General features: G+C 43.2%; 1 protein-coding gene across 2 annotated transcripts; it reads right to left on the bottom strand.

The window, feature by feature from the left end:
• Positions 1-8932: 8932 nt before the first annotated feature.
• Positions 8933-55430, bottom strand: RTKN2 (rhotekin 2). Of its 2 annotated transcripts, XM_069979065.1 has the most exons (12): positions 55291-55430; positions 50174-50373; positions 47864-47922; positions 37464-37517; positions 32541-32658; positions 27729-27926; positions 25927-26021; positions 24485-24591; positions 23880-24011; positions 22903-23068; positions 15770-15877; positions 8933-10240 (listed from the first exon to the last, which is right to left on the bottom strand). In XM_069979065.1, exons 1-12 carry the CDS (start codon positions 55399-55401, stop codon positions 9729-9731), a joined length of 1860 nt encoding a protein of 619 aa, XP_069835166.1. In that variant the 5' UTR covers positions 55402-55430; the 3' UTR covers positions 8933-9728. The 2 variants fall into 2 exon arrangements, with proteins under 2 accessions (XP_069835166.1, XP_069835167.1); XM_069979066.1 differs by lacking the exon at positions 37464-37517.
• Between the last annotated feature and the right edge of the window lie 14177 nt (positions 55431-69607).

The raw sequence follows: 69607 nt of genomic DNA, 5'->3' as shown, positions 1-69607 counted from the left end.
CTTTACACCCCTCGTAAAAGCCTGTACTCCAAAGTAGTAGTGGTGATGAAGTAGTACCTAAGTTTTGGCACTAGATGTCGCTAGCATGCATATTGTATTCTTAAGTATTAAACAGCTGTAAGTAACTAAAGGGATATTATTTCTGTGATTTGTGCACCAATGAGAGCTCGCTCTCTTCTCTATCTCCTTTCTTCTCTTGCATTCTTTTCTCACCCACTCACAGCACATATTACATATTCTGTAGGAAGTTGTCACATGGGGATAGGAAGTGTAGCCACACACTTAGTGAGTCTTAGTCTGGTTCCTGTAGCAATAAGACACAAGCCAGAACAGTCCCAGCTATAGTCAAGGTGCAGGACAGTATCCTGAAGAAAGAAGAACTGATCCGGATAGAGCAAAGTTGCTAGAAGCCTATGTACTCTCTCTCGCTGTGCGGGTGTAATCAGAAAACTCTGACCACTCTACTCATGCCAGGTAACGAGGTCTGGGGCTTCTGTCACCCTCTAGGACAGGTCGTCCGACACTGGGGGGCAATAGGTGGTGGTGCAAAGACCAAGGAGTCAAAACACAGGCACAAGTGTTCTATCTACTCTCAAGTATATTCCGGCAGAGCACAGTACTACTCTGGGTTGGGACTCTCTCAACATCCTCCTCTCTACTTCTCTGAGCCTCTTCTACCTCTCAGCAAGCAACCCAGCCAGCACAGCTGCACCACTCTATAACCTCTCAGCATAGATCCTGTCACTAAAGTCTAAAGTGTAAGTCCGCTGTATATTACTGCATCAAGTATTTCTAAAAGTAAAGAAGTAGTTATTTATTTAACTGGACTGGAGTGGTTATTCTCTAAGCACCTACACAGCGATTGCATCCTCCTTGGGTCATCTCCCCTTTCTGTGGGTGGCAGTACCGATAGTCTGGGTGGGTCACAACACCACTCCAGACCACTGTGATAAGCGCCCAAGTGACCCCCAAACAGCCTGGCAGGTTACTGGCCATAGGGGAAAGGGTGTAGCCAGCCTCACTAAAATAAAAGCAAGTGTGCCAGCATACCTGTGTCCCCAACCAGCACTGGCGTCATGACAGCACAACACCTGGCTGAGCTATTCCTCAACCAACCACTACTGTAGTGGAGTCACACTTCAACATCTGGAAGGCAATATAAAAATGGATGCACACAAATGCATGTTTTTTCGTTTTTGTTTTCAAAAATGGGAGGGGGGGGTAACGGATTGCAAAAACCTAGTGTGACCCCAGCCTGCCTTAATTTTTTTTTTGTTTTAATACTACCTGGTCAGCGCCGGGATAAAGATCCTGGTGGAGTGGTCCATTTTTTAAACTGACCATTCCCACCATCTTTGCCAGTTTTTCAATCTGTAATTCGGCCTGCTTTATGCACTAGAGGCGGCCCAGCACTCCCAGTTCACCAATATCCCCTCCCCTGACCGATCCTAAAATATCTCGACATGCCTGCAACATTAATTTAAATGACAGTAATGCTTTAGTGGGTTTATTGGACTGCAAGTGGGCCCTTTATATATTTGACTTCTCATGTAATCAAGCTTCTGTCAGGTCTTAAAATTCACGCAGTCAAGTATTCAGTTCTATTCACATTTTCATTTTATCCTCTTTTTTTTCCACTAATCACATTAACAACCCGAAGGAGAGCCCAACCAAATTCTCCTAAATTGTAGAAATGCAACAGGAGGGCTACTTAATATTATCCGCTTGGGTGGCATTCACAAACCTAGTTCATTACCAGATGTTTACTTTTGTATTGAACTTCCCATAGAGGCTATAAAAACCTTTTAAACCTTACAGTTTACACTAGTCACTAAATATTTTGGCAAAATAAAGAATCGAGCATTCAAAAAGCATCTGGTAACAAAGCGTCACAAAAACACAGCTTCATTACATTGTTAATCTGGTCTCGGGCATGGCTTGCCATTTTTATATTTATGGCTACGACTGCTACAAAGATTTAATGTAAAGCAATAAGAGAAGAAAACATTGATGGGAAATAAGATTCAGCATACTCCCTACTGCTCTTCATTACAGATTTCATTCTCTAAGCTCTACAGTTATCCTTGATTAGTCCTTAAGTCTATAGGTTGTATTTAATCAGTGAACAGGATCTTGACAGGATCGTGTCCATTACCGTTATTTTACTTTTTTTTTCTTTGTGTATATTGCATTTTGAATTCTTCCAAACTAATAACGTAATATGATGCAATGATCAGCAAACTTCTTACGTCCTAAAGGTTAACAGGCCTTCATTTTCTAAGGATTATGTGTTGGCTGAACCATTCTTTGCAGCTGCAGTTCTTGTACTTCATCTACTTTTATAGTTGTTCGGGTCTTTGCATCTCTCTCTATAGCTGGGAGCATGTCCCTTATCCGCTAGTCTGCCTGGACTGACAGTACTATGGACCAATAGGCTGACAGCCATGATCTGATTCCACCCCTCACCCATGTGTGAACGTGCTTAGCGAGACAACATAGGAGACAGGCATTCTGCAGACTGGAAGCTCATTAGACAAGTGGTTAGTAAAAAGTTCATATGGGAAAGCCACTCAATGTGTGATTTTGTATTGACCAAATAGCATATATGGTATGTGGTTTGAAGTTATATACATACTGTATGTGCAATTTTCTGTTAATTTACACTTACTTATCAGGTAACAGCATTGCTGCTTTGTAATGTCCCCCGCGCTGCTGCCACTTCTAAGTATATTTGTGAAAGAAAAATTAGCGGGATGGCTGGGTGGCATCATCACAACATCACAGCAGATGCACTGAGCATACAAGGGCACAACTCAATACATGTCTGTTGTTATCTCATGCTGTCCAGCTGCCAGGACTTTAGAAATCGCCTCCAGCACATCAGCAATTCCCCTTCCCTCCACCTGTAGAAATTATCCCAACACTGTATAGACCCCATCCCCTTATTTTATACAGCTTATTGCTGATAACTACAATGTATTACCAGTTATCACTGCTTTCTAGGAGTATACAATGTATTACCAATCTCTAGTATACAGTATGTTACGGATCTCTAGGATTACACAGTGTATTACCAGTTAATACTAGTATACAGTGTTTAAGTAGTTTTAACAGCTTTCAAGACAGGACACTGACACAGCCAATGATTGACTTAGCAGCCTGTCACTGCAGAGACTGGCTCAGAAGCTCCAGTGGCCCCTGCGGGGAGCAAGGAAAGGTATGAATAAAGTTTATTATTCTTTTTTAGTCATTGGCAGTCGACTGCACATCCATACTAGACATAGCGATGTGTGGTTGGCGTCCGATTAAAGGGTGGTAGGGCTTTTTTTTTCACAATGGCCAGGGAAAGGGTCGATGAAGGCAACAACGTCCACTTACCTCCCTGGTTCCACTGCCGGGTCCCGCATTGCGCTGCTCTAGTCTGCGACATGGCTTGAGAAGTGATTTTTCCAGCCTGCTCAGCCACAGTGGCACAGGCGGGATGCCTCTAAATAACTGAGTGGGCTGTAAACTTCACGTCTAACCCCACGTCACAGACCAGGAAGCGGCCAAGCACTACAGACTGGGGAGATAAGTGGACGTTGCCTTCATCCACTCCTTCCCGCCCTGAGAACCCCTTTAAACATATTAAAAGGCAACGGTCAGCAGATGATTGTTTTTTCGGACAATGATTGGGCGAGATTTATCAAACATGATGTAAAGTGAAACTGTCTCAGTTGCCCCTAGCAACCAGTCAGATTCCACCTTTCATTTTCCAAATAGTCTATGTGGAATGAAAGATGGAATCTGATTGGTTGCTAGGGGCAACTGAGCCAGTTTCACTTTACACCATGTTTGATGAATCTCCCCCATAATCTTTATTAAATGGAGCAATAATCTGTCGCAACGGTCTGATGATTGCTTCATGTAATCAGGCATTAAGGCAGTGTGGAATTAAAGAATTGTGGTTTATGACCGTTTAGAGCAGAGGCAAAAAATGAGAAAGGAGGAGCCTGCACACAGCTAACAGGGAGGTGCAGTCTCCATGTAAACAAAAAGCTGGATGTAAACAATGCACACATGGTTGGTACACCAGCTAAGGTTTTTGGCAAAAATTCTTTTTTTTTTGTCTTTTTTTTGGGGGAAAGGGGAGTTTGATTACCTGCAATTATTTGTGCATTGAAGCATTTGTTCTGAGATCAAATGTCCTGCTCATTCAGGCTATAAGCTTCCCATGTATATTCCGTTATACAATTTACATGAAATAAACGCCACTTGGATGACAACACCCTTCATACATACACTGCTAGTTTGTCTTTCAACTTTTTCTGCAGAAAATACTGTAATTGAACACAAATCACTATACAAATACTAAAACACATGTACAGGAATCTAACTGTACTGTAATTATACATTACAAAAAGATACACTCACTCAATTGTACAAGAAATAAAAATCAAACAAAAGTCTGCAAGGCGTATAAAACAAGTCTTCAAGAATATACATAAGGAAAAGTTGAGAGGAGACAGCACTTGGGGAAAAAATCTTTATAATCCCAATGGTTTAACCCCTTCATGTCCACACTATAGCTATATACATTCCTGCTGCAGATGCCCCGTGCAGCAGGAACGTATAAAAACGTTTGTGGCCATAAAGGGGATTTAACATGTGCAGAGCTGTTTCAATGCGATCGGCCCCATTAGTGTCCCCGGAGCCGCGGTCACACAGCTGTCTTTCATTACCCCTTAAATGTTGTGATGCATATCGATCACTGCATTTAAGTCAGTCAGTGACAGGATAAGCACCTGTCACTGACTGATCAGGACTGCGGGGGTCCCGATAACTTGTACTGACAGGCAGAGATCTCCTTACTTCCTTCCTGTTGGATTGGCCATCTGCTGATATAGCCTGCCCTCAGGCAGGCTCTATGAGAAGATCACTGATAGTACTGATCAATGCTATGCTATGGCATTACAGATCGCATATTTGAACAGCACAAAAAAGTGTTTGAGAGAGTGATGGAGCAGCCGGGTCCTCACTGTTAACGACAGGCCACAGCGATCACACTGTCGCCAATTATTAACACTTTCAAGGCTGCCGACTGCAGCGTTTAACTGTCAGTGACAAGAACGCAGCTGATCACTGCTTGAGAGCGGCTTGTTAATACCAAAATATTGCATACTGGTGTGATATTAAATCTTCACTTGACCTTGGATGTGCTGTCTCTTCGTTTCTATTGAATTGTCTACCAACTTTGGGCCGGTTTGGTGAGATGTGCACCCACCTACTATTTGAGTACATTACATCTGCGCTGTTGTATTGCTATTGCGGGCTGATCACCGACAGCCGTCTGTGGGAGTCCCGATTGTTTTCCCTGACTGACAGAAGACAAACACTTACCTCCATGCTGTCAGCTCGGCAGCCACAGGCAGGCTCCGTGGGAAGGCCACTGCAATGGCATAGCATTAAATAGTGTATGCAATCTAGTGATTGCATGTAATAGTCCCTTGGGAGGACTTAAAGCGACTCTGTACCCACAATCTGTCTCCCTCAAACAGCTTGTACCTTCGGATAGCTGCTTTTAATCCAAGATCTGTCCTGGGGTACAGTGGGTACAGAGTCGCTTTAAGTGTGTGTGTGTGTGTGTATGGGGGGGGGGGGGGGTGTATCGGAGACAGCCCCTCCCTAAATAAAAGTTTAAATTACCCCCTTTACCATTTTATATATAGGACACAACAAAACATATTACATAATAGAGTGTTTGATTGTCCGTTCTATTAAAATATAACAATAGTGTTCCCATACAGTGAATGGTGCAAAAGAAAAAAAGCGCCAGGATGATAGTGATTAAAACATCTCATTTACACAAATATGGTACCAATAAAAACTAGAGAGAGTCTGTGGCACTTAGGAGGCGAAGAGGAAATGGCATGGTTAGTGAGGCCAAAATCCACTGTGTCCTTAAGGGGTTTAGAGAGAATGTTTTACCAATTTAAATAAAGATATAACTTGAGGGCAAACATTCTGTTTTTCTGGCTTTTTTTCCCACCGTTTTAACTTTGTTATAACTTTACATTTAAATCAACAGTAGATGTGATATAAAGCAAGTTTGCAATTTACATTCATTATTATTTAGTCATCATGGGAAACACAGGACTTGTCCCATGTTTCCCAGGTCACCTGCACGCTTACAAGGAGACAGTCATTTAATTGACGGACACGTTGAGCTGTGACTTCATGTGTTTAGTCTTTTTTTTCCAACCAGCACAAGACTAAAAAGCTGCTTTCAGGAGACTGGACCTGGATGTTTTAAAGCATGATAAAAAAAAAACATAACCCCACCACAATGAATGTAAATTGCAAACTTGCTTTATATCACATCTACTGTCGATTTAGATTTTGAAAGTTATAACAGTGACAATTTAAAGCCGTAAAAATATATTTTTTCATGTCCATTTAATGACCTTTTGAAGGCAGCACCGACTGCACAGTGGTCCAAAATACCTGCATAATGACATATACACTTTAACCGATATTTTAACTATGAAAAGTATTATAGTAGTTTTGCCTTTCAGCCCCTTTCCTTTTCCCACAGTTGACAGCTCACTGCCTAGGTTCCTGGCCACCACTCCCCGCTATGTCATTGGTGGCTGGGCTGTGATGTTGCGAAGTGGCCAGGCGCTGGTATGTTTTTACTTCTTCTGTCTCTCCCTCATAGGTCACACACGTCTTCAGGGCTTGTGGACTGTCCCTGGAGAAGTGTGTAAGTGGGGAGACACAGCGATGCAGAGCTGATTCAGCTCAGTACTGCTGTATCCCATAGCAATGGTGAGATGGGAATAAGTACAGAGATGGAAATAAAAAATCTGTTACATCACTAGAGTGAAACATAAAAATACATTTTTCAACATTACATCATATTTCAGTTAAGATTTATTGGAATGTATTATCAAAGGGTCCATTCAAACAGAAAGATTATCTGACAGATTATTTGCCAAAGATTTGAAGCCAAAGCCAGAAACAGACTATAAAAAGAGATAAGGTCATAAAGGAAAGCCTGAGTTTTTTTCCTCTTTTCAAATCCATTCCTGGCTTTGGCTTCAAATCATTGGCAGATAATCTGTCAGAAAATCTTTCTGTGTAAACCGACCCTCAAAGTTACAATTATACAAGTTATTTTTCCTATGTAAATCTTAAATTCCAGTTTGCATACTGGTTAGTGCATAACAGGCAGACATTTCCCATTTTCTGAATCTCAGACATACCAGTCTACTCAGGAAAGCTGAGTCATCAAATTAAGGTTTAATCAAATTATCCTGAGGGCCCTATTACACGGAGCGATAATCCGCCAAATCAGGCAGATTCTCCCCTCTATCGGCAGCCACCGATGTAACTTCAGAGCTTGTCTCTGAAGTAATAGGCTGCTCAGCCAATCACTGGCCGGAACTGGACGAATGTCACTTCGGAGACCGTCTCTGAAGTTGAGACGGTGGCTGCGGATAGCGGGGAGAAACCAGAAAGACACCAGGGAGCGGGGAGAGGTAAAGTATACACTTTATTATTTTACACTTTTAAAGCAAGGGCTGGACAGAGACCGCTAACTATGTCTGTGCAGCCCTAGCTATGCGATTATTGAGCCGTGTAACAGGCTCAGTAAAACGAGCGCCAATCTAACTGATTTACATTGCTAATCGGCCTGTGTAATATGGCCCTCACTGTACAAGCCAATTATCAGATAACATTACGCACAGAAAAAAAAAAAAGTTTCCCTACCACTCCCTGGTTTACTGGGAGGGGCTATACACTCTCTTCCAGACTATTGGTCTATAGCCATTTCACTGTTTGCTAGCACACATTAATTGCAGCTTTCATAAAGCATATGGATACAGACATTACAGTGAGCAAGCGCATGCCAGAAATTATTATTTTTTTTTACAGATGAATAGCTACGACATTAACATTTTTCTTCTACAAAATTACATTTTTAAAACTATTACAGTTACAAAACAGAATAGAAAAAGGTTAGAGGGGATGAGCAAATCTTGAGCACACTAGAGTGTTCGTCTGAACCCAAACACTCTGCTTTTGGTAACCGGTGGCGTAAATTGGGCGCAGCCCTAAGGTTGCCTGGTAGCATGTATACAGACATAAGTCTTAGGGCCTCGCCCAACTTTTTCATCCACCAGAAATCAAATGCAGAGTGTTTGAGTTCGGATGAACTTAAGCATGCTCAAGGTTTGCTCATCTCTAGTTGTCAGCATTTTAAAAAAATGGACTTCTTTACTTCAAAATTATTTCTGCCCAAAATTTATGTCTGGCATTGCAATTTGGTCCTATTCAAGTGAACAGGGCTTAAAAGGGTTATTAAGGATTTTTAAAAAAGAAAAGAAAATAGCTACTTTCTTGCAAAAAAAGCACCAACCCTGTCCTCAGATTCTATGTGGTATTACAATTCAGCTCCATAACAAGAGTGGTGTTATTTCTGGAAGTAAGAGGCCACATTTTTCTTCTAAGCCTGAACAACTTGCAGTGACACTATCACCCCCTTTGTGCATTTTGACATCTCTACACAGGTGTAATGGGTAAATTTAGTGTTTTTCATACCTTATTTCATATCCTATGTCATGGTGCTTGTTCAAGTTAAAAGTGTCCTTTTATCAATTGCAGATTGTATTAAGTGGGCGTGGCCTCACGGCCTTAGCGTCACTTGGCACCGCCCCCTTGACGCCCATTGGTTGACTAACGTAAAGGGTGTGGAGTCTAGACCTTTCAGCCAGCCTGTTCCAATGGCTAACGAGAGGGGGCCCAACTGTGGCGTTGTGGGCGGGGCTAAGTGGCCTCGCCCACTTAACGCAATCTGCAGTTGATGAAACATCACTTTTTACTTCAACAAGCACCATGACGTATGATATAAAATAAGATATGAAAAACGCAAAATTTACCCATTACACCTGTGTAGAGATGTCAGAATGCAAAAATGAGGTGACAGTGTCACTTTAAACAGCAATAGCAGACAACTCAAGGAAACATGTGGCATTCTAATGCTGAACAGCCCCTTAGTAATCAGATAAGAGTTATAAAATTTTTCTAATTCTTTTGACATAAAAATGTTATTATTCAAGGAGATGATTTAGAGTTAACAACCTTAACTTGAGAAAATATAGTATAAAAATGTAATGGTTCTATAAAAATCCTTTCACAGTTTTAACAAAAATAAAAAAAAGTAAACAGTATCTAATTTACAAAGTAAGTACTCCCTTATTATATGACTGTCATTCAGTGATTATGAAAAGTAATAGGCCCGCTTACCATGATTAATCACACCAAGCCTCAGCTCAGGACAGTAACTGGCTCAGATAGAATAAATGTGTACAATTCAACTTAAACTGACATTTTACTTTTGTGTCCTGTGTGTAATTACGAGGCAGAACAGTCTGCGAGCCAGAGGATAATGATAAAAAAGAAAAACTTTCTTTGAAGATTAAGAGCCGCTTTTCTTTCAGGGTATTCGAAAAATTCTTCTACATAATCTGAGCACATAACAAATAACACGTGGATAGGAATGTGATTAAAATAATAAGCCAATTATACTGTACAACAAATTGCTCGGAGGAAAGAGAAAAAAATTATTTTTTTTTCTCTTTACAAGAATTTCTAAGTAGCAAATTACAGTTAATTTGTACGTGAATTATTTGCTTCCAGTTTACAATACACTTGTAGACATACAGACACGTATGCCAAAGATTAAGTCATTCTTGTGACTGTAACCATGACTTAGGAACCAGTCTCTCTTTAATAGACTTCTGTCTTGGAGCTGGAACTGGTTTTGATGGACCCTCTTCCATCTGGTCATTGCCCTCGGAGGACGTTGCCTTTCTGGGAGGCACGATTGGCCTCTGGAACTGTTGCATGATAGAGGTCAGTTTGGCATCAAGAGACTTCCGAGAAAAGCTTGATCGTGGCCATATATTCTCCTTTTCTGTTGGGTCTGAGACTTTGAGATCTGCACTATATGGAGTCTTGTTGGGAGGTGGAGGAGGAGCTCTTCTTTTCTTTCCTTTGCCGTCCACAAAGTTTGAGTCATTATTTTTTGGAGAGAGGGTGTTCTTCTCAACATGAAGCTGATGATTACCATCAAATAAGGCGGACCATGGAGGTGGGACAGAGTCTTCCTGACCAATGAGAAACTGCCCATCTGTCTCTTCAATTTTCCTGTGTAGAATATCTGTTAGACTTTCAAGTTTCACAGGGGAGCCGATGCCTAAGGAAAATGAATTTGTAAAATGTTGAAACCATGGAAACAATAAAATGTGACCTGAATATAAGTATTGGTAAATGACCAAAGCTGGCTGTTCATTACATATTTTCCTGTACCCTTCATAGAAATAAAGTTAAAAGGGGACGAATCAGTAAACAAAACACCTAACGCTACGGGATATGTGCTGATGCATCACCCAGAACACTTCCCAGACATGTTGCTATGTTGATCAAGTGACAAATGAGAAAACCCTCGTTAGTTGACTTGTATCATAGTACAAAGGGAATGTGAGGACAGGTTTCTTATAATCAAAAATCTCACTGTACCAGTGTAATATTTTTAGCCAACTAAATAAATAAAACCAAATTACTGAACTGAAATAGTAAGCAGAGGTATCGAAATATTAGGAAATATATATTTCTAGTCCACCTACGCATGACACAGGTTTATTATTTTATTACACTGTATGTCATGCACACATATAAGGGAAATGAATGATTGATACAGAATCCAGATAACGGATTGCTTTCAGCAGGTTCCATAACTCCCATTCTTAGGGTCCTATTACACGGAGCGTTTTTTAATGATTAACAAATGCAAACGACATTGTTTATAGTTAACCTAAAATCGTTCACAATACTACACAGAACGATGGTCGCTAGATATGATCGTTACTACGATAGTTATTGTGATCATTACTATAATCGTTTATTCCTTTTGATCCCAGCAAAACAATGAACAATGTGCAATTACACTGAATGATTACTGAAAAATGCGGAACTTGAGCGAATGGCTGTGGAATTACAGCGAACGATTAACGATAATTTTAGGGTCAGATCTAAATAAACTATCAACGACATATGAAAGATTTCACAAAACAATTATCGTTTAAATTAGAACCAGTCACCAGTTCTCCTACAGAGAAAATAACTAAACATGGCCTAATTTAGGATCAAAAGATGGTTGCAGCAGTCAACAGATGGTTTTATGATCTATTTTTTTTTTATAGGTTTATGATAGCAAATCCCAGTAGGGTAATCTGTATTAATAAGAGAAACAACTGATAAGGTATAGTGATATAACAGCACATCATGCCCAGCGACAAAAACTTCTGCTGCACTGACAGATCTAACACATAGCGATAAAAGGCAAAATAAATGTAAATTGTTATTTCTTCTAGAAAAAAAATAAAATAAATTATAGTAAGTATGCAGTGTCCCAGAGCGGGTGCGCCACTGCAGTTTCCAGCATGTGTATGTTGGTAGTATTATATATGTATATGCTCTGTAATGAACGCTCAGGTTTGCACTCCCACCATTAGGCACCACTCTACACTTTACTCTAGCACAGCTGAAGGAAGGTTTATTAAAGGGTTAACTGTGAATGTGACTTTGCTCATGTATTTTACTGTATATGCCACTGTGTTCCACTGACTGAAAGCCAATCCTGACTGGGCGCCTCACACTGGTTCTTCCTATGTTTCTGTGATCAATAAGAGTTTATGTTGTGTGTCTACTGATACCTTCCTGCCCAATCAGATAGCATCCTGAGAGTATATAATGTGAGGTAGAGCTAGTTGGGGCAGTGGAAAGTGCGTTCCTACTGAAGGACTTCTTCCTGGGCCTGGTCTGGAGACCACAACCCATTTGTGGGGACTTTGGCCCACATTTATCAAAGAATACTGCTCTTTCATTTTACCAGAGCAGTAATCTGAGCTATAATTGGTTTCTGTGGGCAGTTTCTATTCTCATCCTGATAACCTGACAGGAGTAATGACAGCAGTTAGGTAAGGACAGTTAAAGCAGAGACCTATGCTGCAATGGGCTAGGTTTCCTTAGAGGTCTCCCCGACAGCTATCAGCTGTGTTCCTGGATCTATGTCCCTCAGTGCATACAGACAGCATTAGGGAGATGTTCATACATGTGGATGCAGGTACTCTGTCTTCAACTTCCCCATAGTGGAGTACCTGAGGATGTGGATAGACGCCTTATCTGCCCCTCCCCTGCTAGCAGTCCACTATCACCACCAACAGTCTAAGTCCAGGCAAGTCTAGTCTATTTCCAGCAACCAAGTATTCAGAGACTGTGTAAAGCTATTCTAAAAGTATTCTTAAAGGGGTAGTGCGGCGCTAAGAAATTATTCATACAACTTATACAGTTATACAACTTTGTAATGTATGTTATGTATGTGAATCGCCACCTTCCCCGTGTTCCCCCACCCCCGCACGTGTACCCGGAAGTGTAGTGTACCATACAAACCTGACCCGCGTCGTCCCAGACCCCGGTCTTCTGTCAACTACGTAATCTTCGGGAGGCCGGCCGAATCGCTGCAGCCGTCCCTGACGCCGACCTCCCTCTGCCGCGTCATCGGCTGCTCAGCCGCGATTGGCTGCGCATAACTGTGTGTATATTACACTACACTTCCGGGTCCACGTGCGGGGGTGGGGGGGAAGGGGGCGATTCACATACATAACATACATTACAAAGTTGTATAACTTTGTAATGTGTGTTATTTTGTGAATAATTTCTTAGCGCCACACTAACCCTTAGAGGACCCAGCCAATTTAAATTTTTGCATTTTCGTTTTTTCCTCCTTGTGTTTAAAAGGCCATAGCACAATTTTTTCACCTAGAAATCCACATGAGCCCTTATTTTTTGCGCCACTAACTGTACTTTGCAATGACAGGCTGAATTTTTGCATAAAGTACACTGCGAAACCAGAAAAAAATTCAAACTATGGTGAAATTGAAAAAACAAAACAAAAAAAAAAATGCATTTCTTTTATTTGGGGGGGTTTGTGTTTTTACGCCGTTCGCCCTGGGGTAAAACTGATTTTTTTACCAGGCATCAGATACAATAAAAGTTATACAAGTTATATATTGTTTTAATTCTAACGACTTGAGGAACATATATAACAACATGTATAACTTTTATTGTATCTGATGCCCGGTAAAAAATTCAAACCATTGTTAACAAATATATGTTCCTTAAAATCGCTCTATTCCCATGCTTATAACGCTTTTATCCTTTGGTCTATGGGGCTGTGTCCTATGTCATTTTTTGTGCCATGATGTTTACTTTCTATCGGTACCTTCATTGCGCATATACGACTTTTTGATCGCTTTTAATTACAATTTTTCTGGATTTGATGCAACAAAAAATGCGCAATTTTGCACTTTGAGATTTTTGGGCGCTTACGCCATTTACCGTGCAAGATTAGGAATGTGATTAATTAATAGTTCGGGCGATTACGGACACGGCGATAGCAAACATGTTTATTTATTTATTTGTTTATTTTTATTTATAACATGGGAAAAGGGGGGTGATTCTGACTTATTAGGGGAGGGGGCTTTTTACTTCTAAGATCACTTTTATTTTTACACATATACTAGAAGCCCCCTGGGGTTAGGGTTATTCCCCCTGGGGGACTTCTAGTATATACACTTTGATCTCTCATTGAGATCTTTGCTGTATAGTTATACAGCAAATATCAATGAGATCGGCACTCGTTTGCTTTCGGCTGCTGCAGCCGAAAACAATCGAGTGCCGAGCCGGCGCCATCTTGGAGCGGTCCCCGGCCGGCAGCAGGTACAGAGATCGCGGAGGAGCGATCTCACCACTATACCACCACCGATCATCTGCAGCCGGTAATCGGAGGCAGTTGTCATCTTTAACAGCTGCCTCAGATTACCTGATTAGCGGGCACGGCGATCACACCGTGCCCGCTAATAGCCCCAATCCCGGGCTACATGCGGCACCCGGGATCGCGGCGGTTCAGAGCGCAGCCGCCGCGCTGAACGCAGAGAGGCGGCCCTGGACGTACGGGTACGTCCAGGGTCGCCTAAGGGTTAAGTACACCTGCAAACAGCAGTAATTTATTCAAGTCTCAAGTCTTCTAAACAGTGTATTTGCATGTAGCAGTGATCTATCTAAACATATTTTAAGCCCCAGCTCACTACAAGGGATTTCAGTCAGTTCCCTTCAACCATCTGTACTGACCCTTATTGAAACAACTATTACACGTGTACTGTGCCTTTAAGAGGTTTCTACAATAAAAGTTTGCACCGGTTTAAGTACTTGCTGGACTTCGCACTACAAAATAGCTTCTATGAGATAAATCCCTGCACCACTCATACCACTTTTAGACCATGGCACTCAGACTCACCATGTCTCTATCCCCATTGCTTGGGGTTCTCACGAAGGCAAAGGATAGAAAGTCCTCAAAACGAAAGCACAAGAAACAAATCGGAGCACTCTTCCACTGCAATAATGTCATGGATTATTCAGCTAGCAAACTGGTAATTAAATGGAGACAGATAACAGGCAACTTTGCCTGTTATCTGTCAGCATCTGATGACCAGTTTGGTAGCTGAATAGTGGAAGATTGCTCAGATTTGTTTCTTCTTGTGCTTTCCTTCCTTGCACTACACCTGCACCATTTTATTTGAAGCGACTCTGTACCCACAATCTGCCCCCCCCCAAACTGCTTGTACCTTCAGATAGCTGCAGTTATTGCAAGTTTTTTCAAGTTTTAAACTGGCAGCCCTGTGCCCAACGGGCGTGGCCTAGAGTGTGTATGCATTAGGCTTGCACAACCTCTCTGACCTTCCTCCCCACCCTCATCATCATTAGGAATGCTCCAGGCAGATTGCCTCCTATTCATCAGCTGTGTGAATACTGAACATGGGCTGGATCGTTAAGCACCTGTGCAATGTTCAGACAGCAGTAAATGTTCCAGTGGCATTCCTAATGATGAAGAGGGTGGGAAGGTGCTGATACTCCCTTTGGGCACGGAGCTGCAAGTTTTAAAAGTTGTTTTTTAGGACAATGACTGCATCACCTGCCGAGCGGACCCCAGGACAGATCTTGGATTAAAAGCAGCTATCCAAAGGTACAAGTGTTTTGGGGGGGGGGGGGGGGGGGGGGAGTTCAGATTGTGGGTACAGAGTCCCTTTAAACAGGCATGTCTGGGAGTCGGAAGGAGCACATATGACTGATGCCTCGTGAGAAGAGCTGAAGGGGCTGCCCTGGGTTACTGCATGTGCGGTATACAATTTAAGGCTGGGTTCACACTACGTATATTTCAGTCAGTATTGTGGTCCTCATATTGCAACCAAAACCAGGAGTGGACTAAAAACACAGAAAGGATCTGTTCACACAATGTTCAAATTGAGTGGATGGCCGCCATTTAATGGCAAATATTTGCTGTTATTTTAAAACAACGGCTGTTATATTGAAATAATGGCAGTTATTTACCGTTCTATGGCGGCCATCCACTCAATTTGAACATTGTGTGAACATATCCTTTCTGTGTTTTTAATCCACTCCTGGTTTTGGTTGCAATATGAGGACCACAATGCTGACTGAAATATACGTAGTGTGAACCCAGCCTAAAAGAGTTGACACATCAAAGCAAAAGGAGCTGACCAGATTGGAAGGCTGGGCTTTTTTACCCAAAATCAGGATTGGGCCTAAAATACAGATTTTTCTTTTTTTTTTTTTTTACCTTCCACCTTTACAAAACACCACTTACTCATATCATGGTACACAGACGTAGCCTCTTTTGTTAGAAACAATGGTGGTTTCCGAGGTGACATAATCTCTATTTTCATAAGTTCTTCTGCGCAATGTTTCCACTGACCTGAGGGGAGAACAATACAGTGATTTATGCATGAAGCATATTTCATTTTTCCTTTGATAAAGGTTTTTTATTTTTTCCTTCATTAAACTGTCCAGGGAACATAACATCAATCACTATATGCATGCGAATTAACAGGACATAAGCAAAATATTAGAATATGATATACAAGATAAATACAATACCTCTATGGAAAGGAAAGGAAGCTAATATCACCCAGTAAATGTATGAATATCACCCAGTATAACTAGACAGTAAAATTACATAACTTGGATGATTCTAATATAAACCCTATATAACATTAATGTCATGCATTTACAACATTTCACGTTTTTCGTGCTGCTTCAGAGCTGTTATTTGTACTTCTAGCTATGTACCTTAATGTATTTTCTGTACTCTATATATTTGTTATTTGCATTGACTATTAAGGCATTAATGCCGCTGCCACCACTTAGAGGTTATTTAACAAGAGCCAATGTAAGAGAGATATACATGGACTAGCTTTAATCATATGCTTGGTGGGAAGCCCCAGTCAGTGGAAGGTCCCCTGCTACGGACCATGCCATCTCAAGCCTGTGAGAGGATACATGTCCCAAAAGGTAAGAGTAAGCAGGAGTGAGTGCAAAGAGGAGAAAAATAGGCAATCACAAGCAGTCCATCTCCTCTAGTCTCGGCATCAAGACCACCCTGGGCCCACATGAAGCCACAGCTCCTGCTAAAACTATAGCATTTGCCCAGATTCACCAGTCCATATCCAAAGGGGGATATAGCTCATTAAGAATGCCAGTATGTGAGAGGGCAACACTTTCTTTTGCCAGTGAGGAGAGGCTTCACTGCCATCTATGACCTCCTGGGCTTCAGACTGGTCCATCAGAGTAGCTGGGAAGACTATTTCTCAAGTGCCTCCACCTTGCAGTTTTGGGCAGTGAAGAGTTTCAGAAGTACAAATAGTCTCAGCGACCCAGCAGAGAGCCAAACAATGGAAAGTAAATCCTATCTTTGGTGAAGTGGATGGACTGTGTTTTTAAGGACTTTCTAAGATACACACCAGAAGACAGACATACACACCAGAAGAAAGACATGGAATCACCCCCTTTCCAACACTTCTCCCTGGTTACAGGATGCTTCCTTGCTCTGGTCATCTACCGCCACCTTTGCTACAAGTCTGTGATTTGATCCGTACTGCAGTGGATCCGGTAAAGATCTTGTTTCTACTTGTTTCAAACCTTATTTGTCTGATGTCATTTTTCCAAGAATTGCCACTAGAACACCCCAAATTACACTATGCCGGACACCTATCCTAGGGAATTCCATAGGGGAACTTCGACGGTCACCTATAGAGAAGCCCCTTCCAAGCAGCACCTGGAACGACTGTATTTGAGGTTGGGTTCACCCATGGGACCCCTGGAGCCTACCAGACTATGACTGACTGTAGCACCATCAGGTCCAACCATCCATTCTGTGTCTGACTCAACTTAGAGTACTTACCACAGATTTGGCAATGGTTTTAGACACAGATTGGTCATGGCTATCTCACACTGGAAGTATAATTTTTTCTTTAACAGAACCAGCATTTCACTTTCTGAACGGGGTGTACATCTCTTGTTAAGGTCACCTAGAGGCACTATCAGCAAAAAAGTTGACTTGCACTACATTTCAAATTGATGTTTGACCTTTATGTTCCATACCACCCATATATTAACTTCAGAGATGTAACACTGTGAACATTTAGGAACAATTGGATAAATACAAACCATCCTGGTACCTGGACATGCGATAGCCTTTGCTTCCAGCATGCATAGTCCTGTTTAATGTTTTAATCCAATTATCCTAGTACACAGCATCACTAGACGCCAAGCGTTAAATCATTATAGGATTCTGGATAAATATTTATTTGGTGAATGATCCGATCTGTGAGCAGCTGTCATGGAATGTCAAGAACTTGTTGAACAGCTGTTCCACCCTGGTTCATAGAGAGCTGTCAGCTGCTGATAACAGGGCAACAACTCGCCTCATTAACACAGCGCCATTATTTTCCTAACCTGACCTATTGTTAGACTGCACCATTAGAACATACAGGATGAATCAATAGATGCTTGCTTTTAAATTATTCAGCGTTCCAATCTCTCCTGTTTTACATTCGAATGGAAAGCTTGCAGAAAAATACACAAACGTTATTAAAAGGGTACAATTAACCTTGGATATAGCTACACGGCTGGACAGGGCTTCATACGATATAAATCCCCCTGCATTTCAGCGTATGGCTAATTATGATTATGTAGCAGCCGCATGAACAGAATGCTAAAGCACAAGAACAAGATACAGGAGTTCTCACTGACCTTGGAGGCAATTTAGCACTGACAAATAGAACCTGAATACATTTAATTTATGCAGTTTAAAAAAAATAAAAATAAATCACTAGTGACTAAGGTATGAGGTTTTCCGAAGTAGAGTATGTACTTATGTTTTCAATAGAGCCCGACTAATATGACTGATACAGAGCGGCATTCTCACGATCAGTACGGGTCTGAATACTCAGACCTGGACCAATCAAAACTTTTGACATGTCCCCATGGCATGTCAAAAGTTTTTATGATCACAGTGACATTTTAAAGACATGTTTTTGTGTTGGCCCAAACATTGCGTTTAGGATGATTTAGGGTATATTCACACGGGCGGGCTCGCAGCGAGATTCTCGCTGCGAGCCCGGCAGGTCCTGTCAGTTTCCATAAACTACATACTTGCTGCGGACCGCAGCGAGTATGTAATTATACCGCGCTTAACCCCTTCTACTCCCGCCGGCTCCCCCGCTGTAAGCAGCATACATTACCTGTCCTTGCTGCACGGGTCCGGCGTCCTGCTCTCCCGCCCGGCCAATCAGTGGCTGCGGCTGGGCAACACACTAATTGGCCGGACGGGAGAGCAGGACGCCGGACCCGTGCAGCGAGGACAGGTAATGTATGCTGCTTACAGCCGGCGGGAGTAGAAGGGGTTAAGCGCGGTATAATTACATACTCGCTGCGGTCGTTTAGACCGCAGCAAGTATGTAGTTTATGGGAACTGCCAGGACCTGCCGGGCTCGCAGCGAGAATCTCGCTGCGAGCCCGCCCGTGTGAAGCTACCCTTAGAAGAAGCGGAGACTGTGAACCCGGCCCTCTTGTCCCAATACCCATGTCTGACCTCACAAATATTCTTCTAGAGTAATGGGTAAAAAGTTCCATATAGCAACTCCATATTAACCCCTTAAAGACACAGCCTATTCTCAGGATATGTGATAGGGGGGGAAAAAAATAATGTATGCAGTGATGCTAGATACAGTCATTAAACACACAAATCAACACAAAGTAGTATTAGCTACAGCAAATAATATATTCCACTATAGACCTATAATATGCACAAACGTTATGAGTGCGAATATGTTCATTTGCGAGCATAAAATGCAGCTGTTATTTTCTCTACCTTTGTAAAAAATTTATGTTGCAAGAAAAATGTCAGTTTTTAAACTGCAGAAATGTGGTAATTAAATAAAAAGAGAAAACAGACAATAATTTATTGTCTGTTCCCGGAGAAATTGTTTAATTAGCTGTGTTCTTTAGGGACAACGAATCCGAGTGTGGCTGCTGCTAATTGCACTCGCAGGAGACATGAGCGCCAGCAAGGAGGAGGAAGTAGCCAGGAGGATTTCATGAGGTTCAGGAGTGCCTGCCTAAAATACAAGTCTCAGCACAATGGGCCTAATTTATCAAAAGGTGTTTAAAGCAAATGTATCAGTACATTCGCTTTAAGTTTTACACATGAATAGAGTGGCGCCGGAGACGCGGTCCTTTTTTTTTTTTTAAGCCATGGCCCGGTTCCCATGCACGGCGCAAGTTTATTACTGAGCACCGTCCCGGGCTGAAGCACTGGAGGCGGGCCTGCCCACCCGCAGTGGGTGGAACCCCCACCCCTCCATGACACGGTTGCATTAGAATCCATAGAGAGGAAGGGGTTTCCTCCAACTAGGGGTGGGCAGTGCTTCAGCCCAGACCGGCGTTCGGTAATAGACTGGCGCCGTGCACAAAAAACAGGCCGCGTTAAAAAACACTATTCTATTCAGGTGTTAAACTTAAAGCGAATGTATTGATGGTACATTCACTTTAAAGAAAAAAAGAAAAAATCAGAGCTCAGCTTTCCTATTTTGACAACCTCCTGCAAAACGACTGACAATATCCAGCCACAATAGTCTGTGAAATAATCTACCACCCCTCTAGGAAAGCTCTGTATGCCACAGACAACAGCTCCCCTCACCCATTTTAGTGAATACATATATTGTCTGTGAAATAAGTTTCGAAGAATCTTTTCATAGAACTCTGCATCATCCCGCTGTTTGCAGTCAGCACTGGAGATCAGTCCAAAACCTGTTATTTAACTCCCTAGATGCCATTGTCAATAGTCACCATGGCACCCAGCGAGTCATTTCACAGGTACTGCTCCTATCCTGATATTTCATGGCTTCTGTGGCTGCAATGTCAGTATACTGTATACAATAACGTCACAGTATACTACAATGATCACTTGCACAAGTTCCCTACAAGGACATAAAATTGAGTTAAAAAAAAAGTTTTATAAAACCCTAATAAAAATTCAAAATCACTAAATAAATCTAAATTACACATAAGTTAAAGCGAAACTAACAACAGGTTAATGGACGCTTAACTGCTGTTATGTTCCCATAAGGCCGAAGACGCTGAGAAGACTATCCTCCATTTTGGTAAATCATCAGTGCACCAATCCACCCCGCCCCTCCTCATGAATACTGAGGGGGCGCTCATCATTGCACAGTGCCCAGGGGTGGCCGGATCAATGCACTGAGGGTGGATGCCCCGCCCCCAGAGCACCAAACTGCCTAATTTGCATATTGAACAAAGTGAGGCTTTACTGACATCACCACTAAGGCTGGGTTCACACTACATTTTTGCAATCAGTTTTTTCATCTTTTTTTGCAAAAAACTGATGAGAAAAAACCCAGATGCAACTGTGTGCATCTGTTTTGATGCGTTTTTCCATTGACTTCCATTATTAAAAAAACGGATCCGTTTTTTTTGAGGGACACAAAAAAAGAGGTTGACCACGTTTTTTTGTGTCAGTCAAAAAAAATGGATCAGTTTTTTTTTTTTTATATTGGAAGTTAACGGAAAAACGGATCAAAACGAATGCACACAGTTGCATCCGTTTTTTTCATCAGTTTTTCGTTCGTTTTTGCAAAAACGTAGTGTGAACCCAGCCTAAGGATGAAGCTTAGAAAAGTACCTTTATTCTCGGCTTCCCCACCTTACAGGGACATAGCAGCAGGTTAGTCTTGTAACCCGCTGTTGGTTTTACCTTATTTTATATTGTTACTTGCAGGAATATATTATTATAGTTTAATTGTTACTCATCCCACATTGTGACTGCCATAGCAAATAAAAATATCCAATGTCAGAATCATGTTTTTCAGGTCACATGACATCCTTTATGGAATAAAAAGTCATTAAAAAATTCACATCCACCCCAAAATGGTACTGCATACTGGGGACAAAAAATGGTCCCCAGTAGAAAGTGGTAGAAAGAAAAGTTGTGTTATAGGTCTCAAAATATGGAAACAAAAAAAAAAAAAAAAAAATACAAATAGTATAGTACAGCCTTCATGACTGTGCTGTTAGGAAAATACAACTACTGTATGGGTCATAGAAGGCGAGGAAATTAAAGATCAAAATCCATGCAGTACCAGATACTGCCCATGGAGAGAAGTGCTGCCGTTTTTTGAGAGGTGTGAATTGGGGCCAACTACCTCTTTGAAAAACAAAACCTTTTTTTTTTTTTTTTTATCCTGGACAACCCCTTTAAATATCAAATAGAAAAACACAGATTAACCATGAAGATCAACATAGTCCATTCTGCAAATACTAAAGCTACTAGTACCTTGTAGGTGGCTCATATGAATAAATATACAGGATTTAATTTTGAACTACATTGAAAGACGTTCTTATTTCCCACATTGGCATTAAAACACTAATGCTTCCTTCTGTAACCAAAGCCTCACAGCCCCTAGATGTAGTTATGGCAGCGCTGTAGCAGAATTAATGGTATCTCATTTTACCTTGGCAGAGGTGCTGTGCACAGTGTACACTAGCACTGAAGCTCCCACTCATGTGTATCAATTAAAAGAAATGTTTTTAGCAGCAAATGTGAAGGAACATGAAAGAAAAATAAACCGGTTACACTGAGTATATTAATCCTATTGATATTGCGCTTCATACTAGTATAAATATCAGTAATAAATACTATAAGAAAGATGCGTACAGTGCCATCCATTCAGGTCTACAACACATCAATGTTTTTGGAAGGATTTAAAGGTACACTTTAATCTTGGCGCCAAGAACCACCCAAATCTGTCAACATGGCAAGATGCCCCATGCACGGTGCAGAAAGCACATAGAAAGACCACACAGAGAGGAGACCTATGAGTGATTCAGTTCCTGCATGCTGGTAAGGTATGCTGGGATATGTGATTCAGCAACAAGACCCGATGTTCTTTAAGTGCTGTGTATGTTTGAACATTTGAACCCATTTGATAAATTTAGGTCCTATCTCTGGGACATGCACCTTTCACCAAACATTTTATGTCATATCCTGTGGAATAGAAAGTGACCGGAATAATCCCTGTGCCTGCCTTCATTTTCTTTCACTACAGAATAGTAAAGATTAGTGTTGAGCAAACCTGTCAAACTGCTCAGGTTCGGCAACGTCCTCCAAACCCGAACAATCGGAATTTGATTCCCTGAGGTTGCAGAAATTGCATGCTGTCCTAGGGCTGCCAGGAAAACACGGATAAAGCCATAGGCTGTATCCAACTTCTGCAGCCGCGGGGAATCGAATCCCAAGTGTTCGAGTTCAGGGAACGTTGCCGAACCCAAACAGTTTTACAGGTCTGCTCAACACTAGTAAAGATTGGTAGATCCAACCACCAGTAACTGCTGCAATCTTAGTACTGAGATGTGTACACTCACTGAGATTGTAAAAATGCTGCCAGAAAGCTTCCATCCATTTCTGAAGTTCTTCTTTGCTGTCAGCAGAAAATATTTTTGTCACCGCTTCTCCAGATATCAGGTTAATAACCGTAAAACTGTTGGTCCTTTTCTTGGAGTCCTTCTCCACTGCACGGATCCTGGTTTCCTGAAAAGAGGGGGGGGGGGGGGGTGTTATATATTAATATCACATTTACCCACTGCATAAAATGTTCCATTGACTTTTCCGATGGTGAAGATTCTGCCTAAAGAACACAATTCTGCAGTGTGTGAGAGTCCACCCTTAATAGAAAATAAAACTACCTCAACTTGACTTGTCATTTGGTTTTTGCTGACTAAGGCCTCACATGTTGGAAAAATCGGTCTGTATTTGCAGACCAATTTACATCCCACTGTTTTCTATATGCCTATCTATGTATCTGCAATTTTCTGTGGTCCCACAGTTTTTGCAGATCCGTAAAAGAAAAAAAAAAAAAAAAAACGACATGTCCTAGTGCGGACCACCACCACAGAACACCAATAGAAGCCTTTGGGAACCAAAAAATTAAAGATCTGCAAAAATATCCTGATGTGTGAACGAAGCCTGAATTCTTTTTTCAATCCGTTGCTCCAGCACCGAGATAGAAGCTTTAGGAATTTTTTAATTGATTCAAATTCAGTTAAAAGTTCTGCGCTTCTGTACAGACACAGCCGTGAAAGGTTTCAGTGGTTTTAGAACTTACTGCTTTTCATACACAGTTTAATGGAATACAGGATAGACAGAGCATAGGATAAACTACCCATTCATATATCTAGACATAACTCTCTTACACAAATGTACCATCACCGCCTAGTTCCCAAGCATGGGAACCAGGCAGCGTTTCACAAAAAAAAAAAAAAAAAAAAAAAAAGGTACAAAGTAGCAGCAATGTACCTGATGGTACATTCACTTTAAACATTTGCCCATGGATACAGGTTACCTTGTTAATAGGAATGGTCATAGTCGGTTCGATCTTAGCCTCTATTTCTTCTGGTGTATAGTAACATTGAAGGTTTCCACCTCTTAGTACACAGTACAATCTGATCCAACTGCGAACACCACTAGTCATTTCCTACATTTAATCATGAGATAAGTATTAAATATTTTCCACCCCCAAAAAAAAAAAAAAACACAATACATCACTCATCATCATCATCTCATATCAATAATTACACAAATCTGTCAGACGATCAACAAAAGAAACTGGCAACAGCTGACCAAGTCATGCCTGATTAACTATACAGTACATATGGGAAAGAAAGATGGATTATTTATGTTTCTGTTTCTATATTTAAGTGTCAGGCGAGAATAATATAGTCGATTGTTTCATCTAGGAGAGATATAAAGTCAATATTAATTACTATCAGGGAAAGACAGCAGATAAACAAGCAGTCAAGGTCAAGCGAGAGATATGAATATGCTATAAGTGCTTAAAGTATAAGGTTAATGCATGTAATGCGTATGCCAAAATGTGTAACACACAAAAGGAGACACAAAATACTATTAAAAAGCAAACAATGTGTTTGGTTAAAAATAAGCTTTTACCTGCTGATTAAGAAATCCAGTAATAATTTCATCAGTCAAACACGAAGGTTGTGCAACCAAATGGCAGCACAAATTCCCATACAACGGAAGCCAGAAAGAGGAATCCTCTACAAATGATAGGAAAAAGGTTAATTAGGTCAGGACTCTTAGCCTGAAACAATGAGCACCGGAGATCTTTTAATGTGATCACTATGTCTAGTATAGGAAATCCCATAAAAGCATGGACCCCACAGTGAGTGAAGCTCAGCCAGGGTCAGAGTACAGTCCACTAGTTATAAAGGGAAACTAACAGCAGGTTAGAAGCCCTAGGAAAAGTTAGGAATGCAAAGGATGAAGATAATTTTCTTACCTTTACCCTCAGTACCGCTGTCACTAAATATATTTTACTTTAATTAATATGTAAAGTAGGTTGAGGATGGGGCTATTACCCCAAGCACTGATCCACCTCACCCCTCCTCATAAATATTGGGGTGGCACTCTGTAGTGACATCACACCAGTGCTCATCACTGTAAGCACTGGACAAATACTTAATGAAGGGGGCGGTACACCCCAGTGTTCCAAATGACCTAATTTACATACTGATTTAAGGGAAGATTTAGCAAAAACGGCATTGAGGAGGAAGGTAAAAAAAAAAAAAAAAAATTACCTTCATACTTGGCATCCCCGCCGCTATCGGAACACAACAGCAGGTTACTCTTCTAACCTGCTGTTCGTTACACCTAAAGGCTTTGTTTATACAGTAATTTAAAGGTTCATTTTACGACCAAAAGTTTGGAAAATTTAAAGTGACTCCGTACCCACAATCTGACCCCCCCAAACCACTTGTACCTTCAGATAGCTGCTTTTAATCCAAGATCTGTCCTGGGGTCCGTTCGGCAGGGGATGCAGTTATTGTCATAAAAACAACTTTTAATACGGCAGCGCTGTGTCTAACGGCCGGGGCTTACATTTGATTATGCATTAGGCTGGCACACCCTCTCTGTCCTTCCTCATCATTAGGAATACTCCAGGCAGATTGCTTCCTATTCGTCAGCTGTGTGAGCCCGGCACATGGGCTGGAACGTTACTACATCTGTGCAAAGCTCAAACAGCAGTAAATGTTCCTGGATCATTCCTAATAATGAGGAGGGTGGGGAGGAAGGACAGAGAGGTGGTGCCAGCCTAATGCATATAAAAATGTAAGCCCCGGCCGTTAGACACAGCGCTGTAGGATTAAAAGTTGTTTTTTAGGACAATAACTGCATCCCTTGCCGAACGGAGCCAGGACAGATCTTGGATTAAAAGCAGCTATCTGAAGGTACAAGTGGTTTGGGGGGTCAGATTGTGGGTACGGAGTTGCTTTAAGCCTTCTATTTGCTCCACTGTGATAAACTAAGCAGCTATTTTACATGTAAACCAGTAACGACAACTCAAAATGCACCAACGTATAAATAAATCTTACCATGTGCAGTGATTGTAAGGGTATGTGTCCGGAAGCTGTCATCCACACTATCTAGCGTAAAAGTGATATGAGCCAGCAGGTTGTATTTTGCTCCCCTTAAGGTAGGGAAAAAAAAAATAGTAAATTATTATTTATATCACTGCATGCTCTATGACTGCTTATTCAGCAAGACCAGACATCTGCCACTGCCTCTTGTCTAGAAAAGTCGCGGTATTAAATTTTAGTGTCCTTAATTAAATTTAATTATGCAGTAGATAAAAAACACCTACTATTTTTATAAATATTATAGCTAGCTATTTTTTCGTCTTTAATTTCTTCCCTGGGTGCCTTTCCAGTAGTGGTTGTATAGTAAGGGGGGGGGGGGGGGGGGGTCACGTGCTTCATAGCAGCTGCAAAAAAAATGCTGGGAAATTGTCCGAATAGTGTTAGTAGAATATAATTTATACTTGGGTTCGGTCATCACTATAAAGTATGTGTGCTGTCCTGACAGATTACATTGGTGAAGATAGGGGTTTGGCATGGTGAAAAAACACTGCCCGACCCCTTGGTTCTCTGAGAAATAAGCAGCCATCAGAGCTGCCTCTTACCCCTCCTCTCCCCAAAGAGAACACAGGAATGCTCAGCCGTGCCAAACATTCGGCCTTCTCTAGGTCCAGCTCTTACAATGTCATGATCCTGGCTCAGGAGCGCCCCGCTCCGCCAGTCCGTGTCTGAGGCAGGACACTGCTGCAGTCACTGACCGGCTGAGTGTGAACATTCCCCAGGATTGTGATGTAGCAGGAAGCTGAGGAAAATTAAGTCCACCGGCTGTCAGAGAGATTGTGATGTGGCCCTGCGGGGGCACAGGGGCAGGTAAAAGTACAATCTTTATCGCGTTCCCTCCACCCCCTGCCTGTACCAGATTTATTTTTTTTATTCCTAGGGAGGACGCATAGTGATGCATTTGTGACATGCTTCTCCACATGCAACCATTTTATAGACAAAATTGTTGTCCAAGCTGTATGGACAGGACTGGGAGGAGCGAGGGGATGGGCTTTTTTTTTTTTATTAGGCCAAATGAGCACATCAGGAACATAGTAAGCAATACTAAAACTCATTAGCTACAATGTCCTCCTGCAGCAGCTGGGCCCTGAGGAGTCTCAATCAAAGGGAGATTAGTGGGAGGCACAGGAGAGAGACCCAGGCTCCATCACTAGAGAGCAACATGGCGCTCCACCACAGCTACCTGTAACTACTACTCCCACTAAAGCTGATTCTATTACTACTACTGTTATTACAACTCCCACTCCTGCTACTCTGCTCATCTACAATACCTCTACTACTACTCCTACTACACAGATCATCAACAATACCTCCCCCTATTAATCCCACTACTACTCCACCACTCACCTTTACTCCCATCACTACTACTACTACTCCCCTAATCTGTTATACCTTTACTACTATTACTACCACTACTCCCACTCATCATTAGCAAAGAATAAATAAATTCAGATTGAAATCGAGAATCATCCATAAATCTAAAAAAATATATATATATTCTTTGGCCCTACAAGTTTTTTTTTTGTTTGTTTTTTACGTGGCCAACCCTATTCAGTTGTGTAACTAATACATTTCAGTAAAGCTCAACTTTTACTAGAAAATATTTTTAAAAAATATAAGTAACAAGAAAGCCTCGATAGAGAAAAAAAAATAAATTTAAAAACTTAAATTTTATATTTTTTTACAAAAGAGTTATAGACAAAATAGCCACAAATACAGTATGTATATTACTCGTAATGAACGGTGAAAACACAACTCACGGCATATGAGGATTTGAGAACAAAAAGGATTCTGGCTCAGATTCTTCAAGTTCTGAATTAAATTTCTTCCCTGCAGATTTCCCAATTGAGTTTCTAAGCCTCCGTGCGAGTTTCTTGGGAGTATTCGCTATAGACGATTCCTCCATGCTGCAGCTATACACTTCTAGCTTTAATTGAAAGTCTGGCCTTGCCTCGGTGCTACAAAAACAAGTAAACATCTGTTGTGCTGTAAATTAATAACTCACAATAAGAAGATGTGTACTTTACATTAAAGCATATGAACAGAAGAGATTGATTGTGCTGTAAGGATCAAGCCAAGTGCATATTAATGAAGACGAACACGGAGACACATAAAAGGCGACTTCATAAACAATAAAAGGCAGAGCAGACTGGAAACTTGCAGTAATGTTTGTAAGAAAAAAAAATCCATATTCTCAGATCAGACTTCAATCCCAGTCTCCCCACTGCTTTTATTTACACGGAACAAGCAATAGCGAATAAGCAGAGTTTTAAGGGGAATAAAAGGGTGACAATATATGCATAACACAAATGACCATGCAAATACGCTACTATTCATCTAAAGTTATTTCCTACACAGTAGTGGCCGGGTATGTAGCTGTGCAAAGAACCATTCCGAAGCCAACTCTTCAGGGTAAGCTTAACCAGGTTAAAAAAAAAAATGCTGGCCTTACCATTTCTTCAGCTGGTTAAGTTCCAGCCTCTTTGTAAGCCCCACTCTTAAGGCCCTGTTACACAAAGCGATTATCAGCCATATTCGACCTATAATGGGCAATAATCGTCTTGTGTAATAGAAGACAACGATCAGTCAACATGCGCAATGTCGGCTGACCATTGTCTTTCAACATGTTGAAAGATTAAAGACCTAGATAGCAGCGATTTGCTGCCGCCACTCTGTGGAATAGGAACAGCAGCAGCAGACCGCCACTATCTTTTATGTGCTGCCCAGACGATCTAGCCCCCCTCCTCCAAGCAGCTCCCCGTGGCCCCCCCCCCCTGCACTCACCCGTTTGCTGCCAGCGCATGTAATAGTGTGAAGGTGACCATGAAGGGTTAATACTTTTGGAAAACATTGTATTCCTTGAAATGCCTTCAGCTTTGGAACCGCTTCTATCTGGACAAGACTGGTCTACGAGACATGCTGGAATGTTGGCAGCCCCCCCGAGAGGACACCACCTTGAACTCACAAAAGAAGAAGATGATGTCCAATAAATAACCACTAACCAGCTCACTGCGCCAGACAGGATATAGCTAACCATTTATGGAATAACCAATCACAGTATTACATGTATACTCTTTGTGACTTGAAACTCCACCTATAATGAAGGAGGATATAATCAATGTGAAACTAAATAAAGTAGTAGTATATACTCAAATCTCGGCTGAGAGAGAGGTTATACCAACTATCTGTGTCTGGTGTTATCTACTCATCGCTAGCACTCAGCTCTATTCAATTTGGACAGGCATAGTCACTTGGGAATAAGGTGGATGAAAGGGTAAAATTCACCTTATCAATAGTGCTGGTAGCAAGCAAGGAACAAGGAGCAGCAAACGAGTGCTGACCTAACAGGTCAGCACTCGTTTGCTCCTTTGAATTGCCCCATGTAATAGGAGCTTTAGTCTAAAGTTGCCCATACACCCAACACAAAATTCAACCTCACAATCTACCATAAGATGATATCAGGGGAGAGAAGGGTCCATGTGTTTCATTACTGTAACTGGGTCATGTGATCCCCAGCCTTATCCACAGAAAATTGGATCCTTAAGGTTTTTTTGAACCGCCGCCCAGTTCTTGCGTACAACGCTGGTCTATTACCGAGCACCAGCCAGGCATGAAGCACTGGAGGCAGGCCCACCGCCCCCCCAGTTTGAAAATCTCCTATCCCCTAAGTGACGTCGCTCCATAAGAATCAATGGAGCCATGTCAGAGAGGGGAGGGTGTTTATTCACACTGGGGGCTCGTGGGCCTGCCCCCAGTGCTTCATGTCCGTCCGGTGCTCTGCAATAGCACAGTACATGGGAATCGGCCAAAAGCACACACAACACAGCACCGGCATTCCCGTGGCGGTCTGTTAATGTTAAAAACATCAAGCGATGTACCTAGTGGTACATGCGTTTTAAGAAAGCTTGAGTTGCACTCATCTCTATTAATGGGGTATCCTTACCTAACATTTTTATTATTTTTCAGATAATGCGCAAGTAAGCAAGCAATTTTGCAAACCTTTCCATTAGCAAAAGTGCTTACATTTTAGCCAGAACAGCTCAACGCCAAGGTCACCAACCACCACTCTCTCTTACTACAGTGGAATATAATAAAGTACAGAGGCCTCAAGAGGCCTTTTGACAAAGCAAGCAGCGAAACGTGCGTCGAGGCGCACACTGTAATGGGGGTTTCTGACCTTGGTACGGCACAGGGCATATGATGTGGGCTGTTGTGGGTCTGTAGTTTAATATTTGTGTGCCTGATTTTGTTTATATAACCTGTATATTGCTACCTATCGCTATCTACCTCTATATATATCTGCTCTACCTTATTGCACTTTATTTGTATTTACCAACAAAACACAGTAATCACTGAACTCAAGGAGAACAGCGAAAAAAATTCCAATGAAGTACTCAATCAAGAGTCTCCACTGATGCCCCCAAAAATTTAAATATGCAAAACAAGAGTCCGTGGAGCCTCAGTTACGAGTCTCAAAACACGGGATAGCCAGATATCTCTAGCCTGTTGCCAACGGGGTGCCTCCATGATGGGGAGAGCACCACACCACCCTGATAAATAACCCCTTAAGTCCCACTCGGTTGCGAGTATTGGAACATAGACAGGGAAACAACAGGGTGGCCCCTTTTGTCAATGTCTAACTCAAGGTGCGAGTATTGCGATCATGACAAGGGCTTGCAAAGGCAGGCTTCCACCCACAGACAGCCGTTTCGGGGTTTTTGCCCCTCGTCAGTGTGGGGTAGGATTCTGGCTAGTTGGGGCAATGAAAAATCAACCAACAAAACACAGTAATCACTGAACTCAAGGAGAACAGCGAAAAAAATTCCAATGAAGTACTCAATCAAGAGTCTCCACTGATGCCCCCAAAAATTTAAATATGCAAAACAAGAGTCCGTGGAGCCTCAGTTACGAGTCTCAAAACACGGGATAGCCAGATATCTCTAGCCTGTTGCCAACGGGGTGCCTCCATGATGGGGAGAGCACCACACCACCCTGATAAATAACCCCTTAAGTCCCACTCGGTTGCGAGTATTGGAACATAGACAGGGAAACAACAGGGTGGCCTGATTTTGTTTATATAACCTGTATATTGCTACCTATCGCTATCTACCTCTATATATATCTGCTCTACCTTATTGCACTTTATTTGTATTTAATACAACTTCGGAAATATATATATATATATATATATATATATATATATATATATATATATATATATACACACACATACATATATATATATACATATATTTGTTTATATATTTTTCCCGATTGTGTGGCACAGCTTATAGATATCTGTACATTTGCATATCATAATTTTTAGGTATTTTCCTCAGACCCCATCTATGTAAAATACCACTAGTTAAAATAATATTGGACTATTTACTTATTTTGATTGTTTGTCCCACTTGCCCTGTACATACCGGTACCTAGTCCCCCCTATCTGTATTTTAATGGGTGTTTTTAACTATTTAGGATTTTTGTGTCAATAAAATGGATATCTAATATATATTTCTATATGTTGTGTTTAATATTCTTTGTGGGGGTGGAAAATATATGTTATTAATACAGTACAGGATCAAGTGAGCAGTCAGGTTTTGATGTCAATGTATTGAAAGCAGGAGACAATGTAAGGATCTGAGTGACAATGACAAGGGCCACGCCACGAAGGATTGATACTACACACAGTATTAGGAAAGTGGTTTTCATGTTATGGAGTACTTCATAGAATACATTATATACAACACAATGTAAAAAACAACATTAGCATTAAAAGCACATTTCAGTTATATAAATGCAGAAAATACAATTGCCAATGTATGAGCCCCTACATTTTTAGACAGATTATACTTCATAGCATAAATCAGTGATGGAATATACATTAGAAGGAAAAAAAGCAATGAAAGAAAACTAAAGATATGCATTGACCTCCAAATTAGAAAGCTGTGGGTCCTTGGCCATGAAATTGTGCTGTATAAACATGAGAAAAGGTAGAAGAATGTAAAGTAAATAAAAACATTTCCCAGGGTGCCTCATGTACTTAGCGCCATTACGGCTGTGGGTACTATGTATAAGGCTTATACACACCATTGTACTCCAAATAAATACAAAGGCTGAGGTCTAATGATCCTTCCATAAACAATTGTTCCTACTTTTCTTGAAGACACTGAGAAACGAGAAGGAGTGCTTACCTTGAAAACGTATGTGAGCACATAAGGCGCTGAGGATGAAGGCGAGTCTCTTACTAGTATCTGTACGATTTCCCTGTATTCAGTAGTTATATCCACAGGCTAATCAGGTGCTTTGGCACACTGGAGAAGGGATTACCCAACCCAGAACACCGATGCGACCAGCCCCAAGTCGTTCCACTCCATTAATATTCATTAAAAGGGGCAGGCTGGCTGGGAGTGGTAGTCTCGCCCCCAGAAATCCAAACAGCGCGAGGATGAAGGTAAGAAACGTACCTTCATCCTCAGCAGGGACATATCAGCAGGTTAGATTCGTATCACCTGCTGATAATTTCCATTTAAGCACAGCCACAGACTCAGCAGCATACAGTGGATACTTACAACTCAATAGTGTTTTCAAAGCAAATATCTGTCAATGTTTTGTCCACAATAACCATATCTGTATCAAACACTTCACGGCCAAGCCTCAACATGCAGAATACAGCGTAACGATCCGATCCTGCAAAGGAAGCAAAAGATACAGTTACTGACTGCATTGCAGAATGTAGGTATGGACCTTCACACTGATCTTAAACTAATACCTATGTTAGGCCAGATATGGTGGTGCATCCATAATGCAAATCTATAGCAATTTACAGTACAAAACAAGTGAATGGGATTTTTAAAACTTTACCCATATGCAGGTGCTTATCTGTAAGGCTGGGTTTACTACGTTTTTCTCCAAAAAATGGATGCAATTGTGTGTATCCCTTTATAAAAAAAAAAAATGGAACAAAATGCAGTCTTTTTTTTTTTTTTTAAACGTAAACAAAAATGTACTTGACCTTATTTTTGTATATGTTGAAAAAAAATTAATAAAAAGCGTTTTGATCATTTTTTTAATAATAGAAGTCAATAGAAAAACTGTTCAAACCGATGCACACAAATGCATCCATTTTTCCATCCGTTTTTTGCAAAAACAGATAAAAAAAAAACGTAGTGTGAACCCAGCCAATTGTCTTGTAGGCCAAAGCCTAGAGCAGCAGGATATAAGGGCAGCACACAACTCCACCCTCTAGTACAGGGATAGAGAACATTCAGACCTCCAGCTGATGCAAAACTACAATTCCCTGCTAAAGCTTTGGCTGTCCAAGCATGATAGAAACTGTAGTTTTGCAACAGCTGGAGGGGCGAAGGTTCCCCATCCCTACTCTAGTTATTCACTGCTGGCTCTCCAACATCCCCTACTAGACTCCATGCTTCTTTGCCCCAAGACCCTTATTACTTCAAAGGGGTGATTAAATTCTAGTCTGAATCTGGAATCTGAAATTTTAGAGGTAAAAGTAGCTTGCACATTGATTTATACAACACTGGTAATGACTAGAGAGGAGCGGACTTGCCAAACCCAAATGCTCGGCATTTGACTAGGGCTTCATCCAACTTCTGCAGCTTCTGGGAGTCAAACGTAGAGCATTCAGGTTTGTCTGAACCCGGAAGTTCAGCAGGATCGCTCATTACTAGTAAAAGATAATAAGAAGAACAGAAAATAATGAAGTTAATTGAAATGGATTCTAAAAAGCTGAACACAAACATCAGATATCTGCTGGCAGAAACATGGGGTTCCAGCCTGACCATTCTCCAATGTCTAATCAATATTTAGCATTTATTTGATAGAGTAACTATATCAAGAGATGAGCTTCAAAGACATTCCTATCTGTTAATGGAAATACTTTTTTTTTTTTTGCCAGTATTAAGGGATTAAGTCTGCTGGCAGTGTATAAAAGCCTATTACAAGCAAAAGCAGCTTATAGTGCTATGAAAGGCTGTAAATTAAAAACGTTAAAATGAGGATATTAAACAAGCAAAAAATAAAACCGTGGATGGATAGGCTTATGAAAAACTTATTTTGTATTTCTAAGCCAAATAATAAAACAAAGATGCAAAGGAATATCACAGTTCAATAAAATCCTTTATATACACACACAAGGTGAAAAAACAGCTGTCCACCTACCCCCAGTACAAGTGTAATATTATATTGTCTTTTAAACGCTATAAAACACAATAATGTTCCCTGCAGCCACCAACAGAAACCTGACTATTATTTTCTCACTTGTGTTTTTTTCTGATTTGTGTTACCCATGGAAACATTTTTATTTTTTTTATACTACTAGATATCCCTGGACTGTGCAGAATTTTGGCAGTTCTATACGAAAGCTTAAAGAGGTATTTCAGGAAAAAAAAAAAAGGATAGGATAGGGGAAAAAGTAGAAAATCACAGGGGGTCTGACCTTTGTAGCCCCTATTGTGAAGGTGGCCATGAAGGTGATGTTACTTTGGATGAAAACATTGTAATCCTTAAAGCAACTCTTTACCCACAATCTGACCCCCCCCCCCCCCACCCAAACCACTTGTACCTTCAGATAGCTGCCTTTATTCCAAGATCTGTCCTGGGGTCCGTTCGGCAGGTGATGCAGTTATTGTCCGAAAAAACAACTTTTAAACTTGCAGCCCAGCGCCAAACGGGAGTATCTGTGCCCTAACTTTGCACCACCCCTCTGTCCCTCCTCCCCACACTCTTCATCATTAGGAATGCAACTGAAACATTTACTCCTGTCTGAACATTGCACAGGTGCTTAACGATCCAGCCCATGTTCAGTATTCACACAGCTGACGAATAGGAGGCAATCTGCCTGGAGCATTCCTAATGATGAGGAGGACGGGGAGGAGGGACAGAGAGGGTGTGCCAGCCTAATGCAAACACAATCTAGGCCGCCCGTTGGGCACAGGGCTGCCAGTTTAAAGTTGTTTTTTAGGACAATAACTGCATCACCTGCCGAACGGACCCCAGGACAGATCTTGGATTAAAAGCAGCTATCCGAAAGTACAAGCGGTTTGGGGGGGTTAGATTGTGGGTACAGAGTCACTTTAAAATGGCTTTGGCCTTGTAACTGCTTCTGCAAGAAGGGAAGGAATGCTGGCAGCAGGCCCAGGAGCACAGCACCTTGAACCTACACAATAAAGACGCAGGTGAAAGACATGTTGTACCAGCTTCACTGCGCAGAACAGAAAACTGCTGATCATCTATGGATTGACCTATCAGAATGTGATATGTATGTCTTGTGACCTCACCTCTATGGAAAGTTTATATATTTCATGTGAAATCAAATAAAGCATGAGTGTGCACTCCTAACTCAGCTGAGAGATGGGGTTATACCGTTTGTTTGCCTGGTATCATGTCCTCGTCGCTAGAACTCCGTTTTACTTAATTTGGAAAGGGATAGTCACCTGGGGAACAAGTTGGATAAACAAAAGTCCAACCTTGACACCACTATCTCCGTATCGGGCCCTAACGGCTCTGTTATGAATAGAACCGCGGGTACGGCACGTTACCCTCGCCTCTATTCATTCCTATGGAGCGACGGAAAGAGCTGAGTACGCTGGAAGAGCAATGTACTTTGCTCTTTCCATCGGCTCAATATGAAGGAATAGAGCCACGGATCCACGTGCTGTAACTGTGTCTCTATTCATAACAGAGACTGCGGGGCCCAATACGGAGATCGTGGGGGGTACAGAGGTCGGGCGCCCCAAGATCTCCTACTTTTCCCCTATTCTGTGGATAGAGGAATGGTTAATCTTTCCTGGAATATCCCGTTAAAGAGAATGTACCACTAGTTACATCGCTTTGGGGGTTTTACATGGCCCCAGTGTAACAATATCCCCTTCCCTTTGTGACGCGGCTTCATTAGAATCAATGGAGCCGTGTCACAGGGGGAGGGGAGATCATCCCACTGGAGGGCGGCGGGAACGGTCTATACGTTTCAATTAAAATGCTTTATTTGTACAAATTTCACTATTTCTACTCAAGTATGCTTTCCCACCAATAACACACATCTGCATTGTTAAACAGTCATTGTAGTTCCAAATTCCCTTGCACTCTCAAACAGTCTTAGAACACATTCATTCTTCAGCGCGCGAGCCTCCCATAGAGTGTCATTATGACACAGAGGGTGGTGCATTCCGCCGCTCTTGCTCTGTGTGCACAGGGCCTTAGAAGGAGATTTATCACACTGGTGTAAAGGAGAATTGGCTTAGTTGCCCCTAACAACCAATCAGATTCCACTTTTAATTCCTTACAGATTCTTTTAAAAATGAAAGGTGGAATCTGATTGGTTGCTAGGGGCAACTAAGACTTTTCTACTTTACACCAGTTCGATAAATCTCCCCCTTAGTGTATTTCTGGGAATCATCAAGTGGCTTTGATCAATACACTGCAAGCATCAGGAAGAAATGCTGTTGCTGCCAGTGGTTTCTACCCTGCAGCCTAAAGCTTCACAGGAATTGTCTGACAGGTGATACAGAGGAGGGAAAAAAGTGGAGAATATTTAAAATAATTCTAGCTTTTTATTTAAACAGAAAGGAGCTCAGATATGTTTTAGCATATCCAGTATGTAAAGAAGCTGGAATTTGTTTCAAATAAAACAGGCCCAATACACTGTGGAGCTGTCATAGTGCTCGTGTTCATTTATTATACATGCGCAAGATATATATATTTTTTTTATACGTTAGCCTTCATAGAACAGCAGCTGCATTGACTACAGCACAGCCTGCAGAATACAGGGATCATACAATTAATAATTGAAATATATAAAACTCAAATCTGTCAAACAATGATTCTCATGCTGTGAAACAAAACAGAAAAGGGTTTGAAAGTACTGAGGATAAAAGAGCCCAATGTTGTGACAGTGATGCAGCTAGCAGGTCAGGTTCAAAGGAATTTCTGAATTGTCATGGAAAATAGAAGGGAGGTTATGTAACTATTTTCAATAATTCTGCCATAATTCTGGTAAAGGTTAAGGTTGGATTTTAAAGGTTGATAGTAAATGTTGGATTTGCAGTGCCTTTACACGGCATGAGAAATCGAGCACATGGGCTGCATGAACGATCACTGTATCATTTGTGCAGCCCTGGAAACTGATAAGATAACAAGCAGTGTATACTTACCATCCGTGCTGCTTGTAAAAATAAGCAGAAATGGGGGGAGGAGTAGAGGAGGGATCCAATAGGTGATAATGTCATCATGTAGTTCACATTATATTGGAAGAGGTACTCTACCTATATTGCATTTCATCGCTTTGTTTGAAAAAAAAAAAAAGCTCAAGTGTAACCCAAAATGTAGCACATAGATCCTGGATCAATATACTTCAACTAGGTTTAAGTTTGGAGTACTAGCAGTAAGCTCAAATGATATGGAATATGTTGAGTTTCCATGCTCTTCAAAACCAATCACACATACATAAAAAAAGCAGTTTTCTCATGCATACTTACTTTCTTTGCTGCTAAAATGCTCTGTATCCTTCCACATTAGGGGAATTCTTATACCTGAACAAAGATATAAGACAACAAATGATTATTGCCATTTTAAGCAAATGTTGTTTTGTATGATCCTCTATGTCTTTGTGTCATTTATGAAAGTATTAGAGAACAGCGGTGCCCCAATATCAGTGACTGCCCGCTTCATGAAGATTAACATCATAATTTACAGTCTTTCCTGTATTAATATTTTTTTATACTACGGCTGGGTTCACGCTGCATTACTGCAGTCCGTTTTATGCAAAAAACGGATGAAAAACAGATTAGTGTGCATCGGTTTTTCTATTGACTTCCATTATGGGGAGGGAAAAAAAAAAGAAAAAAAGAAAAACAGGTCGAAGTGCATCAGTTTTTTTAAACGTACACAAAACGTGGCTGACCATGTTTTTGTAAATTTTTTTATTTTTAAAGGATGCTTTTTTAATCTATTATAATGGAAGTCAATAGAAAAACTGATCAAAATTAGAGATAAGCGAACCTCAAGCATGCTCGAGTCTATCCGAACCCGATCGTTCGGCATTTGATTAGCTGGGGCTGCTGAACTTAAATAAAGCTCTAAGGTTGTCTGGAAAACACGGATACAGCCAATGACTATATCCATGTTTTCCCACATAGCCTTAGGGCTTTATCCAACTTCAGCAGCCACCGCTAATCCAATGCCAAACGCTCGGGTTCGGATGGACTCAAGCATGCTCGAGGTTCGCTCATCTCTAATCAAAATGGATTCAAACAAATATATCCGTTTTTCACTTTTTTTTTTTTTGCATAAAACGGATGCTAAAAACGGACTGCAAAAACTCAGTGTGAACCCAGCCTAAGCCAAAAAGATAAAGATTGCTGGCAGAAGATGATCACCTGGTGTGCCCCTATTTTATTTATTATTAGTATCATCTTAGAACAAAACACAGTAATCATTGAACTCAAGGAGAACAGCGAAAAAAATTCCAATGAAGTACTCAATCAAGAGTCTCCACTGATGCCCCCAAAAATTTAAATATGCAAAACAAGAGTCCGTGGAGCCTCAGTTACGAGTCTCAAAACACGGGATAGCCAGATATCTCTAGCCTGTTGCCAACGGGGTGCCTCCATGATGGGGAGAGCACCACACCACCCTGATAAATAACCCCTTAAGTCCCACTAGGTTGCGAGTATTGGAACATAGACAGGGAAACAACAGGGTGGCCCCTTTTGTCAATGTCTAACTCAAGGTGCGAGTATTGCGATCATGACAAGGGCTTGCAAAGGCAGGCTTCCACCCACAGACAGCAGTTTCGGGGTTTTTGCCCCTCGTCAGTGTGGGGTAGGATTCTGGCTAGTTGGGGCAATGAAAAATCAACCAACAAAACACAGTAATCACTGAACTCAAGGAGAACAGCGAAAAAAATTCCAATGAAGTACTCAATCAAGAGTCTCCACTGATGCCCCCAAAAATTTAAATATGCAAAACAAGAGTCCCGTGGAGCCTCAGTTACGAGTCTCAAAACACGGGATAGCCAGATATCTCTAGCCTGTTGCCAACGGGGTGCCTCCATGATGGGGAGAGCACCACACCACCCTGATAAATAACCCCTTAAGTCCCACTCGGTTGCGAGTATTGGAACATAGACAAAAGGGGCCACCCTGTTGTTTCCCTGTCTATGCACGGACTCTTGTTTTGCATATTTAAATTTTTGGGGGCATCAGTGGAGAGTCTTGATTGAGTACTTCATTGGAATTTTTTTCGCTGTTCTCCTTGAGTTCAGTGATTACTGTGTTTTGTTGGTTGATTTTTCATTGCCCCAACTAGCCAGAATCCTACCCCACACTGACGAGGGGCAAAAACCCCGAAACGGCTGTCTGTGGGTGGAAGCCTGCCTTTGCAAGCCCTTGTCATGATCGCAATACTCGCACCTTGAGTTAGACATTGACAAAAGGGGCCACCCTGTTGTTTCCCTGTCTATGTTCCAATACTCGCAACCGAGTGGGACTTAAGGGGTTATTTATCAGGGTGGTGTGGTGCTCTCCCCATCATGGAGGCACCCCGTTGGCAACAGGCTAGAGATATCTGGCTATCCCGTGTTTTGAGACTCGTAACTGAGGCTCCACGGACTCTTGTTTTGCATAGTATCATCTTAGGACAGATATGTTTATACCAGGCATGTTAAAATCTAGTTATTATAGATTTATCCATGACATCTGCTGGAAGTTTGTTGTGACCCCTTGTTCTTGTTTTCAATTATTTATAAAAAAAAATCCTTAACTTTACTTAGTTCTTTAAAGAGTCACAGTCTTACAAAAAAAAACTTTTGACATGTCATAGAGACATGTCAAAGGTTTTGATCGGTCTGGGTCTTAGTGTTCAGCTCATATCTAAGGAAAGGAAGAAAAAAAAAAAAAAAAAAAAAAAAAAAGAAGGATCAGGCTTCTTAAAGCTCCATTATAAATTTGACTTTTTTTCTAACGATATGGGTCTGAAGACCCGGACTGATCAAAATTTTTTTGTAACGACAGTGACACTTTAAGATATTTAAATATTTCAGTTATGTCCCCACTTTCCCTTCTTTTATCCAGACAACACATATAGTCTTTATTCATATGTTTTATGCTTCAAAACTCCCACCAATTTATTTTACTTTTTTGCCATATCTGGGCCCACTCGATTTCATCAACATCTCTTTATAGGCGAGGTCTCCAGAATCGGACACTGTATCCTAGGTGTGGTCTCACAATAAGCTCTATACAGCGGGATCACAATCTTCCTCTTCCTACTGGTTATACCTCTAGCTAAACAGCCCAGCATACGATTTGCTTTACCTACCGCCTAGCTGTACTGTTGATTCACTATATGGCTGTCAAATCACTACCCCTAAATCCTTCTCTTCTGAAGTCTTTTTTCATGTATTGTTAATGGTAAACAGCACCATTATGTCGCCCCAATTCTCCATGGAACACTATAGTTACAAGTAGTTCATTTATCAATATCCATTACTCTAGGTAATAAATCACATGCCACTGATTTATTGTGTACGTGTGGGGAGACTATGGAGTAGAATACATAGTACATTAAATGCAAAACTATAGCCCTTGACAAATAGGTCCATGAATATGTTGCACATAATAGTAAATATTTCAATTTGCAATAAAGTAATCCTAGGCAGCAGTTTCATTGCTCAATAACAGAAGGAGAAAAAGTATATTTCTGTGGATACAGCAATACAACACTTTTCCTTTCATGCTTTTGCAAACCTTGTAGTCATAAATTACACAGGGCCTAATATATATATGGCCTAGCCAGGTGCCACTGTATAAAAGAATACAGGTCTGGCTTCTCGGAGCCACAAATGCTGGCAGCATTAAGACACAAAATGCTCAAAATGCTGCGGCGGGGGTTTTCCCCCCAGAGATCTCCTTGAACAAGAGCAGCAAGAAAAAGTATATTCAATTTAAAAGCCTATAAAACATTTTCACTACCTGTTGACTGCAGGAAACTGTATTACATCTGAGAGATTAAACCAGGATTGCAACGCAGGTCTTGCTTGGCATTTAGCAAAAGGTGCGAATTCATTCTGATATGTTTTTTTATGACCATTAAGACAGAGCTGGTACTTCTACTGCAGATAAATCACAGGTGCAAAAACCCTGCCTGCCCGTATCGACTGCTAGGAAATCTGCTGGCAGAATTATGAATGATCTAATCCGACGTTGCTAACGCAACGGGAGCGTGTTTCAGCTTTTTCTCCTTCTTTAATCATTCCAGCCACAAAAAAAGGTAATTATGTAATACGTCTCGAGGGATCCATGTGGATATATTGTGAAGAAAAACAACTTAAGCATCTCTGCCAGCTCTTTTATATAATCTTGCTTTGCAACCCTTGACCTATTTGAGCCCTAGAAAGGTACTGCTGCTTGTATCCCTGGAGACTGAAACTTATGTAATTGCTATAATAACATACACTCAAAAATTTACCTGCTGCCCCAGAAACAAAAGAATGCTTGTTTGTAACAGTGTTCTGCTCTTTTTAAGAACAAAAGCCATAAATAAGCCGGGAAAGAGACAATGTGCAAAAAAAACTCTAAACATTTTCAGCCATTACAAAATGGGACAGTTTAGAGCGTGTAGTAATAAAAAAGGGCCAATCCACAGAGGAAAACATTCTTTGACACTCTAATGGCTGCCAGAGGTAGCATTATAATAGAAACTAATGGGTCCAAAGATGGGCTACAAAAATATTGGATGATCTAAAGTATAAAACAGGATAGACTTTCAGGGGTACTCCCATCTCAGCTAACATAGTTATACTTTTAGGACTTGTCAAGATAAACATTTTTGCAAATACATTCATTTAACAAACTTGCCTTATTCTCTTATTAATTATTAATATACTGCTTATTCCCTCCCACTATGAACAGCTCATTGTCCAAGTTACCACCCACCACTTTGTTTCTCTGTTCTATTTGGGCAACAGATAAACTGATGTAATGGAAGCTCAGTTTACTGATTTTAATCATAGTCCTTTGTATTTTTAACAGACAGAAAACTTTGTCAAAAAAAAAAAAAAAAAAAAAGGAGTACAAATGGACTGAACTAAACCGGAACACAACTAATGCAACGTGATCTGAATCAAAACCCATTGACGTAAATAGGGACCTAAACTGAATGGAAAGGGAATTTAGGAGACAAAAACACAGATGTAAGCCTAGCTTTAACTGTGTTAGTTGAGATAGGAATACCTCTTTAATATGGGGATTCAGGGAGGGGTCGCAATACAACCCCGCCACACCCAGCTGCTATGTTCAGTCAAGGACCAAGGTTATTAACGGGCGTGGACCGCTGTAGCTGTGACAGCTGTATTTAAATGTCTTCTATAGCCCATCTCTGGTGTCAGACACTGACGCTGATACCGGCTAAGTAATCTATAGATCTGGGCTGCAGTAGCCTAGAGTAATACAGAACTGATCTAATGGATCAGTGCTGTATAATGTATACTGCACTGCTCTTTCCCCTCTCCAGCCATTCCTCTCCAGTCGTTACATTGATGTCTCTTTCCTGTGCCAGTCACCCATTAAAGGGCGGCGGTAAAAAATTATTCACAGAATAACACACATTACAAAGTTATACAACTTTGTAATTTATGTTATGTCTGTCAATGGCCCCCTTCCCCATGTCCCACCACCCCCACCCGTGTACCCGGAAGTGTGATGCGATATACTCACCTGTCACATGCAGACACCCGTCTCCGATCTTCATTCAGTGACGTCTTCTGCGGACGGTCGGCGAACAGCTCCGTCTGTTCCGAATGCCGGCCGCCCTCTGCAGCGTCATCCGATGCTTAGCCGCGATTGGCTGAAAATAACTGTGCTCAGCCAATCGCGACTGAGCAGCTGATGATGCGGCCGCGTCATCAGCCACTCAGCCACGATTGGCTGAGCATAACTGTCCTCAGCCAATCGCGGCTGAGCACAGTTGTGACGTGGCGGACGGCCCTAGACACGGATCAGGTAATGTATAATGCACCACACTTCCGGATACACGGGTGGGGGGGGGTGGGACACGGGGAAGGGGGCTATTCACAGACATAACATACATTACAAAGTTGTATAACTTTGTAATGTGTGTTATTCTGTGAATAATTTTTTAGCGCCGCACTACCCCTTTAAGTCCAGAATTCACTTTAAACTCCTTATCCTCACCCATAAAGCTCTCCACAATTCTGCCCCTCCATAAAGCTCCTCCCTCATCTCCAAGACTTCTCTTGTGCTGCACCAGTTCTCTGGAATGCTCTACCCAAAGACCTCAGACTCATACCCAATACATACAGCTTCAAGCGCACCCTGAAGACTCATCTTTTCAGGCACGCTTCTAACATTCCCTAAACTTGTTCCCCCTTCTGCTGTCCCCTCACTCTCTACTCTATATTTCTCCTATGGTTCCATGCACTTTATACGCTTTACCTGCAATCAGGAATTGGGGTGTGACTGGCTCATCCTGTTCTTTCCGACTATGTACAATGGCCGGACAACGGGCAAATAAAGCACTTGTGCCTCATGTTGACCCCAGTTCTAGTCAGTAAGCTCCAACGAGCAGGTCTTGTATACACTTGGTATTTTTATTTATTCTTATTATTTAATTGTGTAATATGTAAATGTAACCCTTGTGTGCGTTTATAAAACGTCTGAAGCTTTATACACTTATCCTACCTGGTCATTAAACGGGGTGAATAGGAAGACACCTCACTCCTAGGATACACAGCGGGCACCATCCTATTGCTGCATCCTAATAATCTGGATTTTACAGATTACGCTCTACCTTTGGGCTGTGAACTCCTTTAATTTGGCTGTTAGATCCAGGATCATCCCTGATGAACCCAGAAGATTGTTATCTCTGTGGGGGAAATGCATCAGATGAAGTTTGGATGTGGAACTCTAACTAACCTGATAACAGCCTATTTGCATGAATTAACATACAGTGCATAACAGACTATCATATACCTAGCGAAAAACTAACGGGACTTTTACTGACACTAGGCAATGGACAGGTGGAACAAGATCCAGGGTATTTCTCTGCTTGGTGAGGGGGACGCCCTTTCATAGCCGCTCCTAATTATCCCTGTCCTCATTTGTGCGTTACCAGTCCCTGGTTTGGGACAATTCACACTGTACATAGCTTTTTTTCACCCTAATAAATACTTGTTTGACACAACTTCTAGTGTTGGTCCACGACTTTGTTCTTTCCTATTTTTACTTACAGTTGTATTAAAAGTCTTCTAAAAGACTTCTAATTACTATACGTGGGGAAAAATTTTTTTTAAACAATTATTCACTAAATAACACACATTACAAAAGTTATACAACTTTGTAATGTATGTTATGTTAGTGAATCGCCCCCTTCCCCGCGTTTTCCCCCACCCACACCATCAGCTACTCAGCCGCGATTGGCTGAGCATAACTGTGCTCAGCCAATCGCGGCTGAGCAGCTGATGACGTGGCAGAGGGCGGCCGGCACTAGGGAAGGTCGGAGCGGTTCGGCCGTCCGTCCGAAGATGACATCATTGGCACAAGATGGCGGACGGGGGTCGGAAAGAGGCAGGTATGTATAGAGCACTACACTTCCGGGTCTGCTGTGGGTGGGGGGAAACACGGGGATGGGGGCGATCCACTAATATAACATACATTACAAAGTTGTATAACTTTGTAATGTGTGTTATTTAGTGAATAATTGTTTAGCGCCGCACTACCCCTTTAATGAAAAAAAAAATCCCCTCCCCTAATAAAAGTTTGAATCACCCCCCTTTTCCCATTTTATCAATAAAAATAAATTAATAAGTGTATTGTCGCGCGTGTAATTAATTAAATTATCACATTCTGGATCTCGCACGGTAAACGCCAAAAAATTCAAAGTGCAAAATTGCTGATTTTTGGTCGCATCAAACTCAGACAAATTTTTGAAAAAAAGCGATTAAAAAGTTGCATATACGCAATCAAGGTACCGATAGAAAGTACAGATCATGGTGCAAAGAATGACACCTCACACAGCCCCATAGACCAAAAAATTCAATCGTTATAAGGATGGCAATAGAGCAATTTTAAAGGAACATTTAGTTTTGTTTTTTTTAAAGGTTTTAATTTTTTTTAAAAGCTGTTAAAATAAAAGTTATATCATTGTAATCTTACCAACTTGACGAACATATATAAGTCAGTTTTACCATAGACAAAGGGTGTAAAAAAAAATACTAGCACAAAATTAGCTTTGTGTGTGAAACCTCTTTAAACACAATGGGGGAGATTTATCAAACTGGTGTAAATAGAATTGTCTTAGTTGCCCCTAGCAACCAATCAGATTCCACCTTTAATTTTCCAAAGGACCTGTGATGAATAAAAAGTGGAATCTGATTAGTTGCTAGGGGCAACTAAGACAATTCTACTTTTACACCAGTTAAATCTCCCCCATAATTAAAAAAAAAATGCATTAAAAAAAATGGACCACAAAACAAAATGTATATTTAAAAAAAGGCATTTTTTCTGAGGCTAAAAAAATTAAAAGTTTGTCTTTGAGCTAATGGGTAACTTTGCAGCAGAACAGCAAGGTAGGTTATATAAAAATAGGTGACTAGAGGTGGGCAGAGATATATAACCATATGTGCTGTAGTATTAAGTTGTACTAATATAAAGGAAAAAAAAAAAGCTTGTGGGGGGACAAGATACAATTTGCATGTTAGATTTAAAGGGGTACTCTGGGCATAACATTTTTAAATATGTTATTACTAGAGATGAGCGAACCGGGTTTGGGTTCGAGTCGATCCGAACCCGAACGTTCGGTATTTGATTAGCTGGGGCTGCTGAACTTGGAAAAAGCTGTAAGGTTGTCTGGAAAACATGGATACAGCCAATGACTATATCCATGATTTCCACATAGCCTTAGGGCTTTATCCAACTTCAGCAGCCACCGCTAATCAAATGCCGAAAGTTCGGGTTTGGATCGAATCGAGCATGCTCCAGGTTCACTCATCTCTAATTATTACATAAGGAAAGTTATGCAAAATCGCTAATATACATTTATTATGTGAAATGCACATATGGGAAAGGCAGGCTCACTTCCTCAAAAAAATTGTGACGTCACGTCTCAAGCGTCTGTTCCAGGCAGGGTCCAGCAGGGGGCACACTATATGTAGAAAAACAGAAGTCCCAAAATACTAGTTACCACATTGCTACTGCAGTTTACAGCAGTGCTTTGTTATTATGGTACTGTGCCTGCATCTGTGTTAGGGTGTTCGTTAGAAGTGATAAAATGGCACCTTAGTGATTAGCCCCATGCTGATTCCTTTCTCTGCTTCACCACCGCGGCACCTGTCCGCGTCTCCGGTGTTCTTCCAGGCCAAGAGAAAGGTTACTTTGGGCTGGTGCCGAGGTGCGTACCTCTGCTCTGATGTTACTGCGACCTCACTTGTACTTGAGGCCCCAGTCTCAGAGAAGTAGGCTGCAGGCGGGATTGGTGGTTGGCCCCCCGAAATTTGGTCTCCTTTCTGTCCTATGCACCCCGCTGCATCCTTAGTAACATTAAAGCTGAGGTACACACCCCGGCACCAGCCCGAAGGAGGAGAAAGAGAGGGGCCCGGAAGAACACCCATCTCCGGTAACATCAAGCAGAAGTACGCACCCCGGCATCAGCCCTAAGGAGGAGAGAGGGGCCTGGAAGAACACCCAGCAGCAACGTCCCTGCACTGAGACGTGCCGCAGAGGTGAAGCAGCAGAGGGGAAGCAGAGAGGGAGATGCAGGGACGCTGCTGCTGGGTGTTCTCCAGGCCCCTCTCTCTCTCCTCCTTAAGGCTGGTGCTGTGGTCCATACTTCTGCTTGATGTTACCGGGGATGGGTGTTCTTCCGGGCCCCTCGGTCTCTCCTCCTTAGGGCTGGTGCCGGGTGTGTACCTCAGCTTTGATGTTACCAAGGATGCAGCGGGGTGCACAGGACATAAAAGGAGACCAAATTTGGGGGTCCTGACCACCGATCCCTCCTGCGGCCTAATTCTCCTCGGAGACCAGGGCCTCAAGTACAGCAGCAGATCGCTCAGGCGCGTCAGAGCTGTGGTCGCGGTAACATCAGAGCAGAGGTACGCACCCCGGCCCTAGCCCTAAGTAACCTGTCTGTTTGCCTGGAAGAACACCCGGCAGTGGCGTTCCTGCACAGAGACGTGCCGCGGTGGTGAAGCAGAGAAAGGAATTAGCATGGGGCTAATTACTAAGGTGCCATTTTATCACTTATAATGAACACCCTAACACAGATGCAGGCACAGTACTATAATAACAAAGCACTGCTGTAAACTGCAGTAGAACTGTGGTCACTAGTATTTTGGGACTTCTGTTCTTCTACATATAGTGCGCCCCCTGCCTGGAACGGATGCTTAAGACGTGACATCACAATTTTTTTGAGGAAGTAAAGCCTGCCTGATCTAATAAATTAGGGGAAATAGCACTATATGTGCCTTTCCCATAATAAGTGTATTTTAGGGATTTGTATAACTTTCCTTATGTAATAACATTTAAAATTATGTTTTTGCCCGGAGTACCCCTTTAAAGAGGGAAAGGCAGTAAACATGCACTATTGCAGTATCTGCAGGCCAGGTATAATATGGAGACACATCTTGCATCCATATTACTGCCACAAGACCCATCCCACCTGTATTCCTGGTGATGTGAACTACAAGCTGTCAGTTTAGTTCACGGTTGGAACGGGACTTGCTGCCACAAGAGAAGTAAAAATGTGTTTGTATTGTGTTTGTAGAACAGGCCTCAGGGCTAATAAGCGGATCATTGATTTGTCTAGATGGGGAAAAAAAAAAGGGGATTCCAATTGTGTGACAAATTGTCAAACACACTGGTACCTGTTATAGAGAGCTGTCCAGGACAGGCCAAGCGTTGATTCAGTCCAGCATCTGATGACCTATGAAACAAAAAGGTGACAGAACAAATAATAAGAGTCCAAAAATATCTATTTTGAAGCATGCTAATACACACTTTTCATTTAGGCTGGGTTCACACTATGTATATTTCAGTCAGTATATGTATATTTCAGTCAGTATTGCAACCAAAACCAGGAGTGGATTAAAAACACAGAAAGGATCTGTTCACACAATGTTGAAATTGAGTGGATGGCCGCCATTTAATGGCAAATATTTGCTGTTATTTTAAAACAATGGCTGTTATATTGAAATAATGGCCGTTATTTACTGTTATATGACGGCCATCCACTCAATTTCACCATTGTGTGAACAGATCCTTTCTGTGTTTTTAATCCACTCCTGGTTTTGGTTGCAATATGAGGACCACAATACTGACTGAAATATACGTAGTGTGAACCCAGCCTCATACTGTATTTTATTTTTTACATATTTATTGATAGTAAGGCCCCAGTGTATTGAAAGACAGACTACTATGCTTTTTAACTTGTTAACGGCTGCCAATAGACCTATTTATACTTGTGTTGTTTGGGAGCAGCCTTATGTCTTTCCTATTCTGTCTGCAGCAGTGGTGGTGAGTGCAATACCATATTCATACTTTGGAGGCAGCCTTCCCCGCCGGTGGTGCATTTTGGGTTTGGTCCTGTGACATTGGGGTTGCAGAGCCATTCCATGGCCTCCCTTCCCTGCATGTGCACGCTTTGTGGGGTTGGCGGTCGCTGACCGACAGTGTGGAGTTAGCATAGGGACCCGTGTGAACCAGGGGACCTGGACGTGGTACACGGGGCAATATGGTTTGATCAAATTATATACCAACATCCTGGTGTTGGTTTTTAAAATAGGCCTAGGGGCATTAGTATCGGCCATAGGTGGGATGTGCAGCCACTCCTTTCTCTCCATGTTGAAACCAATTTACAGCAGCCTGGCGGGCACTGCAGATAGAGTGGGAAGCTGGGCCCATGCTATATAAGGTGGATGTCTGCTGTATGCTACAGCCGACACCTGTCTGCAACTACCAAAGCGGACTTCAGTCCAATCACGGTAGTTTAATATTGATTGCAACATGCAGCCATCACACTTCTCCAAAGATGAAAAAAAAGAGAAGGCTATAGAAGTTAGAATCATGTTAGTAAAAAAAGGAACAAAAGTTGCAGAACTGTAGGTATTTCTCCAATTTCGGTCCAGAAATATATTTTTACTGTTTTGCAGTATGTTCTATGATAAACGAAAGGGTGTCTTTAAAAAGGCCCATTGGTCCCACAAAAAATAAGCCCTCATACGGCTCATTATATGAAAAAACAGAGTTACGACTATTTGAATGTGCGAGTAACTATAAATTTGCCAACAATCTCATAAGGAGGAAGGGGTTTATACAGCTAAAAGGAAACATTCGGCTACTGGAGTTCGCAAAAAGCCGTACATGCTGCAAATTGCCCTGTATATTCCAGACAGACATCATTCACATGATGTGAACACATACTATGCTCTAAAAATGACTACAAATAAGCTCAGATTTAAAAATCAAGTAAAAATATATATATATATAAATTTTCAAATTACCACTATAAGCTGTTAAAAGGGTTATCCAGCGCTACAAAAACATGGCCACTTTTCCCCCTACTGTTGTCTCCAGTTTAGGTGAAGTTTGCAATTAAGCTCCATTTACTTCAATGGAACAGAGTTTCTAAACCTCACCCAAACTGGAGACAACAGTAGGGGGAAAGTGGCCATGTTTTTGTAGCGCTGGATAACCCCTTTAAACTCTATAGGAACATACTTTTATGAATGCAAACCCAGATAAAGATGTGTAGTTACAAGAAATGACCAGCAGATGGTAGTAAGAAACCACATTATGAGATCTTAGCATTTAGTTCAGTAAGGGGAAAAAGAAAAAAAAAAAGGTGTTCACTGTAAGGAAGTAGTAGTACAAATGACAGGGTAGTCATCTTTAATCTTGTGTGCTTTTACACAGGTTTTCCTTTTGTATTTTTACCCACAAATCCTAACCATTTTAAGGCCATGTAATGCAGCTATATTCTTTATCTGTAAAGGTGACAGCACACAGGTGTCTGGTGATGTACTATGCATCAAACAACATACTAAGAGAAATAGGTGAGATATGAATGAACCTTTGTTCTATGGCGAAGGTCAAATGAAATAACGGCACAGCATCAGGACAGGAGCATTTATGGATATTCTTTATCAGTATAGCAGCTATCTTCTCCATGAACATACCTCCTGCCCATGTTCACCGCATTACTTGCTTCCAGTGGAGAATGAAGCTGTGTGGTATACGCCTGGATCCGGGCATTGCACGTCATGAGATTTTTCACTGCATTTAGTATCTGATCCTTCTGCGTGCTGACGGACAGCAGCTTGCATATGCCCTCACGCATGCGGATTTCAAAGCCGAGCTTCTCCTGGATACAGTTGTCCTTATATTGAAAAATACAACAAAAAATTACAAAAAGAGAATACGGTACTGAAAAAAAAAAAATTGTTATATGCTGTTATCACCAAGGTGTAGTGACCTTCAGTACTGTAGTATTGCAGGAGCCTGTCCCAGAAACAGAGCCTGCTATCAGCAGACAGGTGACCTGTATATACATCACAGCCTGTACAATGATAGCTAAAAACTTTTGCAAGGAGCATTGGGACAAAGGCTTTTGATGGATCCCTTCATTTTCACTCTTGTGAACTGCAGCTGCTCTATGCCCTGGTGGAGGTACATTAAGTGGTGCCTTGGATTACAAGCACAATTCGTTCCGGGACCGTGCTTGTAATCCAAATCACTCTTAAACCAAAGCATATTTTCCTATAAGAAATCATAGAAATGTAGACAATTGGTTCCACACCCTAAATTAATTTTTTTTAATTCTGAATAACATGTAAAACAAATGAAACAAACATTTAGAAAGCTGGATATGTGATATTATAAGTTACTGTACAGTATAGCAATCAGCATGTGGAGTATAATGTATACTATGTGCATAATCCTTAAAAAAAAAAAACAGCAGCAGTTTGTAGATACAGGATGGAACTGCAGATCCCCATAAGGCAGTAGCATAGTACAACAGGCTAGAAAAGAGAAGCAGGGCTGCTGTCAGAGGTCTGTGTGGTCACATGACAGCGAAGGGGAAGGGGATGTGTGTTCAGAATGGACCAATCAGGAAGAGCTGTGCTGGAGGACAGTGACAGCAGCAGTGCGTATAGCTGAGTGTAAGTGCAAGCACAGTATAGCAGCAGTGTTTATAAATGAGTGTGAGTGCAGGCACATTATAGCAACTGCAGTGTGTATAGCTATGTGTAAGAGCAGGACCAATATAGCAGGAATGGAGAGGATTGGAAACACAAGGGATAACAGAGACTGCAGGAAGGAATGAGTGGGGTATAGGGTGTGAACAGTATAGCAGCACTCTCTTTCCAGGGAGAGAAGGCTACGGCAAGATTACCTCCACAGTTCTGTCCCCTGATGTGAGCCTCAGCCTTAAAGGGAACCTGTCACCCCCCGTGCCGGGGTGACAGGCTCCCAACCCCCCGTTAGAGCCCCCTATACTTACCTAATCCCGCCGGGTCCCGCTTCTGGAGGTGGTCGGGTGACGGAAATCTCAGCCGCTGCAGCCCGGCGCGCGCGCTGAGAGATGAGTCCAACACCCATAGAGAATGACAGGAGAGTCCAGCGCTCCGTCATTCTCTATGAGCGTTGGACTCATCTCTCAGCGCGCGCGCCGGGCTGCAGCGGCTGAGATCTTCGTCACCCGACCACCTCCAGAAGCGGGACCCGGCGGGATTAGGCGAGTATAAGGGGCTCTAACGGGGGGTCGGGAGCCTGTCACCCCGGCACGGGGGGTGACAGGTTCCCTTTAAGTGGATCTGCTATGATTTGGAAGGTGAGGGAGACTTCCTGGGTCAGAGTACAGTGCTGTAGACCCAGCTATGCAGACCGTGCCCCTCCCCCACTTCCCCTCCCACCCAGTACAGGGAGCTCTTAAACCAAAGCAATGCTCTCAAACCAAGTCACAATTTTGAAGAACTGTGAGCACTTCTTGCAAAACACTCTCAATCCAAGTTATTCTTAAACCAATTCCAATTTGACAAAGTGTTCTCTACTGCCACCTCTGTCCATATAAGGAACTGACTAGAGTAGGAGCAAACCCCAAGGTCAAACATCTCCTGCTACGGATAGTTCCTGACATGGAAGCCCATCTGCACAGGGTTAAACATTTCATGCAGATTCCTTACACGCTGCGATCACGATTTGACTTTGGCATGTAAGGAGTTAATCTACCAGGCACTTGAGACCCATACTGCCTTATGTTAGGTAGAATAAGTACCTGAACGGTACCTGTCACACTGAATCTCTGTGCAGATCATACCACCGTAAACAGGTGAATTGGCATGCCATTATGTCTCAGGCAGATATGTACATGGTTGTGGTCTGACTACAAGAGGGCGTGAAATGCTTTCCCCACTGCCCTATAAAAAGGCTCTCGGAGGCTACTTCTGCAAAGTGTACCTCTTAGTGAGAGATCGCTGACTGCTGGACATTTCAATACCATGCACACATTTTAGACAGTTCCCAGGCTTTGGCGGATGGGCATATTTATTGTACTAAGACACAGGATGATTGTTTCAGCAAAATGATCACCATCTAGGCCATTCTGATCAAGTTGTTAAGAAGAAGTGTATCTGAAAATCAGGTATAAGTACGGAGGCCTCATAGTGAGCGCTTTATTCCTCCCTTTGATGTCGAGCGACACACTGCCCCCTGCTGGTGTGGTAATCTGGTGAGCCCACTCACAGTAAGGGTACTATTACACGCAACGATAATCGGCCGAATTGGCCCTATCCGACTGATTTTCTTTCCGTGTAATAAACACAACAATCAGCCGATCGTTGACATAGGTTCTGACCTATAATTGTCTGGTGCCGACCGCGCACCGCTACATGTAATAGCGGTGCGCGGCCAACGATATGCAAACAGAATACATTACCTATCCATGCTGCAGGGCTCCTCTTACGCTTTGCTTTTTCCCGGGTCCCTCGCGCTGCAGCTTCAGAGAGGCCTGTCTGAGTCAACAGGCCGCTCAGCCAATCACAGGCCGGGACCGCCGCGGCCAGTGATTTCCTGAGCGGCCTGTTAGCTCAGACAGGCCTCTCTGAAGCTGCAGCGCGAGGGACCCGGGAAAAAGCAAAGCGTAAGAGGAGCCCTGCAGCATGGATAGGTAATGTATACAGTTCAAGCAAGGGCTGCAAGGACATCGGTAATGATGTTGATGCACGCCTTGTTAAACGATTATCAGGCCGTGTAATAGGTCCAGTAAACGAGCAATTACAATTACAATTATTATCGTAAACCCGTGTAATAACACCCTAAGGGTTTCCCAGGAATATCTCTCAGGCTATCAGAGCCTCCTTTCAATTTCACTCTACAGTTTCCCTAACAAACATATCCTTTCACTCTAGTACTGTATTATATCATCATTACATTCAAACATATAAAGTTTTATCCAATTTTTCCTGCATAATTTTTTTTGTCAATGAGTGTATTTCAAAATGTTCAGAAAATTAAAAAAAAAAAAAATCTTACCAGTGACTACTTTACCAGATAATCCTCAAAGCAGCACTACAGGCTGGACAACTCTGAAGCATAGAGAGCTCATGTACACAAGCAAGGCAAAGGCAGAGAGATACAAAGACCAGGCAGCTCCGCCACACAGGAGCCTGGCATATAGTGTGACCCACATCACTGGGAATAGTATGGAGACTAATACAAAGCCATCATTTCTGCTCAGCTACCTGCATTCTCAGTAATAAGTCAATTGTCCTTTGCAGACCCAGGGCATGTTCTCCTGATGCCCACACCATGGGTATCAGAACGCACATCCCACCCAAAGATACACGTGACAGGTAAACACTGCCTGCAGGTGGTCTTCTATCTTTATGGCCAATACCACAATGAACATCTTGGTGTCTGCGGATAGCTCTTATTCTCCAGCCTCATGTCTCTTCCACCACAAATTCTCAATCTGCAGTTCCTTTACTCCTTAAGACCTTAAGACACCCAAGACCGTAACAGAACTCAGTAGTGTCACCAACACAGTCATACTACGCCCCTTTAGCAGCTCCACACAGTAAGGGCCCTATTACACGGGATGATTATCGTGCAAAATATCGTTATATTGTTCGAATTTAAACGATAATCATTCGGCGTAATTGCAGGCAACGATCAAAAAATCGTATGTCGTTGATTTAGATCTAAACCTAAAATTATCGTTAATCGTTCGCTGTAATTCCACATTCGTTCGCTCAAGTTCCGCATTTTTTCCACTAATAGTTTAGTGTAATTGCACATTGTTTAGCTGGGATCAGAAGGAATAAACGGTCATAGTAACGGTTCTGTATATTATGGTGAACGATTTCAGGTTAACAAGTTAATCGTTAGTCGTTAAAATTTGCTCCGTGTAATGCTGCGTTTACACGAAACAATAATTGGCCCGATCGTACGATTAACGATGTCGGAGTAACGATTTTTTTTCATAACGGTCAGCGTTCAGACGGTACGATATATCATACGGAAATTCGTTTTGCGATCGCTTAAGCCTATCTCACACATTGGTTAAATCGGCGAACGACTGCGTTTTTTTTTTGTGAACAACGAACGATTTTAGAACATTATAAGATCAAAATGAACGATTTCTCGTTTGTCGTTTGATTGTTTGCAGCGTTTACATGTACGATTATCGTTCAAATTCTATCGTTATCGTGCAAATCCGCACGATAATCATTCCGTGTAAACGCAGCATATGAGGACACTAAAAGTGCAACAGCGTCCCCATACAGTAATACCACTATTATATACACTGATTTGTTTCAGTGAAGGACACAGATTTTCTGCCACTGATCTGAAGGTGTGAACATGTCCCTAATAGTAACTGTTTTATTGGTCATATATGGAAGATTTATGTTGTAGAACTCTATGCGGCGGGGTCTAGGAGATCCCTGGATCAGATCCCACAGGGGTGATCTCCGAAATATGGCCAATAATACAGAACATAGAGCCAGTAGCCCCCTACACCCTGATAGAGGCTCCAACTCTAGTGCTCCCCGAATATATATACACAAGTTAATAAAGTGTCAATAAATGATGGCGATCAGTGTCCCTTGGTGTCAGTCAGTTGGTCCCCATAGAGCTATACTGCAGTCCGTGCCCACACAAAGGAGCCGTGCATACAATCGCTCAGTGATCCCATTGTGCATTAACCCCTTCCTGGCCCGGGGCCCTCCCTCTATAGCCGGTACACTGGGCGCCCTGTCTGCCATGGAGACGCCAGATTTCAATCACAACTCACTTCCTGGGAGGGGAAGATGGCGCTCTCGCGGATCTTCTTCCGCTTGATCTCCATGCCCAGGGCCGAGCACTTGGACACGGTGGCCCGGTACCGATCTCCCCGGTGGAACATTTGAATTTCGCGCTGAGCTGCGCAGCCGTCCTGCGGGAATCTAAGCGGTGACGTCACAGCCCGAGCCTTCCACTGCCCCTGGATACGGCTCATCCCAACCGGGGGGGGGGGGGCGCCTCCTATGGGACAATCATGCCGTATTCTGTAGGAGATACGATTGTACAGTACTGTATCAAGAACTGTCATAGTAACGTTCCAGAGACTCCTTTATTCATTTATTTTATGTTTTCACCTGAACAGACTAATAGGTCACCCCCATGCTTCCGTGGAAATGGTTTCGCCCTCAGGAATTGACTTGTGATATAAAGGCAGCACGGAGCAGGTGTCGTGTAGTCGCTGTGTGTCCTGCAGCAGCCACACACAGCCCATTCACCTCAGGCGTTATTTATTATTTATTCTTACTAACATAATTTTTTTCTTTTTATATTTATACTGTATTTATTGATGAGGTTATTATTCATTTAACCTCTTCCCTTCTGGGCTACTTTTCATTTCAACTTTTGTTTTTTTCCTCCTCATGTTTAGGCTATGTTCACACAACGTAAGAGACCGGCCGGGTCACAGAACAGCCAGTCTCTGCCCGAATCATAAGTACTTAAGTACCAGCCGGATGATCTTTCCGGCCGAAGGGTTCTGATGCGGGCGCATCAGAACCCCCCATAGCACACAGTGAAGCGGGCGGCCGGAGCCACTCGCTTCACAGTGTGAACTGACAGGGTTTCCTACGGCCGCAATTCATTGAATTGTGGCCGCAGAGAACTGACATGTCAGTTATTTGTGGCGCAGCTCGGAATCCCGTCCGGAACGTATACGATGTGTATATGCTCCGGACGGGATCCCATAGAAGCAGAGGCAGTGTTCCACAACGTTAAAAGAACGGACGGCCGTACTTTTAAGTAGTGTGAACATAGCCTTAAAATGCGCTGATGCCGTTTACTGTGTGAGATCAGGACTGTGTTAATTTGATAGTTCAGGCAGTTACGCAAGCAGTGATACCAAATTTGTTTATTTTTACTTATAAAAGTGGGGGTGATTAACCCCTTACTGACATGGGGTGTACATTTACGCCCCCCGCAGCCTGGGCCTTGGTGCAAACAGGTGTAAATGTATGCCCTGCCGGGGTACCGGGCTGTGGAGCAGTTTCAGGAGCTATCTGCAGCCAGACCCTCATCCTCAATGGCGGGCTGCTGTGATCACGCGGCTGCCCACCATTAACCCCTTAAGCGTAGCGATCGCACCGTGGTGTTTAAGTGTAAGTGACCGGAGCATCTCCGGTTACTTGCCGATCGGGAACCCCGCCGCGTGTCTGGCATGGCATAGCAGTGATCAGTGTATGTGATCCAATGTATGGCTGGGTTCACACTACGTATATTTCAGTCAGTATTGTGGTCCTCATATTGCAACCAAAACCAGGAGTGGATTGAAAACACAGAAAGGCTCTGTTCACACAATGTTAAAACTTAATGGCAAATATTTGCTGTTATTTTAAAACAATGGCCATTGTATAGAAATATTGGCAGTTATTTACCGTTATATGGCGGCCATTTTACTGTTAATAAAATTAGTAAAACATTAGAAAACCTAGTAAACATGCATATGGCTTTGTTCAAACCGACCTATTGAATAAAGAAAAAAAATGTCAGTTTTATGGTAAAGTGCATTACGTAAACATGAAACCCCCCCCCCCAAAAAACAAATTTGCAGAATCACATTTTTTTACCCAAATTCACCCCATAAATAATATTTTGGGGGTTCCATCATTCATTTTATGGCAGATTGAAAGATACCATTACAAACTACACCTGTTCCTGAGAAAAACAAGCCCTCACATGGCCCTGTAGGTGAAAAAATAAAAGTGTTATAGGTCTTAGAAGGCGAGGAGGAAAGAACGAAAACGCAAAAGAGACAATTGGCCCGGTCCTTAAGGGGTTAAAACTTTTATTAGGGGATTTCTTTATTAATAAAAAAAATTTTTTTTTACCACAGTTTAAAGGGGTTATCCAGCATGGGGGCACTTTTTGGGGGGGAATGGGGAGGAGGTGGCTGAAATAAAAGATGTCCACTTACCTCCCCGGTTCCAGCGGTGGGTCCCGCATCACAGCGCTCCGGTTCCCGGCCGCTTCCGGGTGTCTGACGCCGCCCGAGACGCTACGTCTCAGGGCCGCTCAGCCACTCAGTGAAGGAGGCGGGATCTGAGCGGACTTCACACGGATCCCTCCTAGTTCACTGAGTGGCTGAGCGGCCCTGAGACGTAGCGTCTCGGGCGGCGTCAGACACCCGGAAGCGGCCGGGAACCGGGCACTGGAGACGTCTTTTATTTCAGCCACCTCCTCCCCGGTCCCCCCAAAAAAGTGCCCCAAGGCTGGATAACCCCTTTAAATTTTAGTCCCCCTGGGGGACTTTTATTATTACTGCACTGATCTCTTATTTTATTAAAATATTGTATTGCCCCCCAAAAGTTAGGCACATCCCCAATATACACTTATTACGGGAAATGCACATAAAGGGCTTTTTTCCCTGCACTTACTGCTGTATCAAGGCTTCTCTTCCTGGATAAAATGGTGATGTCACGTCCCTCTAGTGCCCTGTGTCCCTCAGTGTCCCCCTGCCATCATCCTCTCCAGCAGCCACAGCCCGCACAGCTCTGGGAGTCGGGTCGTGACATCACCATGTTATCCAGGAAGTGAAGCCTTGATGCAGTAGTAAGTGCAGGAAAAAAGCCCTTTATAAGCATTTCCCGTAATAAGTGTATATTAGTGATTTGTATAACTTTTGGTGGGCAATACAATACTTTCATAAAAATTTTTTTACCAGACTTCTCCTTTAATACAGCACTGATCGATTAGATCAGTGTGTTTTTGCTTTGGGCTGCTACATGAAGACTTGAGATTTTTAAATAGAAGTAAATTAAGCCCCTATTCCACGGTCCAACTGAGAGAAGCAAACAATCGCTATTAGCGCTGGTTTGCTCCTCGTTCCCTGCTCGGTGCTGCTATTCCACCCGGGGGGGCTGCCCGGGTGATCGCTAGATCCTCTGGGCAGCCCATAGCATACAACAGCGGTCTGCTGCCGCCACTCCTATTCCATGGAGCGACGGCAGCAGATCGTTGCTGCGTGAGTCGTTTGTCTTTCAACATGTTTGAAAGACAAACGACGCAACCATAAGCTGACATGAATCATTGCCTTCTATTCCATTGGACGATTATCAGCCGTAACGGCCGAAAGAAAAACATTTTCAGGGGATTAGCCCTTTAACCCTTTCACAGTCTGTATACCTAAAACCACTTTGCGATGACCATCCAAAACTGCAGTAAAAAGTAGTCCTGGAAAATAGTGTTGGAATCGAATCAGACTTTATATGTATAAATGTAATGATGATGCATACAAGTGATCACAATATTAGGATAAGTTTACTGGGGAAAACAGCACAATTGAAAGGAGACTGTAGTGCGATGTTGGGTGCCTCTGACCTGGATTTAAGATGGGATATGGTCGGACATGGAGGCATACAGATCGCACAGTTACTCACAGATGTTGCAGCTGGGCTTGTAGATCTTGAACACTTATAGGATTGGCAATAAAGCTGGTGACCAAGCAGGCCAAGGAAGTGCCGTTATCTGGCAGAGATATTCCTAAGAAACCCTTGCTGTATGTGGGTGAGCATTATTGGGACAGTTGAAAGCCACCGTCATGAGAGGCAACACATGTGCCCACAGGATGTCCTGTACATATCGCTGAGCTGTTAGCGTCCCTCGTATCACTACTAGAGGTGACTGACTGTCATATGTGATGGCTCCAGATCAGCACAACAGCAATTGGGGAATTGTGCCATAGGCTTTATCCATGTTTCTCAGGACTTCCTAGGGCTACATCCATGAACCCTAGGATGAAGGTTTGCTCATCTCATCTACTCAAAGGGGTAGCACAGTTATGCTCAGCCAATCGCGGCTGAGCAGCTGATGACGTGGCCGGCACTCGTGAAGATCGGAGGTGTTCGGGCCGGCCGGCCGAAGATGACGTTTGGCACAAGATGGCGGACGCGTGTCGGCACAGATCAGGTATGTATAAAGCACTACACTTCCGGGTACACGGGTGGGGGTGGTGGGACACGAGGAAGGAGGCCATTCATAGACATAACATACATTACAAAGTTGTATAACTTTGTAATGTGTGTTATTCTGTGAATAATTTTTTACCGCCACACTACCCCTTTAATACTGAAATCCAACTTTCACCTGATTCCAAACAGAACCTAAATTTAATACATTTCCAGTCCATTGCAGTCCAGGTTTCTCATTTACGCCCCTGCTGCAAATACAGGGGACAGTGGTTGGATGACAATGGCAGGACAGGTAATGAGTGCTGTGACACCCAATTTCATTCTGTTAGCACCTGAAAATGGTCAAGAGACAGGGATTTAATGAAGATGCCACCTGTGTCTGGATGCTGGGCAAGGAAATTGGTGGGCTTACGCACACAGATTTCGGATCAGTCTGACCCATTTTACAGATGATAAAATTGTTGATTTCTTCTCTGCATGGTCATCTTTCTACTGTTTTTCTAATTCCATTAACATTTGCAAACCAATTTAAAGTGACTCTGTACCCACAGTCTACCCCCACCCCCCTCCCCCAAAACTGCTTGTACCTTCGGATAACTGCTTTTAATCAAAGATCTGTCCAGGTGAGGCAGTTATTGTCCTAAAAAAACAACTTTTAAACTTGCAGCCCTGTGCCAGACTGACGTGGCCTAGAGTGACTATGCATTAGGTTGGCACACCTTCTCCGTCCCTCCTCCCCGCCCTCCTCATCATTAGGAATGCTCCAGGCAGATTGTCTCCTATTCATCTCCTGTGATAGCCCGGCACATGGGCTGGATTGTTAAGGCATCTGTGCAGTGTTCACTGCAGAGGAATATAAAAAATCCTGCCAGTGGCATTCCTAATGATGAAGAGGGTGGGGAGGAGGGACGGATCGGTGGAGCAAGGTTAGGGCACAGATACTCTAGGCCATGGCAGTTTGGCACAGGGCTTCAAGTTTAAAAGTTATTTTTAGGACAATAACTGCATCACCTGCCAAACGGACCCCAGGACAGATCTTGGATTAAAAGCAGCTATCCGAAGGTACAAGTTGTTTGGGGGGCGACAGATTGTACAGAGTCGCTTTAAGGCCCTTTTACATGGGGCTATTATTGCCCAGCGTAAAATGTGTTTTTTTGGTGTTTTTTTTTTTTAACTTTCCTTTTATTTTAAATTTTACTGTGTATAATATAAAATAATCCTAAATTCCTGCAGCTTTCATTTTGGCCGCTAGCTGAACCTTCCTGTTCTGTGCAGATTATTTCCCAGCAGAGCTATTCTTGATAATGCAGACAGGAGGACAGTGGCGGGTGACACCAGAATATGTACATAACAGTGGTACACACAATAGCTGTTACTTATAGCTCAGTCCACCTTCTCCTGTAGAATGAGGCTAGCCATAAAGCATGTAACGAAATGCTGTTAAAAACAGCTTGCGCAAGTTGGCAGCCCCAATAATAACATACTGCAAATAAAATGTAAACAATGACAATCAGAAAATAGAAATAGATTATAGAAATAGAACATGTTCCAGTATAAATACATTCATGTTAAAGGTCCTTTTACACAGGCAAATTATAGGGCACATAAACATTTGTGGGAATACTTATTCCCTATAATTGGCCAGTTTAAAATGGGACCTACAATCAGCCAATAAACAAGATGGCCTCATTCATTGGCCAATTGAATAATTTAAGTGACTAAGAAAAACCCCATCATTATAAGCTGTACCCTTATCACCCTATGTAAACAGGATGTGCAGCCGACAATGATAAAGCATAAGTGCTGCACAGTTAATCATTCAGCACTTACTATCCTCCCCTGCTGGCAGGCTCGGACTGGCCTACAGGGGAACAGGGGAATCCCCTGGTGGGCCCTGCCCCTTGGTGGGCCCCTGGCAGGAGGTGGGCCTACCTGTCTGACTCTTTCTACCAGAGAATAAAAACTATTTCTATGCAATAGAAGCACAGACAAATATATGTAAGGTACCATGTGTCTTCTTGACCTAACAGCATCTAACAGTGTCAGCAGTTTAGAACGTGAATTATAGCTGACAGAAGTCTCGTAACAAATGATAGTCAGGCAGTGGAGTGTGGGAGGATAATAAAAAACTATGACCTGGAGAGAATGGAACGGCTGCACATCCCATCTATGGCTGATACTAATGCCGCCAGGCCTATATTAAAAATCAACACCAGAGTGTCTGTATATGAATTGATCAAACCATATTGCCCCGTGTACCACCGCGCAGGTCCTCTGGTCCACACGGGTCCCTACGCTAACTCCACACCGTGTCGGTCAGCGACCGCCAACCCCGCAAAGCGTGCACGTGCAGGGAAGGGAGGCCATGGAACGGCCCTGCAACCCCAATGTCACAGGACCAGACCCAAAAAGCCCCACCAAAACCCAGCCAGCACCACCGGCGGGGAAGGCTGCCCCCAAACGACACAAGTATGGATATGGTATTACACTTACCATTGCTGCTCTCACAGAATGGGGAAGACATAGGGTCCAGACATGTGAGCACAGGCATATCCTGCTAATTTTGGTCATGTGGGTCTTATAAAGGAGTGCTAGCTGTTCAGAGAGGGAGAATTGCAAAACACGACCTGGAGAGAATGGAACGGCTGCACATCCCATCTATGGCTGATACTAATGCCGCCAGGCCTATATTAAAAATCAACACCAGAGTGTCTGTATATGAATTGATCAAACCATATTGCCCCGTGTACCACCGCGCAGGTCCTCTGGTCCACACGGGTCCCTACGCTAACTCCACACCGTGTCGGTCAGCGACCGCCAACCCCGCAAAGCGTGCACGTGCAGGGAAGGGAGGCCATGGAACGGCCCTGCAACCCCAATGTCACAGGACCAGACCCAAAAAGCCCCACCAAAACCCAGCCAGCACCACCGGCGGGGAAGGCTGCCCCCAAACGACACAAGTATGGATATGGTATTACACTTACCATTGCTGCTCTCACAGAATGGGGAAGACATAGGGTCCAGACATGTGAGCACAGGCATATCCTGCTAATTTTGGTCATGTGGGTCTTATAAAGGAGTGCTAGCTGTTCAGAGAGGGAGAATTGCAAAACACGACCTGGAGAGAATGGAACGGCTGCACATCCCATCTATGGCTGATACTAATGCCGCCAGGCCTATATTAAAAATCAACACCAGAGTGTCTGTATATGAATTGATCAAACCATATTGCCCCGTGTACCACCGCGCAGGTCCTCTGGTCCACACGGGTCCCTACGCTAACTCCACACCGTGTCGGTCAGCGACCGCCAACCCCGCAAAGCGTGCACGTGCAGGGAAGGGAGGCCATGGAACGGCCCTGCAACCCCAATGTCACAGGACCAGACCCAAAAAGCCCCACCAAAACCCAGCCAGCACCACCGGCGGGGAAGGCTGCCCCCAAACGACACAAGTATGGATATGGTATTACACTTACCATTGCTGCTCTCACAGAATGGGGAAGACATAGGGTCCAGACATGTGAGCACAGGCATATCCTGCTAATTTTGGTCATGTGGGTCTTATAAAGGAGTGCTAGCTGTTCAGAGAGGGAGAATTGCAAAACACGACCTGGAGAGAATGGAACGGCTGCACATCCCATCTATGGCTGATACTAATGCCGCCAGGCCTATATTAAAAATCAACACCAGAGTGTCTGTATATGAATTGATCAAACCATATTGCCCCGTGTACCACCGCGCAGGTCCTCTGGTCCACACGGGTCCCTACGCTAACTCCACACCGTGTCGGTCAGCGACCGCCAACCCCGCAAAGCGTGCACGTGCAGGGAAGGGAGGCCATGGAACGGCCCTGCAACCCCAATGTCACAGGACCAGACCCAAAAAGCCCCACCAAAACCCAGCCAGCACCACCGGCGGGGAAGGCTGCCCCCAAACGACACAAGTATGGATATGGTATTACACTTACCATTGCTGCTCTCACAGAATGGGGAAGACATAGGGTCCAGACATGTGAGCACAGGCATATCCTGCTAATTTTGGTCATGTGGGTCTTATAAAGGAGTGCTAGCTGTTCAGAGAGGGAGAATTGCAAAACACGACCTGGAGAGAATGGAACGGCTGCACATCCCATCTATGGCTGATACTAATGCCGCCAGGCCTATATTAAAAATCAACACCAGAGTGTCTGTATATGAATTGATCAAACCATATTGCCCCGTGTACCACCGCGCAGGTCCTCTGGTCCACACGGGTCCCTACGCTAACTCCACACCGTGTCGGTCAGCGACCGCCAACCCCGCAAAGCGTGCACGTGCAGGGAAGGGAGGCCATGGAACGGCCCTGCAACCCCAATGTCACAGGACCAGACCCAAAAAGCCCCACCAAAACCCAGCCAGCACCACCGGCGGGGAAGGCTGCCCCCAAACGACACAAGTATGGATATGGTATTACACTTACCATTGCTGCTCTCACAGAATGGGGAAGACATAGGGACCAGACATGTGAGCACAGGCATATCCTGCTAATTTTGGTCATGTGGGTCTTATAAAGGAGTGCTAGCTGTTCAGAGAGGGAGAATTGCAAAACACGACCTGGAGAGAATGGAACGGCTGCACATCCCATCTATGGCTGATACTAATGCCGCCAGGCCTATATTAAAAATCAACACCAGAGTGTCTGTATATGAATTGATCAAACCATATTGCCCCGTGTACCACCGCGCAGGTCCTCTGGTCCACACGGGTCCCTACGCTAACTCCACACCGTGTCGGTCAGCGACCGCCAACCCCGCAAAGCGTGCACGTGCAGGGAAAAAAAACTATACTCACCAGTCCCTGTGCCCCTGGACCGCTCTCTCTCCCACAGCTGCTGGAAGTTGTTCAGTCATTTTTGAACAGATTCTGTGTATGTCACGGACCCAGCTCAATGTCACATACTCACCTGATGGATTGCCTGCTCGGCCAGTCAATGACTGCAGCGGTGTCCATCCCCAGTCAGTGATTGGCTGAGCGGGCACATTAAAGGGAACCAATCACCGGAAAAACGCATATAGAGCTTTTGAAATGTGCTGTTAGAGCACACAGCACACTTGCCACTTGTGTTTTCATAGCCTCCGTGCCTTCCGGTGTAAGCCGCAAAGTAACTTTATAAAACTGGTGCCCCGTATGCTAATTACCTGAGGTAGTCATCTGGGCGGTGTGCGGCTAGCAGGTAGTCACGGTCCCCTGGGCGTTCTTCTGCTGTAATCACGCCCCTCTGGGAGTGATTCAAATGGCCGAGTAGCTGTGACATTCTGGTGCCGGACACCGCCGCGCATGCGCAGTACAGCCGCTTCCATTCCGGCTGTACTGCGCCTGTACAGAATAGCCTCGAATAGCCTGTAAGCCGGAGTTCGAGGCTATTCTGCACAGACACAGTCCAGCCGGAATGGAAGCAGTTGCACTGCGCATGTGCGGCGGCGTCCGGCATCAGTACGTAAGCGCGCCGACCTCGGGCACGGTGCGCTCCCGAGTGACGCTACAGCTACTCTGCCATTTGAATCACGCCCAGAGGGGCGTGATTACAGCGGAAGAACTCCCAGGGGACCGTGACTACCTGCTAGCAGCACACCGCCCAGATGACTACCTCAGGTAATTAGCATACAGGGCGCCAGTTTTATAGTTACTTTGCGGCTTACACGGGGAAGGCACGGAGGCTATGGAAACACGTGTGGCAAGTGTGCTGTGTGCTCTAACAGCACATTTCAAAAGCTCTATATGCTTTTTTCCGGTGATTGGTTCCCTTTAAGGAAGAGCTTCGGGGGCACAGGGGTGGGTAAATATACTTTCTTTATTATGTTCCTGCACCCCCCTGCCTACCTGAGATTTGTTAGTTTCATGGGACTTCTCCTTTCAAGAAACTTAAGTGGCGGGTTATGCTGTTCGCATAGACTGACTGAAGAGTTACTAGTAGTGAGCCAGCATTGCTGGTCACATACACAGCTCTGTGCAAGGTCACTATAGTAATGTGAAAGGTTTGGTGCTTATTATATCTGGTGTAAGGTATGGTGGGCCCCAAGAATCAAATTCCCAGGTGGGCCCAAAGTGGTGCTCCCCCTAAAATTCATAGGATAGGGGACGTCAAGCTAAGAAAAAAATCTTTCAAATCAACTGGTGTCACAAAGTTATATAGATTTTTAATTTATTTCTACTAAAAACCCTCAAGCCTTCCAGTACTTATCAGCTGCTGTATGTCCTGCAGGAAGTGATGTATTCTTTCCAGTCTGACACATTGCTCTCTGCTTCCACCTTTGTCCATGCCAGGAACTTACTTTGGACAGTTACTTACTTTGGCAGCAGATATAAATGTGTCAGACTGGAAAGAATAATCACTTCCTGCTGAACATACAACAGCTAATAAGTACTGGAAGACTGGAGATTTTTTTGATAGAAGTAAAGTACAAATTTCTGCCACTAGTTTATTTGAAATAATTTTTTTGCTGGAGTACCACTTCAATACTGTGGGCTATTTTACTTTTAAACAACTTGACAGCCCCTTTTGTACAGTCAGTGCAGTTTCTCCATAAATCAACTAATCAGGTGATCACCGATTTCCTATGACAGCCTGGGGAATGTAGTAATACTCTTTAGTCGCCCTTTCCACATAAAACAAAATCAGATTGTCAGCTGTCTCATTCATGTTAACAAATCCGCCGTATATAACTTTATAATAAAATCCTCCACTCCAAACCCTGGGTTTAGTCGGGCACAGGTCCAAAGTACGGTAGGCAATATCAATGTGAATATCCTTTAAAAATTTATTAAAATATGACACAACGCGTTTCAAAGTCGTGCCGACTTCTTTCTCAAGTGTCCCTGCCGTATATAACTGTATACCAGTGGTTTTCTAAACTGTGTACAGAAATGTCTGTGAACCACATGTGTCCCTCCAAAAAGTTGGGAGGTATGGAGGAAGGGCTGACTGCAAAGCATTATGGGGAAGCTTGATGTCATGTGTTTTCAGTCCTCATCATCATCATAAGATTTTACAGCAATGGAGCAGCTTTATCAACTTGCCATAGACAAAACACAATCTGATTCGCCCATAGCAACCAATCACAGATCACCTTTCATATATTAACAAGCTCTTATAAAATTAAAGCTGAGCTGTGATTGGTTGCTATGGGCAGATTAGACTGTCTAAATTGTGCATGGCAACCAATAACAGTTCAGCTTTTATTTTACCAAAGTAATTTGAGAAACAAAAGCTGAGCTGTGATTGGTTGCTATGGGCCACATCAAACCATATTATTTAGTGTTCTTAGTGTGGCCTAACCATAGGCTGTTTGCTTGGTCACAAGTGTGTTTACTGACTTCTGCAGTAAAGCACATCGCCAGTCATTAATGGGTTAATGCTTCAGATGTGTTTACCTGCAGTAACCATGGCAACCATGCACTATGATGACAAGCGCTTATGTCATAAAGAAGGTTCCATAAAGCCATGCACCGCGCCCTGATCAGTGCCATCTTGGATGCGCCAGAGGACCTTGAGCTTGACTAATTTACTGCCCCCTACCCTTGATGAAATTTGGAGGTTCTAGCAGGGGACCTGGATCTGTGAAGGAGAAGAGATACATCCGCCTAGCTATCAATAAGGTGACAGATATTGTAGCCTCATCTCTCTCACATCCAGTTTATTATAATTATAGTATGGTATTACCCTCTAAGCCCAGGGGAGGGGCAGCTCTCCAGCCATGGCTTCCTCGAGGTTTCCCCCACAGGGGGTTTTTCCTCGCCTGAGTGCTGGAGGGTGACTCTTCGTGAGTCGGGGGGTCTGCCATTTTCAGTGTTGTGTAATTTTAAATAAAATTGGGACCCTTTGACACCTGATTACAATGTGTTATGTCTTTATTTTGGGTTCTTTCGTTTAACTTGGGAGAGTTGGGAGTCCATCACATATTGCAGAGTCATAAAGCTGGACATTTGCCTGCTACACAGATCTATCACCTGCAAAATGCGCAAAAGTAGTATAGAGCGGTGGCTGGTGGAACTCCTGCATGTATGTGCATATCCCTGGATTAAAGGAACACTCAAAAACATGTATCACAAGGTTTATACCTACATCTACAAGGCTTGGCAAAAGGTTTTATCAAGTGACAGGGTCACACCAATCATAGCAACACGGACACCACCATAAATATACATCATATATACATAACCCAGTGGCTCTTGTGTGTGTGGGCAGGATCAGGGGCAAGGCAGAGTATTGTGCCCCCACACCCATACATGCAGGTGTGGGCTCGGTAGCTGCCCCCCCCCCTGCAAAATCCACAGGATAGGGGATATCAAGCTGATTGTTGGGGGTCCCACTGGTCACGAGAATGTGGGAAACATATCCCCCTCAAATAAACAGTGGGGACGGTGCTCCATTAATTCTCTATAGGTCTTGTTATCCCTTATCCTGTGAATAACTAGGAGAGGGGTATGTTCTCATGTACTATATGGCTGGACTCAGACTAGGCGTTTTTCAGAAATATGTCATATGGCATTTTTGGGGTTCAAAAACACAGAGACCAGATGTTAGTCAGTGGGGAAAATCGAAACACAACACCCATAGGACATTTTTCTGCTATGGTGTGTTTTTTTTTTTTTTTTGTGTTTTGCCACAAGCTTCTATGGGGGTGAATTTTGTCATGTCTATATGGAAATTAGTGTTTTTTCCAGGTTCTTCAACATAAAACCTGGAATCACATGACAAAGAATTACATGATTGGTACCGAAAAAGCCCCACAGGGGATAAAATTAGAACTAAACTTTACACTAAAATGAGAACATGGCAAAAGAAGTGCCAGAAAAAAACACCAAAAAGCAGGAAGATGTGCAACAGTCTTAATCTTGGTTCACATTTGTAGTGAATTCAGTAGAATTAAATTGGTACTTTTTTTTCTTTCAAATCAACTGGTGTATAAAGATTTGTATTTAACTTTTATTAAAAAAAAAAACCCAGAACTTATCAGCTGCTGTATGTCCTGCAGGAAGTGGTGTATTCTCTCCAGTCTGACTCAGTGTTCTCTGCTGCCACCTCTGTTCATAACACAAACTGTCCAGAGTATAAGAGGTTTTCTATGGGGATTTGCTACTGCTCTGGAGAGTTCCTGTCATGGACAGAGGTGGAAGCAGAGACTGTGCACTGTGTCAGTCTGGAAAGAACACAGCACTTCCTGCAGGACATACAGCAGCTGATAAGTACTGGAAGACTTTTAAATAGCAGTAATTTACAAATCTATATAATTTTCAGACACCAGTTGGTTTGAGAAGAAAAAAGTTTTTGCCAGAGTACCTCTTTAAATTAAATAAAAAAGTCAATTAGCTTAAGGGAACAAACCCACTTGCTGGATCTGCAGCGAGTCTCCTTGCTGCGTTTTTGCAGCGAGACTCGCTGCAGATCCCGGCCCTATACTTTCAATAGCAGAGAAACTCGCAGCAGGGATGTACATTCCTGCTGCGATTTTGTCTGCAGCCCGCCCCATTAACCCCCCGGCCGCCGGATATTATACGGTGTCTTCCCGGTCCGCCGGGCCAATCAGTGCGCTGCGGTGGGGCAGCACACTGATTGGCCGGGCGGAATGTGCCGGGAGCCGCCGAAGCAAGCAGGAGTCGGGATCAGGTAATGTATATCCTGCCCGCCCCCCTGCAGCCCCGATCGCCCCCGGCCGCACTATCGCCCGCAGCCTCCGGCCGCACGATCGCCCCCAGCCCCGCAGCCCCACGATCGCCCCCAGCCCCGCAGCCTCCAGCCGCACGATCGTCCCCAACCCCGCAGCCTCCAGCCACACGATCGCCCTGCAGCCTCCAGCCGCATAATCGCCCCCAGCCCCACGATCGCCCCCGGCCCCACGATCGCCCCCGGCCCCACGATCACCCCCGGCCCCCAGCCGCACGATCGCCCCCAGCCCCGCAGCCTCCAGCCGCACGATCGCCCGCAGCCCCCGGCCGCACGATCGCCCGCAGCCCCCGGCCGCACGATCGCCCCCAGCCCCGCAGCCCCCAGCCCCACGATCGCCCCCAGCCGCGCAGCCTCCAGCCGCACGATCGCCCCCAGCCCCGCAGCCACCAGCCGCACGATCGCCCCCAGCCCCGCAGCCTCCAGCCGCACGATCGCCCCAGGC

Source organism: Dendropsophus ebraccatus, chromosome 8 (assembly GCF_027789765.1).
Source record: "Dendropsophus ebraccatus isolate aDenEbr1 chromosome 8, aDenEbr1.pat, whole genome shotgun sequence".
NCBI lineage: Eukaryota > Metazoa > Chordata > Amphibia > Anura > Hylidae > Dendropsophus > Dendropsophus ebraccatus.
The sequence above is the reverse complement of the archived record's forward strand: the minus strand, read 5'-3'. Positions and strand labels throughout refer to the sequence as shown.

Excerpts from the sequence above, each read along its gene's own strand:
- RTKN2 (XM_069979065.1), bottom strand. The coding sequence starts at position 55,401 with ATGTTCCACCGGGGAGATCGGTACCGGGCCACCGTGTCCAAGTGCTCG. Across the intron at positions 50,374-55,290 it reads CCATCTTCCCCTCCCAGGAA|GACAACTGTATCCAGGAGAA; the intron begins GTGAGTTGTGAT and ends TTTCAATATAAG. Across the intron at positions 32,659-37,463 it reads GCATTTTAGCAGCAAAGAAA|GATCGGATCGTTACGCTGTA; the intron begins GTAAGTATGCAT and ends CTTCCTTTGCAG.